Genomic DNA, 72089 nt, shown 5'->3' with positions numbered 1-72089 from the left:
TTAGAGCCGCCCGTCAGTCAGGAGCCGCCAGAGCCGTCCGCCAGTCAGGAGCCGCCAGAGCCGTCCGCCAGTCAGGAGCCGCCAGAGCCGCCAGCCAGTCAGGAGCCGCCAGAGCCGCCAGCCAGTCAGGAGCCGCCAGAGCCGCCAGCCAGTCAGGAGCCGCCAGAGCCGCCAGCCAGTCAGGAGCCGCCAGAGCCGCCAGCCAGTCAGGAGCCGCCAGAGCCGCCAGCCAGTCAGGAGCCGCCAGAGCCGCCAGCCAGTCAGGAGCCGCCAGAGTTGCCCTCCGGTCATGAGTTGCCCTCCGGTCATGAGTTGCCCTCCGGTCATGAGTTGCCCTCCGGTCATGAGTTGCCCTCCGGTCATGAGCTGCCCTACAGTCATGAGCTGCCCTACCGTCATGAGCTGCCCTACCGTCATGAGCTGCCCTACCGTCATGAGCTGCCCTACCGTCATGAGCTGCCCTACAGTCATGAGCTGCCCTACAGTCATGAGCTGCCCTACAGTCATGAGCTGCCCTACAGTCATGAGCTGCCCTACAGTCATGAGCTGCCACTCAGTCCGGAGCTGCCACTCAGCCCGGACCTGCCAGAGTCCCTCAGCCAGGACCTGCCCCTTATCCCGGTGCTGCCCCTTATCCCGGTGCTGCCCCTTATCCCGGTGCTGCCCCTTATCCCGGTGCTGCCCCTTCATTTAGGTGGTTTTAGTTGGAGGGTGGTCATTGGGAGGGGGATACAGAAGCGGGGAGTGACTATGGTGGTGTGGGGACAGCGTCCGGAGCCTGAGCCACCACCGTGGTCAGATGCCCACCCAGACCCTCCCCTGGACTTTGTGCTGGTGCGCCCAGCGTTCGCACCTTGAGGGGGGGGGGTTCTGTCACGTTCCTGACCTGTTTTCTGGTGTTTTTTATGTGTGTGATGGTCAGGGCGTGAGTTTTGGGTGGGCAGTCTATGTTTTCCGTTTCTATGTTGGTTTTGGGTTGCCTGGTATGGCTCTTGATTAGAGGCAGGTGTTTTGCGTTTTCCTCTAATTGAGAGTCATATTAAGGTAGGGTGTTCTCACTGTTTGTTTGTGGGTGAGTGTTACCTGTCTCTGTGTTTGTGTTCTGCACCAGATAGGTCTGTATCGGTTTTGCACATTTGTTATTTTGTAGGTTGTTTGTAGTGTTTCACTTGTGTTTGTATTAAACATGTTTAACACTAGCCGCGCTGCATTTTGGTCCTCTCCTTCACCCCTGGAAGAAAACCTTTACAACATCTAATGAGTACTTTTGGGTGTCAGGGAAAATGTATGGAGTAAAACATACATTATTTTCTTTAGGAATGTAGTGAAGTAAAAGTAGTCAAACATATCAATAGTAAATTAAAGTACAGATACCCCCCAGTACTTAAGTAGTACTTTAAAGTATTTTTACGCAAGTACTTTACACCACTGGTAAAACTCATCTACACTGAGTATACAAAACATTAAGAACTCTTTCCATGACAGACTTACCAGGTGAATCCAGGTGAAAGCTATGATCCCTTATTGATGTCACCTGTTAAATCCACTTCAATCAGTGTAGATCAAGGGGAGGAGACAGGTTAATTAAAGAAGGATTTTAAAACCTTGAGAAAATTGAGACATGGATTGTGTATGTATGTCATTCAGAGGGTGAAGGGACATCCAGCCAACTTGACACAACTGTGGAGACAGCATGGGCCAGCATCCCTGCAGAATGCGTCCGACACCTTGTAGACAATGCCCCGACGAACTCAGGCTGTTCTGAGGGCAAAAGGGGGTGCAACTCAATATTAGGAAGGTGTTCTTAATGTTTTGTACACTCCGTGTATATTTGAAAGGTTGAATAGATAAACAGGCATCACTAGATTTAGAGAAGAAGATTTGCCCCAGATGCTATGGCTTCCTGAAAACTACAAAACCCACCGTTTAACAGTCTGTATGTGGAACTACAGCATAATTCCTTTACTTATTAATTTGCCCTCATTCCCTCATTTCTTATCTCAAGTAAGCAGGAAGTAGTAGGTTAAACTGAGTTGTATTGCCTCTCACTAACTCGAACTACTTCCCTCAACATGCTCTCTCTTCTAACTTTCGTCTCTGTCTGTGTGTCATGTGTACGTGTTGAACTGAGAGTAAAGGCTTCACGGAGCGGATGGGAGCAGGCCCCGGTATTGTGGCGTCGGGCTGTGTGAGGAGGACTGAGGAACAGGCAGACCCCAACTGTTCTCATGGGACTTGTAGTGTTGTTCAGAAAATGGCCTTCAACTGCCAACGTTAGTTTGAATGTTGATTATTCAGCGTCTGCCTTTGGACAAGGTGAATGGTGAATACTACAGCTGTCCGTGTTTTCTATGCACTTGACCCTCACTTTGGATGTAGCTGCCGTGTCACACTTAGTCAAAGAGAGATAAGGATGATCTGTTTTTGATTTGCTCTCATTCATTTGTAATGCGCTAGTGATTTAATATCTTGCCTGGAGGAGTGCCTCAGTGGGGCACACCGCGTATTGTCTTAGAGTCGACTAGTATGCCCAGACCTTATGGAAGTTTAATACGTTCAGATGGTCCTTGTGTAGACAGTGTTCGTAGGTAGGCTGGAGGGCTGGACTGTGTTTTTGTGCGATGCTTCAAGCCTATAGGGAATATCCCATATGCTCCTCTTCTGTCATGCCCTTCTTTGTAGTCTAAGCTCTTATTATACAAACTCATATTTACTTCTCTTGTAAAACATTCACAACAATGCAAAATGGCATGGCCCTCTTTCGTCAGAACAATTGGTGTAGTCCTCTCTTTTACTGTCGGAGTGAATTAGTCAGACTCCCCCAATGGTACCATTGTAAAACGAACAGCTATGTGGGGAAAACCAACTGACAAAGAAGCCGTGGGAAACCAAGTGACAAGGCGGTGGGGGTATAACCAGAAAACAACATTGATGAGCTGCCAGTGGTCAGCTGATGACTAATGTCATCAGATTACTGCTTATCAAACCCTTTAATGGCCTGTACATCATTGTGAACTGAAGCTGTTTTTGAGTCTGTGAGCTGTTTTTGAGTCTGTGATTGGTGTGGTGTTGTGTGGGGAAAAGAGGCAGTGTCACCTTGTCAGTCTTGGGCATGCTGCCAAGCAGAATGCAGGGGGCTGGGGGGGGAGGCGAGGGGGGCAGTAATTATCCACCCGCAAATGCTGGGACATCTGCAGCAACACTAGACAAACAATCATCAGTGTGTGTGTGTGTGTGTGTGTGTGTGTGTGTGTGTGTGTGTTTGGTTAAGCACATGGTGACTCACTGGTCATGTAGAGGAGAAGAGAGCATTTTCACAATGGTCTACAAAATCAAATCAGATTTGTGAATCACTACTGACCAGCACATCTTTTATTTTTCTGTATGTTTTCTATGAGTTAGTTGTATACAGCTGTGCGTCATGGTCTTGGGCCAGACTAGTAGGATGATGGCCATAGGGTTTTGTTTAGCCTGCCCCCTGCCTGTCATAGAAAGCCATGATGTCCTTGACGGATCATCGTTGTTCACACAAAGTGCATGGAGAGTTTGGTGTTTTACAACAATAGCTCATGCAATCCCCTCCCACCCTCCCCTCAATATCATTCCCTGAACTCTTCTTGACCCACTGCATTCCCCTCAGAATGGGGCTTTACCCCTCCCCAACCCCAGTCGACTGTTATCCCAGACCCCAGAGCACGGGCCGGGGTTTAATGTTGTTCTGTGATGGCACATCTGATCAGGGACTTGAGGAAGAACATGAAAGTCATTGAGAATCAAAGTCTGTGCTCATGAACATATCCACATACATTTTATGGCTGAGAGGAGGTGGGTGGGTGGATGTGTTGGTGGATGTGCATGTGTTTGTCTGGGGTGGGGTGGCTGGAAGCACCCACATGCCGTTTGGTGTTAAGAACACACATGTACACTGTCATGTGAATCTCTCATGGTTGTGATGGTTGATGATTGACTGCTGTAGGCTACAGTCAAACTGAATTCAAACTGGACTGGTTTGCAGATGGAGTGTACTGGTTTAGCAGAGCACTATATATATATAGCAGCTATTTATGAATACTACTAATTATGATACATGTAACTGAATACATATCTAAAATTACATAGTCCTATAATTGTATGTGCAGTACTTTGTCTTGGGTCTTGAGCAGTCTTTCTGATTCTGAAAGTTCCACTCTGCAGTATAGCTGCCCATAGAATGCAGCATGTGGACTGTTGCTTGAGGGGAAACCAGGATAGTGAGGAGAAGGATGGAGTGAGAGAAGGGCCTCTCTCCTCTGTCAGGGTTGCTGAACTCTAGTACTAATGAGGACCTGGAGGTGCCTGGCTCTTCTCCGGAGAGGCAGAGGGAAGCTCCCCAGAAACACACTCAGGAACTAGGGACTCTGTGCCTCCCTGTCTCCTCCCTGGTCCAGCACTCCAGAGGACAGTCAATAGTGGAGATGCCAGGGCCTGTGAAATCTGCCCTGGTCCAGTTATGCAGCTATCCAGGCCGCAAAGCTTTTTCACCCCTTCTCACTGGATTCCCCTCAGATTCCCCTCCAAATTAGATTATTACAAACCAGCAGACATCTAGTTTGAAGATGAATTAGGTCATTCGGAAAGAGGGAGTGGGTGGGCTGGGGTGCACTAAATGGTTTCATCATGTGGGATTTTTTAATATGTAGAAGATTGAGTCTTCGCTCTTTGCTCTGCACGGCTGGCTGTAGGGCCGGGCGGTATGGCAAATAAATTATCACGATATCTATATATTTTTTCATTCAATAACGATAAGTATCACGATATTAATCAAATAATGTTTAAAAGGTGCGTATCTGCTTCAGACTCAAGAATGCCTAATACCTGAACAATCCCCTAGGCAGGTAGCCTAGTGGTTAGAGTGTTGGGCCACTAACCGAAAGGTTATCCCTCAGCTGACAAGGTAAAAATCTGTCATTCTGCCCCTGTCACGCCCTAGCCATAGAGAGGCATTTATTCTCTATTTTGGTTAGGCCAGGGTGTGAACAGGGTGGGCATTCTAGTTTCTTTATTTCTATGTTTTCTGTTTCTATGTTTTGGCCGGGTATGGTTCTCAATCAGGGACAGCTGTCTATCATTGTCTCTGATTGGGAATCATACTTAGGCAGCCTGTTTTTCCTTTGGTGTTTGTGGGTAGTTGTCTTTGTTAGTGGCCTGTATAGCCCTAGTAAGCTTCACGTTTATTTTCTGTGTTTCTTGTTTTGTTGGCGACATTTAAAATAAAGAGAAATGTACGCTCATCACGCTGCACCTTAGTCCGGTCATTTCCACCCTGACGACGATCGTGACACAACTACCCATCAAAAACGGACCAAGCAGCATGGTAAGGAGGACTGGACATGGGAAGACATCCTGAATGGGAAAGGATCCTGGACGTGGGAGGAGATCCTGGCGGGCAAGGATCGCTTGCCGTGGGAGCAGGTGGAAGCAGCGAGGAAGGCGGAGGCAGCGAGTAAAAGGGCCCAGGATTACACAGGGTCAAGGCTGGGGCGAAAGACCGGGAGGCCACTCCCAATTTTTGGGGGGAGGGGGCACACGAGGAGATTGGCTGAGTCAGGTTGGAGACCTGAGCCAACTCCTCGTGCTTACCGTAGGGAGCATGGTACTGGTCAGGCACCTTGTTATGCGGAGGAGAGCACAGCGTCTCCAGTGCGCTTTCACAGCCCGGTGCGCTACATTCCAGCTCCCCGCATCGTCCGGGCTAGAGTGGGCATCCAGCCAGGACGGATGGTGCCGGCTCAGCCCATCTGGCCGCCAGTGCGTCTCTACGGCCCAGGATATCCTGCGCCGGCTCTGCGCACTGTGTCTCCGGTGCGTCTGCACAGCCCAGTGCGTCCTGTGCCAGCGCCCCGCCTTTGCCGGGCGAAGGTAACCATCCAGCCAGGACGGGTTGTGCTACGCTCGAGACCTCCAGTGCGCCTCCACGGCCCAGTGTATCCTTTGCCTGCTCCAAGAACCAGGCCTCCAGTATGTCTCCCCAGCCTGGTGAGTCCTGTGCCTGCTCCCAGAACCAGGCCTCCTGTATGTCTCCCCAGCCTGGTAAGCCCTGTGGCAGCTCCACGCACCAGGCTGTCCATACGTCTTCTCACTCCAGTGATGATCCATGGCACGAAGCCTCCAGTGATGATCCATGGCACGAAGCCTCCAGTGATGATCCATGGCACGAAGCCTCCCGGGGTTGATCCATGGCACGATGCCTCCAGTGATGATCCATGGCACGAAGCCTCCAGGGTTGATCCATGGCACGAAGCCTCCAGTGATGATCCATGGCACGAAGCCTCCAGTGATGATCCATGGCACGAAGCCTCCAGTGATGATTCATGGCACGAAGCCTCCAGTGATGGTCCATGGCCCGGAGCCTGCAATGAGGATTCATGGCACGAAGCCTCCAGTATTGATCCGCGGTCTGGAGCCTCCAGCGACGGTCCCCAGTCCGGGGCCTGCAGCGAGGGTCCCCAGTCCGGGGCCTGCAGCGAGGGTCCCCAGTCCGGGGCTTGCAGCGAGTGTCCCCAGTCCGGGGCCTGCAGCGAGGGTCCCCAGTCCGGGGGCTGCAGCGAGGGTCCCCAGTCCAGAGGCGCCACCAAAGTAGGGGGAGCCAGAGGTGGAGCGGGATCTGCGTCCCGCACCGGAGCCGCCACCGAAGTAGATGCCCACCCGAACCCTCCCCTATAGAGTCAGGTTTTGCGGCCGGAGTCCGCACCTTTGGGGTGGGGGGTACTGTCACGCCCTGGCCATAGAGAGACTTTTATTCTCTATTTTGGTTAGGCCAGGGTGTGACTAGGGTGGGCATTCCAGTTTCTTTATTTCTATGTTTTCTGTTTCTATGTTTTGGCCGGGTATGGTTCTCAATCAGGGACAGCTGTCTATCGTTTTCTCTGATTGGGAATCATACTTAGGCAGCCTGTTTTTCCACCTTAGTTGTGGGTAGTTGTCTGTGTTAGTGGCCTGTATAGCCCTATTCAGCTTCGCGTTCGTTTTTGTTGTTTCTTGTTTTTGTTGGCGACATTTAAAATAAAGAGAAATGTACGCTTACCACGCTGCACCTTGGTCCGGTCATTTCCACGAAGGCAGCGATCGTGACAGCCACTGAACAAGGCAGTTAACCCACTGTTCACCAATAGGCCATCATTGTAAATAAGAAGTTGTTCTTAACTGACTTGCCTAGTTAAATAAAGGTTACATTAATATAATACAATGATGTGAGCTACCTATAAAATTATACTATAAGGAAAATTGTTCCATGTTTGCGGCCAGGGAACACGTACCTGAAGCCTCTTGAAACCTTCCTTTTCGACTGTGCTAATTGGTAGCATGTCCTTGGCAATGCAATGCATAATATAATTTGTGATGTCTTTGTCTTTTCGATGTTTGCTTGTAGGGCATAAACGCTGTCAGTGTTGACTGCTTCGGGCAAACATCCCTAGATTGGCTGGTGCTTGAGGGGCATTTATCAATACCGTGACGCAAACTCAAACTTCCTGCATGTTCCAAAGAGTTGGAAGCTGCTCATTCTCCATGGCTATCACTGCCACTGTTTTCGCCTACATCACTCATTTTTCGTGGTTAATAGTGGCTACTCCATCACTCGAGGTGCTAAGTGGTTTTTAGTGGGCGTCTACCTCTCCACGTGCATATTGTCACTTCGCCTCACGTTCCTGCTGTGTCACAGAGGTGAAATGGACTGACATTATCGAAAATGAATCTAAACGTTTTTATATCTTTTATTGAGAGAAGTAATTACCTCGATAATTATTGATATTGATTTATCGCCCAGCCCTGGCTGGATGACTGTGGTCATGTTGAGATATAATCATCATTTGGAGGGTGAATGGAGTAGTAGGCCTATGCTGTAACTCCTGGAGCATAACTCAACCACTCCGTAGCGCCTCTCTCATTGATCCCCTCATATGACAACAGTAATGATATCTGGAGCACCATGCATGCCCAGTCTGTTAGCTTTTCGAAAGAATAGGCATGTTCTGTGTACTGAGGTACGGTGGGATTCCTCTGGGATGGAGGGAGGGTGAAAGAGGGAGGGAGAAACTCATGCACACGCACAGAGACATGAAGGGATGACAAGGTTAAGAGAAGGTGATAAATAGGAAGGGGCTGTAGTGTGATGGCTGATTTGAATTTGCACCGAGGAAATGTGACCCCCAGCTAATGTTCTGGGAGTTAATTGAGCAGTAGATAGGGGGGGGGGGGGGGTTATGACGAGGCAGATTTAAGAAATGCTTGATGTTGTACTATACTCCATTTTCATTCAAGTAATCGAGCATCAAGCACACAGCTTGATGCTCGACTACATGTCATCTTCAGAACGACATGGGGAGCTTGACACCCGTGTCATTCTCTGGAGATGGAGGAGACGAGGAAACAAGACATGCCTGTGGAGGAGAGGAAAGAGCAATAGAGATATGGAGAGAGAGCTTGGTAATGGAATGAATTCAATGAGATTACCTTTATGTTCTCGAACCACAGTGGTCCAGAGTCCTTCACATGATAGCATGACACTTGGTGTATACTACTTTAGACTTTATACTTTGTGTATACTACTTTAGACTACTTTATACTACTTGAGTGAGGTACACTGAGATACACAAAGAAAAGATAGAAGGATTAGTTTCAGTTCAGCAGTGGGGAGAAGAAAGAGAGAGAGAGAGAGAGAGAGGGGAGGGCAGGACTCCACTACCACTGCTATCCATTCATGTCACCCCTGGAGAGAGATGTGGAGAGAGACTCATAACGTCACTTCATATCTTCCTCCGTTAAATCATCAGTCTCTTTGACCCTCATAATTAGCACACAAAGCAAAAGCAGGGGAAAGGCTCATTTCAATTGGTCCCTGTGAGCTTTTGGTTTCAGCCGGTAATAAGATAGTGCCTCATAGACAGTATTTTTCCTGTAACTGAAGAATAGCTTTGTCTAGCGTCAGGTAAAACAATCCATATGACCAAAAGTATGTGGACACGTGCTCGTCGAACATCTCATTCCAAAATCATAAATATGGAGTTGGTCCCCCTTTGCTTCTATAACAGCCTCCACTCCTCTGGGAAAGCTTTCCACGAGATGTTGGGACATTGCTGTGGGTACTTGCTTCCATTCAGCCACAAAAGCATTAGTGAGGTCGGGCACTGATTTTGGGCGATTAGGCCAAATTCCAATTCATCCGAAAGGTGTTCAATGGGGTTGAGGTCAGGGCTCTGTACAGGCCAGTCAAGTTCTTCCACACCTATCTCGACAAACCATTACTATATGGACCTCTACATGGACCGCACAGAGGAATTGTCATGCTGAAACAGGAAAGGGCCTTCCCCAAACTGTTGCCACAAAGTTGGAATCACCGAATCATCTAGAATGTCATTGTATGTGTACTGTAGCGTTGAGATTTCCCTTCACTGGAAATACAGCTCCAGACTATTATTCTTCCTCCAACAAACTTTACAGTTGGCACTATGCATTGGGGCAGGTAGCATTCTCCTGGCATCCGCTAAAGCCAGATTTGTCCATCGGATTGCCAGATGGTGAAGTGTGATTCATCACTCCAGAGAACGCGTTTCCACTGCTCCAGAGTCCAATTGGCATTGCGCATGGTGATCTTAGGCTTGTGTGCTCGGCCATGGAAACCCATTTCACGAAGCTCCCGACAAACCGTTCTTGACGTTGCTTCCAGAGGCAGTTTGGAACTCGGTAGTGAGTGTTGCAACCGAGGACAGACAATTTTTACACGCTTTGCACTTCAGCGGTCCCGTTCTGTGAGCTTGTGTGTCCTACCACTTCGTGGCTAAGCCGTTGTTGCTCCTAGGTGTTTCCACTTCACAAATAACATCACTTACAGTTGATTGGGGCAGCTCTAGTATGGCAGAAATTTGATGAACTGACTTGTAGGAAAGGTGGCATCTTATGACAGTACCAGGTTGAAAGTCACTTAGCCCTTCAGTGAGGCCATTCTACTGCCAATGTTTGTCTATGGAGATTGTGCTCGATTTTATACACCTGTCAGCAATAGCTGAATCCATTAATTTGAAGGGATGTCCATATACTTTTGTATATATAGTGTTTATCTAATTGAGGCTACACATGGGGCACAGACACATGTTAGGATTAGGGGAACTAAAAGTTGTTTAGAGAGCACAGGTCACGAGGGAGTTCTACTGCGTATCATTTTCTACATGTGGAAATAGACACTGTCAAAACACACACACACACACACACACACACACACACACACACACACACACACACACACACACACACACACACACACACACACACACACACACACACACAAACACACATACATACACACACACACCGACAGTAAAACAGGAAACAATGCTGGGGGAGAAACAAAACAGGTTGGCAGGCAATTAAAGGAAATTATATGGCAATCAGTTCTTGTTTTTCTAATGGGCTAAATCTGTCCTGATTCTGGGCTACTACAGTGGAAATGAGCCTTGTGCTTTAGTGAGACCTCCCCGTCCACAACCCCTCTCCTCCTCCTCCACTCTCCCCTCTCCTCCTCCTCCGTTCCATCTATTCTCCCCCTTCACTCTCCCCTCTCATCCCCCCTCTCCACTCCTCCCTCTCTACTCCCCCCTTGCCTACCCCTCTCCTCCCTCTCTCCTCCCCTCTCCTCCTCCACTCCCCCCTCTCCTCCTCCTCCATTCCCCCCTCTCCTCTATCTTCACCCCCCCTCCCTCTCTACTTCCCCTTCTGCTTCCCCTCCACTCCCCATCTCTGATTCAGAGGGGATGGATTAAATACGGAAGACACATTTCAGTTGAATACATTCAGTTGTTCAACTAACTAGGTATCCCATTTCCCTTCATTTTATTTCCCTTTCTCTTACTCCCCCTCCACTCCCTCCTCTCCCCCATTGGGACCTCAGCTATAACAGAACATTTTAGCTCAGCCTCCCTTTCATCCCCCACCAGCAAAACTCAGGACCTTGTCCAGCCTTGTATAATAATTGAATAACTAGCAGCAAATCATCACTTGGCTGAGTCAAGCTCATTGGATGAACAGGGATGCTGGGATGATGCTGTGCTGTGCTGGGATGAAGGGCAATGGGGAAGACACAGGGAGAGGATGGACTGGCTCACTGTGCGTGAAAGCGTAATATGGAATTGGCATTAAAGTCTATTCACAGCAACATGTGAGAGATTATTTTCAACTGGTGAGTTGTGAATCAGAAGTACAGCCTTGACCAAGTGACATTGAAAAATAGGAAGACATATATTAACTGATTTCTTTGAGTTCAGTGAATGAGAGGACATAGTATAGGTTGAGTGTCTGATGTGACTACTTCATATTACTACTCTGCATGACTCCTGTCTGTGGTCCGGTGATAGAACAGGAAGTCTACCACAGTTAGGGAGAAAGCTTGTTTACTTATTCATCAACATTTTCATTCTAGTGCCTGCAGGAATTTTACGGTAATGACAGATGGCCCAGGCGAGAGGAAAAATACAACAACCTGACTAACAAAGGAAACCGCCATCAGGCTTTGTATGTCTTTGTATCAACCAAAGTGAAGCCACAGGTGTGTAACAAGAACAGATGCATTCGGGACACTTCCTGACTCCCACGGCCAAGCAACACTGTAAGGACAGATAGACCTGCTTAAGTGAGCCCTTATCTTTATGTCTTGTGAAGGCGAGTCGCGTGCCGGGTGGTGAACTAAGAGCATTTGGGAAAGGAAGGATAGAAAATAGAATAAATAAATATATAAATGGAGGAGAGGAGAGGACCTCAAAGAGGAAATGTAACTCTAATGCAGCAATAGTAGGAGAGGGAGGAGAAGATGGAAAAGCCATTAAGTCTTTCTGAGGGCCTGGGGTCCACTCAAGTTTTACACACCTACCAGCGGCTGCTGCACAGTCACCTCCCTCCCTCCTTGGAGCGTGTTCCCTGTCCGTTCCATCTGAGCTCCCCTCCCTGCACAGTGCTGAGCAGACTTAAGGAAACCGGTCATTTAAATGTGCATAATTTGGAGGCCCACTCTCAGTCTCACAGTTCCCCTGTGGCGCATGAGAGAAATAGCCGGCAGAGAGAGAGACAGAGATAGACTGGACTGCCACACAGTGTGGTAAAAAGGCAGACAGAAAGCAGAGATTGATTCAGACTAGACTGGACATGAGAACAAGACACCAACAGCCATCCCACTGGTCACACCACACACCATCATATCAATGTGTAAATTTGAGTAATATTTGGTAGAGACGTTGATCAATGAGATTTCAACCTTTACTCACCTACTCAATAAGACAGACAGAAGTGTGTTGAATTCCCAATGTGTTATCATTATGCTTTCAACCGTCTAAAAGCACAACCAAATCACGATGGAAAAACAATATCAGACGTTGGGTTTAGTTGTCATCGAAATGTGTTATCACCGCACTTTCAACCATTTAAAAACGCACCATTTAAAAACGCACAACCAAATGACCTGGATTGTAGTTGAGATCACGGTAATAGTACATGGTGCCAGGGATCAATGCTGTTCCAGATTCTGCTCAGATTATTATAGCAATTGTTAAGATCTCCACAGAACTTCAACCTCTGCATGTTTTTCTTTGAACATGCACGCTTTCTGTGATTACATAAGAAGTCATTTATACACTGAACAAAAATAAAATATAAACGCAATATGTAAAATGTTAGTTCCATGTTTCATTAGCTGAAATAACAGATCCCAGAAATGTTCCATACGCGCAAAAGCGTATTTCTCTCAAATTTCGTGCACAAATGTGTTTACATCCCTGTTAGTGAGCATTTCTCCTTTGCCAAGATAATCCATCCATTTGACAGGTGTGGCATATCAAGAAGCTGATTAGCAGCATGATCATTACACAGGTACATCTTGGGGACAATGAAAGGCCGCTCTAAAATGTGCATTTAGTTTTGTCACACAACACAATGCCACAGATGTCTCAAGTTTTGAGGGAGCATGCAATTGGCATGCTGACTGCAGCAATGTCCACTAAAGCTTTGCTAGAGAATTTAATGTTCATTTCTCTACCATTAGCCACCTCCAACTTCGTTTTAGAGAATTTGGCAGTACATTCAACCAGTCTCACAGCCACAGACCATGTGTAACCACGCCAGCCCAGGACCTCCACATCTGGCTTCTTCACCTGCGTCTGAGACCAGCCAACCGGACAACTGATGAAACTGGGGATTTGCACAACCGAAGAATTTCTGCACAAACTGTCAGAAACCGTCTCAGGGAGGCTCCTCTGCATGCTTGTCGTCTTCACCAGGGTCATGACCTGACTGACACACACACACACACACACACACACACACACACACACACACACACACACACACACACACACACACACACACACACACACACACACACACTGTTTGCCTGTTTGTGTTTGTGAGTGTTTTCATAATGGCAGGATTTATAGAAGATCCATAATGATCCCTATTACAGACAAAAGTGTCAGCACATAGAAAGGACCCTTCTGCAACTTTCAATGAAAAACACTGCAAACAACTACCCATAATTGCTTGTGTTTGGGCTTTGTCTATCAACTGATAGGCAAACAGCAGAGAGCTTTTTGCTTTGTACTCGGCTGCCTGAGATGCACTGTAGACAGAGCAGGAAGTCAACAGAGAACATTCCCAAGATCCAAATGAAGCTTTCATGACTCATCCATTTTCATTCAAGGAATCAAACAATTAACAAAATTGTTCTAGTCAGAATTCACCTCACTTGCGTCAATAGGTCCGGGAAACATTCCTTTTACAATCAGTAAACAACCTGACCATGACGTCATGAGAGACGTCAGCCTGGCGTCGCTGCGACCACTTTTGCCCGCTGGGTTGGGCTGTCCTTGCAGTATGACTCATGGCAGGCAGACAGGGACAGCAGTAGTGTTTTGGGTCAGTTGCTGCAGCACAATGATTAGGGTAAGGGACCCAGGGTAGGTAGTGCACAATAGATAGCTGTGAGAACTGAGGCATGGCTGCCCATTGTGAGGAATTAGGATTCATTACCTTAGTGTGATCCCAGCCCTGTAGAGTGGCCCCCGTACTGCCCTCAGCCCTGAGAAAGAAACATGGCCGCTCACTCACTCTGTAATGATGATCGATACTCTGTGGATGATCTCAGAGCACTGTGTGGAGGATCTTGCCCAACAGCCTAGGGTCTACCGTTCACCTCTCTCTCTCTCTCCTTCCATATACAGAATATCTCTTCTCTCTCTCTCTCTCTCTCTCTCTCTCTCTCTCTCTCTCTCTCTCTCTCTCTCTCTCTCTCTCTCTCTCTCTCTCTCTCTCTCTCTCTCTCTCTCTCTCTCTCTCTCTCTCTCTCTCTCTCTCTCCTCTCTCTCTCTCTCTCTCTCTCTCTCTCTCTCTCTCTCTCTCTCTCTCTCTCTCTCTCTCTCTCTCCCTCTGTATGTTCTTTCTCTCTCTCTCACTGTTTCTTCCTACCTGCCAGGTAGCCTGACACATTGAGCCAGTAACCGAAAGGTTTGCCTGATCGAATCCCCGAGCTGACAAGGTAAAAATCTGCCGTTCTGTCCCTGAGCAAGGCAGTTAACCCACTGTTCCCCGGGTGCCGATGTCGATTAAGACAGCCCCCCGCACCTCTCTGATTCAGAGGGGTTGGGTTAAATGGGGAAGACACATTTCAGTTGAATGCATTCAGTTGTACAACTGACTAGGTTTCCTTCTTTCCCTTCTCTCTTCCTGTTCCCTGTCTCTTCAGCTGTGCCACGTGGTTCCCAAATAAATATGACCGTGTTTGAGATGACCTATCCCTCGAGTGCCAGCCTTTTTCTCTTGGGTCATAAAAATGTACAGTACCAGTCAAAAGTTTAGACACACCTACTCATTCCAGGGTTTTTCTTTATTTGTACTATTTTCTACATAGTAGAATAATAGTGAAGACATCAAAGTAATAACACATATGGCTTGATTCACTCAGTCTCCTCTAAACAGTTGATGTTGAGATGTGTCTGTTACTTGAACTCTGTGACGCATTTATTTGGGCTGCAATTTCTGAGGCTGGTAACTCAAATGAACTTATCCTCTGCAGCAGAGGTAACTCTGGGTCTTCCTTTCCGTGGCGGTCCTCGTGAGAGCAAATTTCATCACAGCGCTTGATGGTTTTTGCGACTGCACTGTTCTTGAAATTTGACTGACCTTCATGTCTTAAAGTAATGATGGACTGTTGTTTCTCTTTGGTTATTTGAGCTTTTCTTGCCATATGGACTTGGTCTTTTACTAATAGGGCTGTTTTCTCTATACCACCGCTACCTTGTCACAACACAACTGATTGGCTCAAACACACTAAGAAGGAAATAAATTCCACAACTTAACTTTTAACAAGGCACACCTGTTAAGTGAAATGCATTCCAGGTGACTACCTCATGAGGCTGGTTGAGAGAATGCAAAGCTGTCATCAAAGCAAAGGGTGGCTACTTTGAAGAATCTCAAATACAACATATGTTTTGATTTGTTTAAACTGTTTTGGTTACTGCATTATTCCGTATGTCTTATTTCATAGTTTTGATGTCTTCACTGTTATTCTACAATGTAGAAAATATAAAAAATAAGAAAATCCCTTGAATTAGTAGGTGTGTCCAAACTTTTGACTGCAACTGTATGTGTGTGCGTACATGGGTGTGTGCGTGGGTGTGTCACATTTTGCTGCGTCACTAATGTGCGGGCTGTGCAGCCGAGGTACAGTATTACACAGTATTTACAACAGTGGGAGTGCTTCACTTGCATATTGAGAACTTTGAAAAACTGCCAAAGATCAGGATGGTTAATAATGAACTTATAACCAAATGTGTCGGCAGTTGATTTGTTCATCCTTAATGGTTAGTTAGAGGAAGTCCATTTTTAACATGGCCCCATGCTAACACACAAACTACAGTCTTAATTAGCCACAGCAGATCATATGGCCTTTAACAGTGGCACTGAGACTCTGCCAAACTTTGCCGACTGTCATGGCAACCGGTGACACTGACATTTTCAGGTGCCTGCGTCCATCCCCCCACACCCTCCCTGTCCCCTCCATCTCCCCACACCCTCCCTGTTCCCTCACGCGTGTGCATGTGTGTCTGTTTGCACACTCCACTGAGCACAGTTTTCTCACCTGAGTTGCTGATTCTTTTCATGCTGTCTTTACGAGCAAATGAGCGTGATCCAAATAATGGGTGTTATGATATAATGTACCTATAACATCCTCAGAGTTCACACTCACGCATGCATGTGTTGTGCATGTACAGTGAACGTATTCATTTGTCTGTGTAAGTGTTGATCCGAGTGTCTGAGTGCTAGTGAGTTTATGTGCTTCGCCCTTTAATCGAAAATTAAATAGAACGGCAAAAGTGTGGCCATGCAGCCTAATTTGGCAGATGGCTTCGGTATCCTCAGCAGAACCATTCCTTAAGTGTTGACGTGGGTGTGTATCCCACCTTGGGAGACAAAGACTCCTTAAGCATCCTCTCAATGAATCCAGCTTAGGCTGTGAACGCTGCAGAGGGAGAGAGGGGATGAAGGGATGTGAGAGCAGAGCTAGAGCCAGACAGGGGGGGCTCCCTAATCACCCATTTCTCAAGGCTCCTCTCCTCTACTCACCTCTCCTCTCCTCTATTCTTATCCCCTCCTTCACCTTGTACGGGCTCATTGCCTTCTCTGCTTAGGGGAGCTCCTTCTCAGCCCCACTGAATCACTACAGTAACGAGTTGAGCCTCTGAGATGTGAAGGTGTCAGCTGATTATTTGTTGTTCATTCTACCACACGTCTTTTGTGTGTCAGTGAATAGGCCGTACTACACACTGACGACGGGGTCATTCATTTGATTGTTTAGTTATCATTGACAGCTAAGTGCAATTTGTATTCATACTGACAAAGAAAACAGCAACATGTTTCCACATCATGGAATTGATAAGTTACTTTAAATAAAAGAGGCAAAAATTGGCCTAGAGCTGTGCGTGCTATACAGTAGTGAGGATAGATCCCAGTTTAGCCTTTACCACTCCAGAAGGTTCCTGAGTGTGTTTACAGGGCTCTGTGCTCTGAACGTATGGCAGAGACTAGCTCTGATGCCAGGCCCACAAACCCTCTCTGTGTTGGTGTGTGCCCGTGTGTGTGTGTGTGTGTGTGTGTGTGTGTGTGTGTGTGTGTGTGTGTGTGTGTGTGTGTGTGTGTGTGTGTGTGTGTGTGTGTGTGTGTGTATGTGTAGGCCTCCTGGGGGTCCTCTCTCTCTTCGTCCTCCATGCTCCTGAAAAACATGCCTCATAATTCATACTGTATCATCCACGGGCCCTGGGCAATTGTTACCTGGAGCTTAGGGACGACGTGTGAAAACTATGCAGAGAGGTACAGGTTGGAGTAGTGTGTGTGTGTGTGAGAGAGGGGGGGGGGGGGGGGGGTGCTTCCGCTTCCCATGGAAAATTACAATTCAGACAATGTGCTTCCCAGGATGCAATGGCATCTAGCTAATTACGAGGGCTGATGAACTTCAAGTGACCTAAAATGGGAGTCAAATGTCTACCCATTCGGTAGAATTTGTAGCATTTTAATTGAACAGTATAATGAGTGTGTTAAAATATTTGAAGTGAAAACATAAACACAATCTGTGTTTGTAGATTTTTTATTTGTACCTGCAGACAATTGTTACAGAAACGACTTCATTGGATGCCATACAGCCAATAATCAAGTTAACATTTTCTGTAAACAATTAGCAACTAAACTTCCATATATGCTTTCATATAGGAATGTCGGCTGTGTGGGGCGGAAGGTAGCCTAGCGGTTAGAGCGTTGGACTAGTAACTGAAAGTTTGCAAGATCGAATCCCTGAGCTGACAAGGTAAAAATCTGTCGTTCTGCCCCTGAACAAGGCAGTTTACCCACTGTTCCTAGGCTGTCATTGAAAATAAGAATTTGTTTCTTAACTGATTTACCTAATAAAATAAAATGAATAAAAATGTAACTATTTAATGTCAATCGTGAAGGGGCATACCTCCCCACACCAATTAGCAAAACCATATAATGGCTGAAACTAATTGTTTACATCAGATTTTAATGTTGGCTATATGACATACAGTACAAGTCAAAAGTTTGGACACACCTACTCATTCAAGGGTTTTTCTTTATTTTGACTATTTTCTACATTGTAGAATAATAGTGAATACATAAAAACTATGAATTAACACACCATGAAATCATGTACTAACCAAAAAAGTGTAAAACAAATCAAAAAATATTTTATATTTGAGATTCTTCTAATTAGCCACCCTTTGCCTTGATGACAACTTTGCACTCTCTTGGCATTCTCTCAACCAGTTTCACCTGGAATGCTTTTCCAATAGTCTTAAGGTCCATCAATATGGAACATTTCAGGAACATTGAAAGTTTCTTCAAGTGCAGTTGCAAAAACCATAAAGCGCTATGATGAAACTTGCTCTCATGAGGACAGCCACAGGAAACAAAGACCCAGAGTTGCTGCAGAGGATAAGTTCTTTAGAATAACTGCAGCTCAAATTGCAGCGCAAATAAATGCTTCACAGAGTTCAAGTAACAGACACATCTCAACATCAACTGTTCAGAGGAGACTGTGTGAATCAGGCCTACATGGTCGAATTGCTGCAAAAGAAACACTACTTATCGACACTAATAAGAAGAAGAGACTTGCTTGGGCCAAGAAACACAAACAATGGACATTAGACCAGTGGAAATCTGTCCTTTGGTTTGATGAGTCCAAATTTTAGGTTTTTGGTTCCAACCACTATGTCTTTGTCAGACGCAGAGTAGGTCAATGGATGATCTCCACGTGTGTGGTTCCCATCGTGAAGCATGGAGGAGGAGGAGGTGTGATGGTGTGGGGGTGCTTTGCTGGTGACACTGTCTGTGATTTATTTCGAATTCAAGGCACACTTAACCTGTTTGGGCTGCAAGGGGCAGTATTGAGTAGCCAGATAAAATGTGCCCATTTCAAACGGCCTCGTACTCAATTCTTGCTCGTACAATATGCATATTATTATTACTATTGGATAGAAAACACTCTCTAGTTTCTAAAACCGTTTGAATTATTTCTCTGAGTGAAACAGAACTCATTCTGCAGCACATTTCCTGACCAGGAAGTGGAAAGTCTGAAATCGATGCTCTGTTCTTCTTCCTGCCTATAAATGGGCACAAGACCTATTAGTATACATGTACGTCATACACCTTCCTCTGGGTGTCAAAAGGCTGTGAGAGAAGAAATGAGATGATTATCTTGGTCTGAGATGGAACACATCATCTTGGAATGACGTGTCCACCATTTTCGGTACTCTGAATAGCGCGAGCTGGACAGTGGGATTGCCTTTTGTTTAGCTGCCGTTATAGGCGACTACAATCTCCGGCTTTGATTTTATTTGATACATGTCACCATATCATCGTAAAGTATGTTTTTTCAATATAGTTTCATCAGATTATTGAAATTTTTTAGGGAGTTTTGCCGTGTTCCGTTCTCTTCCGTTTGTTGACATGGAGAGTGTCGTGCCACCCGGCTAGCGCGCTTGCTAAATAAAGAGGGAAAGTGTCCGTTCTGAATCCAAACAACGACTGTTCTGGACAAAGGACACCTTGTCCAACATTCTGATGAAAGATCAGCAAGAGTAAGACCCATTTCATGATGTTATTTCATATATCTGTCGTAGTCGCCGACGCCCAAGTGTTTCTGGCTATTGTGCTAAGCTAATATAACGCTAGATTTTCTTTTCGCTGTAAAACACTTAATAAATCGGAAATATTGGCTGGAATCACAAGATGCCTGTCTTTCATTTGCTGTACACTATGTATTTTTCAGAAATGTTTTATGATGAGTAATTAGGTATTTGACGTTGGTGTCTGTAAGTTTTATGGCTGCTTTCGGTGCAATTTCTGACTGTAGCTGCAATGTAAACTATGATTTATACCTGAAATATGCACATGTTTCTAACAAAACATATGCTATACAATAAATATGTTATCAGAAGAAGTTGTTTCTTGGTTAGTGGCTATTTATATCTTTATTTGGTCGAATTTGTGATAGCTACTGATGGAGTAAAAAACTGTTGGAGTAAAAAAAGTGGTGTCTTTTGCTAACGTGGTTAGCTAATAGATTTACATATTGTGTCTTCCCTGTAAAACATTTTAAAAATCGGACATGTTGGCTGGATTCACAAGATGTGTACCTTTCATATGCTGTATTGGACTTGTTAATGTGTGAAAGTTAGATATTTAAAAAATATATATATTTTGAATTTCGCGCCCTGCACTTGAGCTGGCTGTTGTCATAAGTGTACCGACGTCCGGCTGCAGCCATAAGAAGTTAACCAGCATGGCTACCACAGCATTCTGCAGCGATATGCCATCCCATCTGGTTTGCACTTAGGGGGACTATCATTTGTTCTCACCAGGACAATGACCCAACACACGTCCAGGCTGTGTAAGGGCTATTTGACCAAGAAGGAGAGTGCTGCATCAGATGACCTGGCCTCAATCACCCGACCTCAACCCAATTGAGATGGTTTGGGATGAGTTGGACCGCAGAGTGAAGGAAAAGCAGCCAACAAGTGCTCAGCATATGTGGGATCTCCTCTTGAAGCTAGGGGGCAGAATTGTTATGTTTGGAAAAATAACGTTCCCAATGTAAGCTGCCTATTTCTCAGGTCCAGATGCTAGAATATGCATATAATTGAGAGAGTAGGATAGAAAACACTCTAAAGTTTCCAAAACTGTCAAAATATTGTCTGTGAGTATAACAGAACTGATTTTGCAGGCGAAAACCTGAGGAAATCCAACCCGGAAGTGCCTCTTATTTTGAAAAATCCCTGTTCTATTGCCTGCCTTTCGTCCATTTAAAGGGATATCAACCAGATTCCTTTTCCTATGGCTTCCTCAGGGTGTGAACAGTCTTTAGACATAGTTTCAAGCTTTTATTCTGAAAAATGAGCAAGATTTATCAAATCGCGTCAGTGGATAGATGGATGTCCTTCCATTAGTTAATGCGCGCGACACTGGTAGCTAGACATTTTCTTTCTCTCTTGTATTGAATAGTTTACAGTCCGGTTGAAATTTTAGCGATTATTTATGTTAAAAACAACCTGAGGATTGATTATAAAAAACATTTTGACGTGTTTCTACGAACTTTACGGATACTATTTGGAATTTTTGTCAACCCTTGATGACCTGCCTAAGGCTGTGGAATACTGAACATAACGCGCCAAACAAATGGAGGTTTTTTGATATAAAAATAATCTTTATCGAACAAAAGGAACATTTATTGTGTAACTGGGAGTCTCGTGAGTGCAAATATCCGAAGATCATCAAAGGTAAGCGATTAATTTTATTGCTTTTCTGTCTAGGTGTTTGTAATGTTTTGTCTAGTGATCGATAACTCACACAAACGCTTGGATGGCTTTCGCTGTAAAGCATATTTTCAAAATCTGACAGACAGGTGGATTAACAACAAACTAAGCTGTGTTTTGCTATATTGCACTTGTGATTTCATGAATATAAATATTTTTAGCATAATTTTTTTTTGGGGCACTCTGCAATTCAGCGGTTGTTGATGAAAATGATCCCGCTAAAGGGATCTATGCGCCAAGAGGTTATTCATGTCTTAAAGTAATGATGGACTGTTGTTTCTCTTTGCTTATTTGAGCTGTTCTTGCCATAATATGTGACTCGATTCAGGAAACTAGGTGAAGGATGCATGTCGCGACTTCACAGGAGAGCCGTTTGAACGTAAAAAATATGTTTTTATCAAAATGCGTTTTTTTGGCAGAAATTCCTTCTCAAACATGTGAACTTGTTGGTCTTGTTGGTTAAACCACTGAAACAAATAGCAACCTTCTCACTAGCCATGATTGGCTGAGATAAGGAGTGGGCTGGACATGCTGAGAGAGGAGTTTGGATTGGTCTGCCAAATTGAAGGCTTCTGTTTATTTGAGCTCGTCAGTCTGTGTTGGTAATCCTATTGAACATGGCTTTTTTTCAAATGTATTGTGTAGTGGAGCTGCATAAGTGTTGCTCTCCACTTTCTGGAGGATCAAGTTTTGAAATCAGTGGAATTAGAGTATCAAAGCTAAAGAGATGGAGAAAACACCTGTCTCCGGATTACATCTTCAAACTAAGGGCAACTATGGTATGGCATCCTGACAGGGAGATGCGTTCATCATGCAGGATTATGTATACAGGTAAGATAGTCTAGCGTTAGCTAGCTACATTTTCAGATAATACACGTTTCTAATTTTGACAGAAAGTGGTTTCATTTGAAGCTAAAGTGTACGGTTAGCTAGCTATTTGTTTCCCAGAGCCGTTTGCTTTTCTAGATAGAGCCTAATGTTAGCTAGGTAGCTTATTAGTTTCCCAGAACTGTTTGCTTTTCTAGTTAGAGCCTAATGTTAGGCATTGTTGGCACTTTGTTCATTGTTGTTTAACTTGCTAACGTTAGCTGGCTGGCTCGTTAGATAACGTTACGTGACGTGTGTACAACACCTGATGAATATGGTCGGTGTCAGGAAACGTCTGCAAAAAAGCGTAATGAAATTGTTGCCAGCAGAGCTGGTTAGGCTGTTTTCTTCTAATCCAGAGGTAAACAAATCATCAGCCAGAGCATCAAGTGTACACTCCAAGAGCAAAACGAGATGGATGGGGCTAAACGCTTAAGAGGGTGTGAACGATGCTGAATGAGTGCAGACAAAGAACAGCTCTTCACAAGTTACCAAAACATTCAAAGGTCGATTTTCTCAAAAGTGAGTTTACAGGTTGATCAACTTTCAAATCAGAATTACTTTCCCGTTGTTCCTCAAATGCAGTGTATGATCTAGCATTTTGTAGCTCTGAGTTCTACTTTTATCCAATGAAAAAAACACAATTTCAAATTTTGCTACATAAGACTGAATCCAGGTGGTGAGTCACATATGGACTTGGTCTTTTACCAAATAGAGCTATCTTCTTTATACCACCCCTACTATGTCACAACACAACTGATTGGCTCAAATGCATTAACTTCTTGAGGCTAGGGGGCAGTATTCGGAGGTTCGGATGACTGACGTGCCCAAAGTTAACTGCCTGTTACTCAGGCCCAGAAGCTAGGATATGCATATAATTGGGTAGAAAACACTCTGAAGTTTCTAAAACTGTTAAATAATGTCTGTGAGTATAACAGAACTGATATGACAGGCGAAACCCGAGGAGAATCCATCCGGATTTTTTTGTTGTTGTAGAGGTCACCACCCTTTGAAAATGCTTGTCTATGGGACATTCAAAGGAAATCCTCCCAGATTGCAGTTCCTATGGCTTCCACTAGATGTCAACAGTCTTTAGAAATTATTTAGGCTTGTTTTTTGAAAAATTTGCTTGAATTTGTAGTTTTTCAAGGTGGCTCTCATTTGAACTGTAGTCTTGTGGCGCACGTGGATGAGGGCGCACACTTTGTTATTTATCTCCGTTATTGAACATACTATTCTCCGTCTGAAATGTTATCGTTTCTTTACATATTAGGGTACCTGAGGTTTGATTAGAAACATTGTTTGACTTTTTTGGATGAAGTTTATTGGTAACTTAGGGATTGCTTTGTCTGCATGTTGAACGACTGGAACGGGTGGATTACTGAATCAAACTCGCCAACTAAACTGACTTTTCTGGGATATAGAGAAGGACTTTTTCGAACAAAACAACCATTTGTTCTGTAGCTGGGACCCTTGGGATTGCAAACAGAGGAAGATCTTCAAAGGTAAGTTATTATTTTATCTCTATTTCTGACTTTTGTGACGCCTCTGCTGGTTTGGAAAATGTTTTTAATGATTTTGTATGCGGGGCGCTGTCCTCAGATAATCGCATGGTATCCTTTCGCCGTAAAGCCTTTTTGAAATCTGACAAAGCTGCTGGATTAACAAGAAGTTAAGTTTTTAAATGGTGTATGACATTTGTATTTACATGAATATTTAATATTACGATTTTTGTATTTTGAATTTCGCGCTCTGCAATTTCACCGGATGTTGTTGAGATGGGGTGCTAGCCTCCCACCTAGCCTTAATTAAGAAGGAATTAACTTTTAACAAGGCACACCTGTTAACTGAAATGCATTTCAGGTGACTACCTCATGAAGCTGGTTGAGAGAATGCCAAGAGTGTGCAAAGCTGTCATCACGGCAAAGGTTGGCTACTTTGAAGAATCTCAAAAATAAAATATACTGTATTTTGATTCGTTTAACACTTTTTTGGTTACTACATGATTCCATATGTGTTATTTCATAGTTTTGATGTCTTCACTATTATTCTACAATGTAGAAAATAGTACAATAAAGAAAATCCCTTGAATTAGTAGGTGTGTTCAAATCTTTGACTGGTACTGTACATATGAATCAATGTCTTATGTCATCAAACTACACAAATCCTCAGTATCAGGCAAACATTCTATGTTTTTGCTAAAGGATCTGGGGAGGTACGATCCTTTGTGATTCATAATATAACTTTATACAGATGACATTCATATACTGTATATACATTTTTATTATAGCTAACAATTCAGTTATTAAGGATTGGTCAGTATTACATTATGTTTGAATGAGAAAACACTTAATTAAGGCCTAACATATGGCTAATAAGACATAATAATTTTGAGGCTAATATGTGTACCTTAAAATAAAGTGTTATCCTTCATAAACAGTATTTTTTTTTCCAAACGCCTCTAGCCAAGTGTGATTTTGTGTGAATGTGTCTGTGTTCTATGAATAGTGTGTTCAACAGTGACATGTCTGTATGTATTCATCACAGATGTCTTTTCCTCCCCCGGTCCACCCTGGTCTGTTCATGACCACTCATGGCTCCATCCCTGCCTGTCCGCCTCTCAGCGCAGGTGGGCATGACTACTACTCACCACACACCCTACCATCAGATCAGGCAGGAGGTAAAAAATAGGTATGTTTGAGGTAGTTATTTAAATTGTTTATTATTTTGCTACTCAGTCATGTTAGGTAAACTATCTGTTTGCGTTTGTCAAAAGGTAGGTGAACTCCATGCCTACATGTATGAGTGTACTGTATGTCTTCATGTGTATACAGTATATTGAGTATATTGTGAGTGTAGGAGGTGTGGGGAGCATGTCTCCTGTGGCTTCTTCCCCCCCTGGCTCTGCTCATCTTTCTCTGTCGGATCCATTTCACTTGCACTCTAACTAACACAAATTCACGCGTTGCAATTAAGTGCATGTGCTGCCACCCACCCACGTCTGTGCTCAATCATGTCGTGTTCAGAGGAAAACGAGAGATCATCATGGGAGTTAAGGACACTGGCCCTCAATGTTCCACTGTTTGAAATGGACTCTTCACAAATACCAATTTGTAATGTTGTGACAGACGCTACACCATTTTCAGAAAGTATTCACACCCTGTGACTTTTTCCACATTTTGTTGTGTTACAAAGTAGGATTAAAATTGATTTAATTGTCATTTTTTGTCAACGATCTACACAAAATACTCCATGTCAAAGTGGAATTTTTTTTGAACATTTGTGATCAAATGTATGAAAAAAAAAAACTAATATCTTGATTAGATAAGTATTCAACCCCCTGAGTCAATACATGTTAGAGACTCCTTTGGCAGTTATTACAGGAGTTAGTCTTTCTGGGTAAGTTTCTAAGAGCTTTCCACACCTGGATTGTGCAGCACTTTCCTATAATTCTTTTCAAAATTCTTTAAGCTCTGTCAAATTCATTGTTGACCATTGCTTGACAACCATTTTCAGGTTTTGCCAAAGATTTTTAAGTAGATTTAAGTCAAAACTGTAAATCACCACTCAAACATTCACTGTCTTGGTAAGCAACTCCAGTGTAGATTTGGCATTATGTTTTAGGTTATTGTCCTGCTGAAAGGTTAATTAATTTCCCTATGTTGGTGGAAAGCAGACTAAACCAGGATTTCCTCTAGGATTTTCCCTGTGCTTAACTCTATTCCGTTAACTTTTTATCCTGAAAAACTCTCCAGTCCATAACGATTACAAGCATACCCATAACACGATGCAGCCACCACTATGATTAAACATAAAAGTATTCAGGACAATAAGTTAAATTCTTTGCCACATTTTTTGCAGCATTACTTTTGTGCATTGTGTGGTAGATTCATTTCTGTATTACCAAAGAGAGAAAGAGAGACAAACTTCACACACCAGTCAGAGTTATACTTAAACTACACCTTTAATAATAATTAAGCTTTGCAATAGCATTTGACTTTCAACAATTCACTATCTCGAATGAATTGTTGAGAGTGTCAACTTAATGGCAACTGAGATCTTTTATAGCAAAGATCCACCCCCTAGTCGACATGACAAACCACAGATAATAGGAACTGTTCACAAAGAAAGACTTTTACTTGAGAGAGGAGTATTCCATAGCCAGATAGCATTTGCTATAAATTATTGTTCGGTTTGGTCTCCTGGTACTTCAAGGTACAAAAACACCAACTCATCCAATGGCATATATCAATTGTCAACTCTAGATACTCCCATCCCAAATAAATCCCACTCCTGGACAAGCTCACTGAGGGGAGTGAGCCTCTAGGTCATACTATCTCAAGATAAGTGCAGCATCAGAGGGGACATACAATGGTTCCAGACACTGCCATACACCTCCCCCCAATGGGAAAGGGAGGGAGTGACTGGCGCACAGACATTGTGGAGACAAGTAATTGGTTCCCCATTAATCACGCCATCCCTTCACATGGTTTAAGAATAGGTAAAGACATTCACATATGAAGACAATGTTCCATTCTGTCCTCTTCCCTTTCTGGTATTCTCCATAGCACCAGGGACATGTGAAAGACAAGCCTGACCTCTCCCCTCTCTGGGCCCCAAGTGACTGAGCCCCAGCTAAGACAAAAAGTGCAACTGCCAACACTATAGTCCAAAGGGATACATTCTAATGACAAGTATCTCACATAAGCATATTACGTGATTAAAACATCTTATCTATGTTACCCAACTAATTCTAATTCATCTGCCACAATTGTTGCAAACAGGATGCGTGTTTTGCAGTGGCAACCAGTCATCAAAGGCAGGTGGGGCAGGGCCCCACATTAAAAAAATTATATAATAAATTCATTAAAAAAAGGTATATACAGTGGGGAGAACAAGTATTTGATACACTGCCAATTTTGCAGGTTTTCCTACTTACAAAGCATGAAGAGGTCTGTAATTTGTATCATAGGTACACTTCAACTGTGAGAGACGGAATCTAAAACAAAAATCCAGAAAAACACATTATATGATTTTTAAGTCATTAATTTGCATTTTATTGCATGACATAAGTCTTTTTTTATGGAATATCTACATGGGTGTACAGAGGTCCATTATCAGCAGCCATCACTCCTGTGTTCCAATTGCACGTTGTGTTAACTAATCCAAGTTGATCATTTTAAAAGACTAATTGATCATTAGAAAACCCAGCAATTATGTTAGCACAGCTGAAAACTGTTGTTCTGATTAAATAAGCAATAGAACTGGCGTTCTTTAGACTAGTTGAGTCTCTGGAGCATCAGCATTTGTGGGTTCGATTACAGGCTCAAAATGGCTAGAAACACATAATTTTCTTCTTGAACTCATCAGTCTACTCTTGTTCTGAGAAATGAAGGCTATTCTATGCTTAAGATCTTAAGATCACGTACAATGCTGTGTACTACTCCCTTCACAGAACAGCGCAAACTGGCTTTAACCAGAATAGAAAGAGTAGTGGGAGGCCCCGGTGCACAACTGAGCAAGAGGACAAGTACATTAGAGTGTCTATTTGGAGAAACAGACGTCTCACAAGTCCTCAACTGGCAGCTTCATTAAATAGTACCTGCAAAACACCAGTCTCAACGTCAACAGTGAAGAGGCGACTCCTGGATGCTGCCCACAAGCATTGCAACTGGGAAGTCAGCCTGGGGAAATACGTTTTCAACTTGGAATTGTAAAACCTTTTCTTTGATGACAAAATTTGCCAACCAAGGACCGCCGCGCACAACAAGGTGAGTCCAAAAATGCTGCTTCATAAATGATATAATATGCCAGGGAGATATGGTCAGCCTTATCAACTATGTTTTTTAAAAAGGCAGTAAACGACACTGAATGAATTGTTTCACTGCCAGACAAGGCTCCGCTGAAATCCAGGTGTAGCGGTGGTAAGGATTCACTCCAATTTGCTGGAAAGAAATCTCTGCTGTTGGGACAGCTTTATGCAGGCCCTAACAGTTTGTGAGCACCGCTTGTTGCCGTTATAGTGCAATTAACTATTGTACTGTTTAGTCTTGTGTTGTGTATTGGCTTTCCTGGCATGCATCTAAAACACAATTGGGGGGGAGTTTGTCCCACCAAGATTTACATGCTAAAATCGCCACTGATGTTTTGTTATATTTGTATTCTCTAAAGGCTTCCTTCTTTTCACTCTTTTAATTAGGTTAGTATTGTAGATTAACTACAATTTTATTTTATTCTTATTTTACCTTTATTTAACTAGGCAATTCAGTTATGAACAAAATCTTATTTTGAAACAGTTTACCTAGAAACAGTGGGTTAACTACCTTGTTCGGGGGCAGAACGACATATTTTACCTTGTCAGCTCAGCTCAATGTTGCTGATCCATCCTTCATTTTCTCCTATCACAGCCATTAAACTCTGTAACTGTTTTAAAGTCACCTTTGGCCTCATTGTGAAATCCCTGAGTGGTTTCCTTCCTCTCCGGCAACTGAGTTAGGAAGGACGCCTGAGTTAAGAAGGACGCCTGTATTTTACTAGTGACTGGGTGTATTGATACACAATCCAAAGTGTAATTAACAACTTTACCATGCTCAAAGGGATATTCAATGTCTGTTTTTTAAAATGTTTACCCATCTACTAATAGGTGCCCTTCTTTGCGAGGCATTGGAAAACCTCTCTGGTCTTTGTGGTTCAGTCTGTGTTTGAATATCACTGCTCGACTAATTTTAATCCTGAACTTATTTCAGGTTGCCATAACAAAGGGGTTGAATTCTTATTGACTCAAGACATTTCAGCTTTTCATTTTTTATTAATTTGTAAAAGTTTCAAAAAACATTATGGGGTAATGTGTGTAGACCAGTGAACAAGTCAAGGGGTGTGAATACTTTCTGAAGGCACTGTACCAAAGTCTATTCTATTATTTTCAGCTTCAAAGCTAAACAGATCTGAGAGAATGCTCTGTGCGCGTTGACATGTCTACCCAAACATCAGAGTAATCACGATATTAGGACAGATAGCTTGATCTCTGTTTAAAGCGTGCTCTCGTTTTTCTGATGGGCTTGTGCATAACACTAGGGGAAACTAAGCTTTGAAAGGTCACAGACACATTCCGCTTTGCTGAAAGGGACAAAAAGGCATGTCGGATGTTTGTTTGTGTCTTTTTATGTCGGTTCTCAGTGAGTTCTCTGGAGACATGGTGGTAGCTACATCATGTGAGAATACTGTAGTTTGTTCAGTCAGAGGGAGAGTACAACTCTGCGATGCTGTACACCATGACCTTCTGTGATCTGCACTGCGTATCTCAGGCTGCAGCCATAAAGGAGCATTATGAAATGTGACAATGCATTTACCAAGAGGAAGGTGTCTGTAGGAAAAGAAAGGGATAGTTAGTGAAGAATAGGTCTGCAATATGAAGGTTAGAGTGGTATGGAGTTTGTTCAAGTAAAGTTGTGAAGTGATCGTGAATATGGTTCTGAGATTTTAAACAAGCTGAGACGGAGGCATGGAACAACAAGGCAGGGTGGAAACCGTGACCCTGGAGTCCGCAACCTTCTAACGCTCCGCTCTCTCTCGCTCTCTCTCGCTCTCTCTCGCTCTCTCTCGCTCTCTCTCGCTCTCTCTCGCTCTCTCTCGCTCTCTCTCGCTCTCTCTCGCTCTCTCTCACACTCTCTCACTCTTGTGTATTCTCTCTTTCTCTCTCTCCTACTTTCTCTCTCTCTCTCTCTCTCTCTCTCTCTGTCTCTCTCGCTCTCTCTCGCTCTCTCTCGCTCTCTCTCTCACACTCTCTCACTCTTGTGTATTCTCTCTTTCTCTCTCTCCTACTCTCTCTCTCTCTCTCACGTGTAAAGGGGACTGACTGGATAGTACACCTGTGTTGGCGGCCTCAGCCCATCCAGGGAAAACTGGAAAAGGCTTCTTCCTCGGCTGTGCCCTAAAGTGACAAAGGGAATCATGTACAGAGGCAGGAGCAGACAGTCAGGGTGACTAGGCGGCTGTGGACGGGGGGAGTCTGAAGGAGGGGTTGTGGGAGACAGAGCCGTGCTGTGGGTTGGGGGACTTTGGCTGTGGTTTGGGGGACTTTGGGAGTCTGGAGGGTGGGTTGGGGGCTTGTGGGTGCTTCCCATAACAGCTGGGTGTTTCTCTGACCCTCGTGTTTGTCAGAACAAATGAAAGACTGGTACAGCTGAGAAAAAGGGAGAGAAGAGAAAAAAAGAGCCATGTAAGCAGGTTATATACAGAGAGGGAGCTGCAGATTAGAATAGGATTTTGACAGGAATTTCTGTTGACTTTTCTCCCATAGTTGTGGGTATGTTTTAGCACCACTGATATTCTTAATTAGAAGCATGTATTGTAGAGGCGGCGATGGCCTTCCCAAGAACCAGAGCAGACCAACATTTCTGTCTGCCAGTGTCATATCCCATTCCTTCCTGGTCTAAGGATGGTCCACCCCTCCCACCTAGAAGCAATCCACTTCCCTCTCTCTGTTCACCCAATCTATATTAGTCCCCCCCCATCTCTATCCTTCTGTCTAGTCCTTTCTTTCTCTCTCCCTCCCATTCTCTCCCCCCTTTTCATGTCTTCCTCATCCCCCTCTGCCTTTTCTCTCCGTCATTCATTCTTCCTCTCTCCTCTACATTTGTCTCCTCTGCTCCTATTCCATCTCCCTCTCAGTCAATTCAATTCAAATCAAGGGGATTTATTGGCATGGGAAACATATGTTAACATTGCCCAAGCAGGTGAGGTAGATAATATACAAAAGTGAAATAAACAATAAAAATGAACAGTAAACATTTAATTAACATACAGAAGTTTCAAAAGAATAAAGACATTACAAATGTCATATTGTGTATATATACAGTGTTGTAACGATGTACAAATGGTTAATGTACAAAGAGGAACATAAATAGGCATAAATATGGGTTGTATTTACAATGGTGTTTGTTCTTCACTGGTTGACCTTTTCTTGTGGCAACAGGTCACACATCTTGCTGCGGTGATGGCATATTGTGGTATTTCACCCAGTAGATAAGGGAGTTTATCAAAATCGGGTTTGTTTTCGAATTCTTTGTGGATCTGTGTAATCTGAGGGAAATATGTCTCTAATATGGTCATACATTAGGCAGGAGGTTAGGAAGTGCAGCTCAGTTTCCACCTCATTTTGTGGGCAGTGTGCACATAGCCTGTCATCTCTTGAGATCCATGTCTGCCTACGGCGGCCTTTCTCGATAGCAAGGCTATGCTCACTGAGGCTGTACATAGTCAAAGTTTTCCTTAAGTTTGGGTCAGTCACAGTGGTCAGGTATTCTGCCACTGTGTACTCTCTGTTTAGGGCCAAATATAATTCTAGTTTGCTCTCTTTTTTTGTTAATTCTTTCCAATGTGTCAAGTAATTATCTTTTTGTTTTCTCATGATTAGGTTGGGTCTAATTGTGTTGCTGTCCTGGGGCTCTGTGGGGTGTGTTTGTGTTTGTGAACAGAGCCCCAGGACCAGCTTGCTTAGGGGACTCTTCTCCAGGTTCATCTCTCTGTAGGTGATGGCTTTGTTATGGAACGTTTGGGAATCGCTTCCTTTTAGGTGGTTGTATAATTTAACGGCTCTTTTCTGGATTTTGATAATTAGCGGGTATCGGCCTAATTCTGCTCTGCATGCATTATTTGGTGTTCTACTTTGTATGCGGAGGATATTTTTGCAGAATTCTGCACGCAGAGTCTCAATTTGGTGTTTGTCTCATTTTGTGAATTCTTGATTGGTGAGCGGACCCCAGACCTCACAACCATAAAGGGCAATGGGTTCTATAACTGATTCAAGTATTTTTAGCCAGATCCTAATTGGTATGTTGAATTTTATGTTCCTTTTGATGGCGTGGAATGCCCTTCTTGCCTTGTCTCTCAGATCATTCACAGCTTTCTCTCCATCCTCTCCCCCCCCCCCTCTCTCTCTCTCTCTCTCCCCCCCTCTAGCCTTCTTCGGTGGATAAATAGTTCCGCTGTTGATGAGTATCTGTGAGCATAGGCTGAGATCTCAGACTGTGGTGTTCCTTCAGGAGTCATTCACTTTTTAAATGAGCATTATATTTAGTAGATTTATTCCACTGCTGCGCTGGCGGACTTTGCTGGAGTCAGATGGACTTTATCTTGCAGCCCACCTTTTCAGATCCATAGCTTCTCCACAGGAGAGGAGAGGAGTGGAGGATATTGGGAGGGGTGCACCCTTCCTACCCTCCTCCTTGCCTCCCTGATACCTATCATCCCAAATCATCTCTGGTTAGACTGATATGAAGGAGATAGAGAGGAGAAGGCATTTATAACAGGATCTGTTTCATGTTTGCTTAAACAGACAATTGGTTCTCTGGTGCTCGGTTGGTAGAGCATGGCGCTTGCAATGCCAAGATTGTGGGTTCGATTCCCAGGGGCCACCTATATGTAAAATGTATGCATGGATTATTATATACATTTTTGTAAAAGTTTAAACGATACTGAACAAAAATATGAACGCAACATGTAAAGTGTTGGTCCCATGTTTCATGAGCTGAAATAAAATATCCCAGAAATTCACACAAAAAGCTTATTTCTCTCAAATGTTGTGCACAAATTTGTTTACATCCCTGTTAGTGAGCATTTCTCCTTTGCCAAGATAATCCATCCATCTGACACGTGTGGCATATCAAGAAGCTGATTAAACAGCATTATCATTACACAGGTGCACCTTGTGCAGGTGACAATAAAACTCTAAAATGTTCCGTTTTGTCATAGAACACAATGCACAATGTCTCAAGTTTTGAGGGAGTGTGCAAATGGAATGCTATCTGCAGAAATGTCCACCAGAGCTGTTGCCAGATAATTTAATGTTAATTTCTCTACCATAAGCCGCCTCCACCGTTGTTTTAGAGAATTTTGCAGTACATCCAACCGGCCTCACAACCATGCTGTCTGCACTCTAAATAGTTCAACACAATAAGAGTATTTTGGGTAAAATAATTGTCTTGAGACAAGTGACTCTGAAAATCCCATTTATTATTTAAATGTATTCAACAATTCAAAAAGATAAAATCAGATAGACAAACATAGCATAGATTTCATTTACAAGCTGTTTGTTCTTCTCATCATCTCTACAGAGGCTCCCCTCCCTACGTAATGCAATCTCATTGTCTGCTGAGTAAAATATCTGTCATTGGCTGTAGCACAGAATAACAGAAAAACAACAATGTAGCAATGGCACGGCGCATGCTCTGATGCAAACATTCAAATACACCAACACACACATTCAGGCACATACACACACACTCCCACACACACACAAACACACACACACACACACACACAATGCTAAGAAGCCAAGTCACTCACTCACCCAATCAATTTCATTCTAAAGCAAGCTGTCAGTCCGCCATGTTGAGTAAATATTACCATAATGCTTGAATGTATCAGTGAATATGCAGCTAATGACATCCAGTGAAGCCTCAGACACTGAAACAGAAAATCTGCCTCGCCATAAAAACTTCCCACCCCCCCCCTCTCTCTCCATCTCTCTCTCTCCATCTCTCTTTCTCCATCTCTCTCTCTCTCCATCTCTCTTTCTCTACCTCCTTGCTCTGCTTGATAGGTTTTACTTCACCACAGCAGAGTGCTCGAGGACGAAGCTGAAGTAATGGACACTGTTGTTTTATAAAATAAGTTACTTCAGAATCTGAATATGTGGCTTCATTGAACGACTCTGGTGGTGAAGGATATATACATAACTAGAACATCTAATAGTCATTTGAGTCTATTTTCAACCCACTTTGGCCCTGTATAGACAAATAGGATAGGGGTATAGAGACGGGACAAGGGGCAAGGATAGAGACTCTAGATAAGTTGGATGGGACGACGGAAAATGTAATGTTGTATCTGTATAACATGCCTTGCATGAATAACATTCAGCCACAAACCAGGTCTGTGTTCCCACAGCTGACATCACACATAAACAAACACCATGTGATAGCCAGGTGTCAAATGCAAGACATCATTATTAGAATCATCTTTAGAAACCATAATGACACCTTTTCATTACCGTTTCTCAACTAAAGGCTTCGGAATCACAATCAACATCTCACAAAACCGTTCTCTCAAAATCAAGGGTTTTTTTTTTCACACAAGGGACAAACATATTTTTTATATCCTCTTTTGTGTAAATATACGATGCAGTAGTATCTTTTACAAAAGTAAAATACTGATATTCTAAGGAAAAGCACACAACGACAAGATAGGACAATTTCAGTCAACAGAGTCCATACTGTTATGGAGAGAAGATGAGGCCGGATCCACTTGGCGTTAGTTTTATTTATTTATTAGGTTTATTTTCCAGTTTGAGGAGGAGAAATATTCAGAAAGCGAGGAGCAACTGACAGGTTAGAATTCTGATGAGGAGGGCACCTCTCTCTACCAAGCTTCACCGCCCACTACTCCCTCCCCTATCATCGTGTTCTCCCTCCCTCCCTCCCTCACAGCACGGCAGACAGGCAGGCAGGCCGAGCTGAGCTGGAGAACCTTGATTTGGGGCTGATGTGTTTTATATGCAGAGGTTGGTGTGACGATGGAGAGAACCAGGAAACTAGAAAGCATTCTGGCTTTTAACCCCTTCCTTCCCTCATTAGAACTCTTTCTCTCAATCTCTTACTTTCTTGTCTTTCTCTCTCTGGACGTGCCACCTGCGTGGGTTCAGTCGGCGTAGAGGATGAACCCAGAGAAGGTGCTGTATTTGTTGTTGTTGCCGCCGTGAGCCTTGCCCCCGTCCAGCTTGATATAGACCTCGTCGCCTGCGTCTAGGTGGAGGATGACGCTATTGGAGGCGTAGTCATAGTTCTGGTCAGCGTCCTGGGCGATGGCACTGGCTCGCACCTGGAACAGAGAGGAGAGGAAAGAGAGGATGTATGGGTTAGAGAAACGTACTGCACTCATTTGATCATCTGAAATGGAAGTCATTTCTGTTGTCATGCTTTGAATTTGCCTTGTTCACAAAAAGAACAAGCGACGGGTCAGTAGCCTTCTGGCGCATCGTAACCACAACATGATTTTAATTAGGCTGTCATTGGTTCGTCATTGAGCGTTCCGCCATGAATTGATGGCGGTGGGCTGGGGTGTTGGGTCAGGTGGTTGTTGTCTCTGCTCAAAGGGCTGCTCAGTGTTCTCCACCTGAGTAGACATTCTAAGAAACCCAACAACGGGTCTCACTCTCCTGGTGACCTGGCTCCATTATACACTTAGACAAAAATAAGTACCATCTGGAACCTTAAAAGCTTTTACTGCAGTGGGCGAAATCAGGGTCACAAGGAGTGTTTCCTGGTAGTCTTAAACAATTCTACTTTGAAACAAAAGTACCCACCTCACACACATGGTTAGGGGCTTTAAAAAAAGAAGACACCTGTACCATGTCAGATATAGAGTTGAAATGTATTACATTTTAAGTTTGTATCCCAATATTACACATTATATACGTCACAGAAGACTGAAATATAACAACAACAAAATTCTGCAGTTTTTTTCTATGCAATGTTTATTAATTATGAAAAATATTAATAACATTCTACCCATGAGGCCAAAAGGTAATTTGACTGCAGGAAAGGACTACAGGGTAATTCGGCTGTCCCCATAGGAGAACCCTTTGTTGGTTCCAGGTAGAAGCCATTTGGTTCCCCCTTTTTTTACCTCAAGCCAAAAAGGCTTACCCTTTTTTCTAAGTGTGTAGATGAAACTACTGAGGAGTTACAGTGAAATACATCAAGGACACCCACCTCACATCAACTTATAAAAAGTGAAAAATAAATCCCTATTCTTTAGTGAATGAGAAAATACTGTGAAAGTAAGATATGTTGTAAGTGTGATTGAATTAATAAATGACTGTAAAACTACCACAGCAATTGCATTTATGTTGGCCGTAGCCTATGTGGTGAGTATGGTATTGCCAGACTGCTTGGCAGTCTGAGCGTTTGGAGCTGGATCTCCCTGACCTCTGGTCCTGGCTAATTAAGCTCCATCTGAAACGTTATCCTCTTTCCTGGGAGAACAGCGTGGGCTGTAGTGAGAAATGGGTGCCCTGACAGTAATAACTGTGTGTGTCTGTGTCTGTGTCTGTGTCTGTGTCTGTGTCTATGTCTGTGTCTATGTCTGTGTCTATGTCTGTGTCTATGTCTGTGTCTGTGTCTGTGTCTGTGTCTGTGTCTGTGTCTGTGTCTGTGTCTGTGTGTGCATGAGACATAAATAAATACATTTAAAAGCTAACCATTGACCATTCATGTAGTGTTTTACAAAAAGAAACTGTAGTGCCCCAGTATTGTACTGCACTGAGACATCACCAGTACACAAGCACACAAAGATAAGGGCCTAAATAAATAGCATCAGCACCATACATTTTGGAAGACCAAAGCATCTGAGATATACATTTAGTTGCCCTAAACCCTGATATTGTCTGTAGCTAAGAATCTTTTATAATCTGTCCAATGAAGAACACAGCTGTCATAAACTCAATCAAACTACTCTTTTCCCATGCATTTCTTCTCTAAAAAGCTGGATCTGAATCTAAAGTATGGGCAGGGTCCCAGATCTGGTGTGCCGCCCGGCAGCCTGGCTGAGCAGGTGGCAGAGATAAGATGGGACAATTAATTGGCCCGTTTAACCAGGGGCCACACACAATGGATTTATTGACACATCTGAGGGCCAAGGGGCTGGCACAGACATCCTGCAACAACACACGGATGGAGTTTAAACTTGTAGACCTGTCAGTGATTGTCTGTGTGCCAGGGTTAGGGGAGAGCGGGAGATCAGAGGGATGGGTGGAGGAGTAGAGAGAGACAGGGAGGGAGACTTGCTGTCTAATGAATCTATGTATTTCCCTTCCCTCCCTCTACTACTGCTGTAATTATGAGGGTCCCGTGTGGCTCAGTTGGTAGAGCATGGTGCTTCCAACACCAGGGTTGTGGGTTTGAATCCCACGGGGACCAGTACGGGGGAAAAGTATAAACATGTATCTACTGAATGTCGTTCTGGATAAGAGTGTCAGACAAAGTGGCTTTGTTTGTTTAATCTTTTCCAAGTCGTGAGAGCAGATAGATATCCATGTGCATTATGTCCTGTAATGCCCAATGGTTGTGACTGACTCCAAGCAACAGGCAGGGACATTGAAGCCGTCTATTCAATGAAATCAAATAACAGCGTTTGAGTCCGTCCCTAGTCAGTGCTGAACAAAGGGTTTTGAGAGATACATGTATTGATTTGACACACTGTGTTTAAAAACCTGTCTACGCTAAGCTAGGATGTGAGTGACAATGCATGATCAATAAATCACCAAATTTACTGGAAACGTCCCATCATCGCGGGCATAACGACATCTGTCAGAGAAAGTATAATGAGTCCTCTAAAGGCTTTACGAAATCAACCAATATAAAAAAACATGGTCATATTTTTTTCTCCTTGAAAGCTGGGAAAACGTTTGCCCAGTCTTCCAAAGGAGGCCTATGAAAGTCTTTAGAAACTATGAAAGACTAGAACTGAGTGAGAGAGAAACGGAAAGCTTCTCAAATGGCATGTGAAGAAGAGTGAGAATACCTCAACTACCTCAATTACATCAACTACCTCGTTACCCTGTCCATTGACTCGGTACTGGTACTCCTTGTATATAGCCTCGTCATTGTTACTTTATTGAGTTACTATTTCCTTTTTAACTCTACATAACTGTGAATGGGCTTGTAAGTAAGCATTTCACGGTAAAGTCTACAACTGTTGTATTTGGCGCATGTGACCAATAAAATGTGATTGGATTTTTAGAAGAATGCCAACTGCAAGATCATGTTCAACATTGACGGGGCACACATCCACTGCTAACACCTCATGTGCCTGTCATCCCTTCTCTGTCTTGTAACAGACGGAAAAGCTTTACTTCTTCACCATGGAGACAATACGATACTACAATATTTCACATGGAGCAGCATTTTATCTACTGACATCAGTGCCTCATCGCTTTCATCACATTCAGGCATCTTGGAAGCCTTGCCAGTCCTTTGGAATACTTATTTGACAGCTGGGTATGAAGCACCCTGCTGACCCTCAGACAGTCACGATAATGAGAATCGGATAAATCTCCGTGATTTTCATGAAGCCTTCTCCTTCGTTTATCTCCCTCTTGTCTGTTCCACTCCTCTCACAACAGAGGAAGAAAGTCATTGTGGCTGTTGAGACACATCATGCCAGACGCCTTAGATTATTTTCAGCCAGAATAAGAGGAACGTTCAGTAACAGTTGTCTGTGGCTTAGACATTCCAGCTTGCATGGAGATCTTTGCCATATCGGAGAGTACTTTCAAGGTGAAGTACTCTGGGTAATGCTATGAAGGACTATGCCAAACAGTTATGCTGAAGCCAGCCTTAAAGGTGCAGGTTTATTTATGGCACATTGTACTATATGCATCTTTGAGTCTTTTTTCCATTGTTTACCTTCCTGATTAAATCTCGCAAGGCTCATATCGATGTGCAAACAAAGCTCTCTCTCCTGATCCGTAGCAGCAGTCGTCCAGTGCATATTAATATGAGATGATTCGCCCTGAGCACACAAAGTCAACACGCTCTTATTAGAAGGTTGCTGCTTGGTGCCGGATGGGGGCGGCGGATAGGGACTTGGCTGGATCTGTCTATGGGGATTTTGATGAGACTTCTTCAAATATTTCTCTTATTGCATTCAGATTGAACTCTGGGACCTTTGATGTCAGAGGTGTGTGATATGACTCGCTTCAACTCCTTGTGTTAGGAAGTCAACTTGCCAAGGACTATCCTTACGCTATTAGAAATCCGATGTGTTTGTTCTCAGCAACCATTGATCACAAAGAATCTGACGACGCCTGTAGTTATATTAAATTATTGAGATTGAAGCTGTCATTCATTGCTCAATTCATTGTTGATTCTCTATTTCTTTCACTCGGTCGCTCTTGTACACAATGACAGAGAAGCCACATAATTTACCCTCACACTGTACTCAGAACAACTCACAAGCTGGAAGCGCGAGCCATAGGTTAGACTTTGGAATGCGAGAGAGAAAGAGGGAGTGAGCAAAATAAGCAGCGAGATGGAAAGGGAAAACAAAACGGCAACTGGCAGAGCATGGCCTCAAAATAGAATACGACGTGGAACATTTGACACAACAAATCAATGCATAAGCGCCCAGGCCAGCCTAGCCTACTGCAGCGAATGCAAATGGCTCCAGAGTCGTCTGACGTTGTCTCGTCTCCCCCTGCCGTAGCTGCTGAAGCATGTTAGCATCCGTCACATTGTCGCTGTGATGTCTCTGATTGAATAATGCTCTGCGTGGTACTGGAACACTAGAGAGAGATGGGAGCTGAGGGCTGAGGCTGGGCTGCTCCAGCTTAATAGATAATGCCCCCCCCCCCCCCCCCCCCAAGACTCCACAGTGAATACCACTCCACTTGGCTCTGCTCGCATTCTGAAAACATTTGAATATGAATGTGGAGTTTATCAATAATGACAGCACTCGTACCTATAATAGGCCTCTGAGATGAAGGGACGACAGCTTTTTGCATATTCACTGTCCTCTGCTAAAGCTGATTAGTCCTACGGAGTTGGGAATCATGTTGAGTTGCGATGGCATTTTGCATTATCCTATAGCTAACAGCTGAAATGCCTGGTGTTGTGTTGTTGTCTTGATTGCCAATACAAAAGATTCAAACAACCCATTGAAATATTGTACTGGAATAGGACCTTGTTGGCCTAGCTGTTTGCTGGTGTCAGTAACAGTCCCTCTCTTGGACACTCGTGGACACTGATCTGTTCTCTCCAGTTGGAGTGGCAAGGACATGTCTGGATGGAGGACAGCTTCTGACGTTTCTCTGGCAGGGACTTGTTGACTCAACGTTAAGCTTCCATTCTTTAAACTTCGCTCGCCTCTTTCTAAATCCAAGTGTACCGCCACCTAATTGGGTTTGAACACCCAACCGTGAGCCGCATGCCTGATGGCAGCTTAGCCACCTTGTCACAACCCTGTCACATCTCCTAACCCACACCAACAACGCACACTCACGCACACACAGATACACATGCGTGCTCGCGCAAACACACACACACACACATTTGCACGCGCTCAAAGACACACATCTCCCTAGTCAAAAGACCGTTGCCCAACATATTTTTGGTGTCAGGTGTTGTTCTGAGCAAGATTGTCATGGTGTCATTAACGTCCATTCCTCTTTTGTGTTATTGGTGTATTTGTGGTAGAAACCTGATTTAAATACATGATAAGTTGTTGAGAGAAGGAAATGGTACGGGAGAGCCACCATCTGTCGAGGAGAAGGAGAGAAAGGCTTTGTGCATTAATCACTGCATCTGTTCTGTTTGTACCTTCAGGGCCTTTTCTCCTTGTAACGTGAATTCCTTTCGTCGCATCCACCTCTCCACAGCTTATACAATTGTTTATATAATGCCAAGTGTCCCTCCCACTGGGTGTCAAGTCAAATCAAAGCCTGTCATCACGGAAATGCATTATGTATTACAGTTCTGTGTCCTATCGGTTAGAAACAACGACCACTCGGGAGGATAATGACACGACAAAACGCAGAGGCGATGGATGGGGCAACAGTGATAACGACGGGGCTGTGAAATCCTCTGGCTTGTTGTGATGCCGACGTATTGGCACAGACGTATCACTGGGAAAGGGGAGGAGGAGGAGAGGAGAAACAGTGAGAGGTAGAGGGGGAAGCGTCAACTCTGACCTATGTGTGTCCTAGCCACTCTTGTCTGTTGGTGACTCACTCTTGTCAGTCAGATACTGTGAGAAATGCTCAACTTTCAGCACTGCTCGGTCTCAATCCCCACTCACTCCCTGCATCTTGGTAACACAGTGTTTTTAGGGTAGAATCTGGTGACACGTTGAAACCTGGCACAACATAAGGCACGTTTATTTTAGTCGCTATGAATTTTTAAAAAACAGTTATTGTTTGAAATGCACCACAAAGTATTGTGGGATATTGAGAGGAGGGTTTTGCAGCGTGAGAAACCTCCCTAACGAGGCAAAGCTTAGGCAGAAAGTGTTAATAGTCTTGAAGGAGAGGCAGGTTCAGACGTTTTGCTGCCGCATGCATTTTTCATGAAGTGCCCTATTCATCATTTCTGTCTGGATGGATTGTTGATATCTCCCATATTCATGTTCAGAGGAGAGAGACACCTTGTTAAGCACATACAGTAACTTAGCCATCTGAGTGCGAGTCACTTCGGAGCCATTGACATGAGGGTTCCCTGTGCTGTGAGAGAGGGGGTTGGGGGTTATCAGAATGGATTGAATTGGGTGATGGCGAGATGTCAGGGCTTTACAGAGAAAATATTTACATAAGGACAGGCCCATGGGCGCTTTCCCGTCCCCCGTATGTGCTCTCATTATAATGAAGGAGCCGTGTGAGTCAACACCAAATGTCATGCAGGAGTCAGTCATCTCCAGATGAAAACCCAGAGGCTATTTTAGACCATACGCTCCTGTGTTTCAATGTATGGGGATGTTACAGCACTTATTCATAAACTATTCAATCGGAGATGACAGTGGAGATGAAGTCCTAGCGAGGTCTGGCTGCTGCTCTGCTATTTAGAGGGACACGGCCGCAGAGAGGCTGAAGACGACATGGCGTTGGAGAGAAGCAGTAGTATGGGGATTGTGTTTGCTTTCCGTTGGCGAACTTTAACGATAAGTGATAGATTTTCTTCCGTTGGTTGGCGATGACAGCCGGGTGTCATCTTGACATTTCCAATGCGTGTGGTATTTCTTAACAACATGGGCAAATCTTCATTTAATAGTCCTACCGCACCTAATTAGACTGCTTCTAATGTTCCACTCGGCAGAATGTCAAATCCGATGTCCAATTACACAGCAAATCAAGGCCAGAGGGCCGCCTCTGCTACCCCTCCAGCTGATTATAGAGTGGGGGTCATAGACTACATCCCGGGTCTGTCAGAGTGGGAATGGGTTACACACACGCAGGCACATGCATGAATGCACGCACACGGACAGAAACACACGCACGCACATGGTGGGATCGATACCAAGGGCCTAGGGCAGCTCGCCTTTCCCTACCCCAGACACCTCCGTCTACTCTAGACAGAGGCTCTCTGATCCTGAAGACATACAGAGACAAACAGCAGCCCCTCAGTCTCAGTGCTAAAAAACCTAAACCTAGCCCAAATATATTCTCTGGCTTTATTTTAGCGCCAAAGTGTTAAGATGACTGTTTAGCTGATAAGACAGATATACCGATATGGTAACACTTTATTTTAAGGTAGACATATTAGCAACTCATTTAGTTTATAAGTGTGTATATAAGTAACTTATAAGGCCTTAATTAGGTCTTATTAGCCATTTATTAGGCCTTATTTAAGTATTTTCTTATTCAAACATTATAAGTCATGTATTACTGGACAATCCTTAATAACATCCTTATTAGCAATAATAATGGAATATTAACATTTAATAAAGCGCAAGTAACGCAGACTGTTAATGAGCTGTCTTAATGTGGAACTGATAAGGGGATTGTACCTCAATATGTGTTCCCTATTTTAACTATCCATAAATGACCTCATTGGACAGAAAGGGGCACAACTCTGTTCTTATATGCCATACATCCAACATTCTAGTCAAAATTCTTATGTAAACAACTACATTTCTATACAGTATTTCCATATATACATGAATTTTGGCTGGATAAAGATGTATTATGAATTACAAAGGGTCACACCTCCCCACACCTTTTGAGCAAAATCATATAATGTTTGCCTGAAACTGAGGAGTTGTGTAGTTTGATGGCATACTACATTGATTGATATATGTCAAATAACCAACATTCAAGTCTGATTTTAGCAATTGATGTAAACAATTAGTTTCAGGGAAACATTATTATGGTTTTGCTCATGGGTGTGGGGAGGTGCGCCCCCTTTTGCGATCCACATTATATCATGCCATACAGTCAACATCCATATATGGAAGTATATATTGAAGTTTAGTTACTCATTTTTTATTTATTTTTCATCAAATGACTTAAAAGTTGGCTGTATAGCATATATGAGGGGAGGTGTGCCCCTTTCTGTCCAATGAGGTCACACTTATAACAGGGAACACATATTGAGGTACAATCCCCTTACCTGTCCCACATTGAGGTAGCTTATTAAGAGTCTGTTTCTTGTGTAACTTGTTCTTTATTAAATATGAATATGCCTTTATTATTGCTAATGATGATGTTATTAAAGATTGGCCAGTAATACATGCCTTTGAATAATAAGTGGCTAATATGACATAATAAAGGCCATATAAGATCATTATATACATACTTCTAAACTACAAATAAGTGGCTAATATGTGTACCTTCAAATAAAGTGTTACCACAGATATATATTGATTCAATGTCTAGACTATTCTGAAATAATAGATGCTACAAAGTAAATGAATGCAATGCATATATGTGTATTTTAACACCCAACATAGCCTGAACTTTCTTTCAGTCCCCTTCTTTTTGTGTGAATTGAATTATATGATAATTACGGGAAAAAGCACTTTTTTCCCACACCAAATTTTCAAACAGGTTTCATTAATCAAGACAGACACTAATATAACATGCCAGATTCGGATCCAGATGGTTCATGTTTGTTCAATTTGCTGTGTATAGATTGCCATGCTAAACACACTGCATGGGTCACACCTGGATACACAGCAATAGGCTAAGCAGTCTTGTGTTGATGTGCACCAGAGCCTAAGAAACCCCCAGAGACATGAAGAAGGAACCACTGAGATGCATGTTGATAGGTTGGGAAATGACACGCAGACAACAGCTTCCTTCACGCAGTATTGTATTTCCAACAGCCCTCTAGGGGGAAATACAAAGACATTTTCTAAATGTTGCTTTGGATAATACTTTACACACATAATAGTGTTGGATCTGTGACATCCACTTGTATTGATTATATCTTCACTAATGCTGCAGAGCTTTGATGCAACGCTGTATCAGTTCCCATTGGCTGCAGTGACCATAACATTGTGACAATAACAAAGCCAAAGTGCCCAAGGTTGGGCCTAAAGTAATTTAGACATTAAATTTTTTATAATACATTTTTGTTCATTTTATTTTGTATTTTTCACACCAAATACAAACATACAAATACGAACAACTTACAGACGCAAACAAAAAACGACTACATCTCATCTGCCCAGACCCACACGCTCACACCCCCTTCCCTAGTGCCTGAAGGAATGTTTGCCTTAAATTGTACCAATTTGTTCTCCTCGCCCATTCTATTTCAATATTTCAATAATAAATCATTTGATTTTTCCATTATGTTAATTGACGGATTGACGGATCCTCTTCATACGAAGAGGAGGAGTAGTGATTCGACCAACGTGCAGCGGGTTGTGCATACATAATGATGTATTAACACAAAGACGAAACACGAAAACAAACACTTGGAAGGATACAAAATAACAAACCGACCTAAACAGACTTAAACTAAAGAACTTACATGTAACACGAAGAACGCACGGACAGTGAAAACAGACTACACAAAAACCGAACAAACATACCGAAACAGTCCCGTGTGGCGCAACATACACAGACACGGAAGACAACCACCCACAACGAACACTGTGAAACAACCTACCTTAATATGACTCTCAATTAGAGGAAACGCCAAACACCTGCCTCTAATTGAGAGCCATACCAGGCAACCCTTAAACCAACATAGAAACAGAAAACATAGACTACCCACCCAAATTCACGCACTGACCAATTAAACACATACCAAAACAACAGAAAACAGGTCAGGAACGTGACAGTTTGTTTATATTGGATTAAACATTTAATTTTCGTTAACTGTAATTTAGTTAGTTATGCTCCAACATTCCCTCCATCTTGAGCCAAATTCAGTTCCTTTTAAGTCTTGGTTCCAATAGTTTATGTTTTCTTCTAAGAGATTGTCAGTTGGATAGGCTCTCTGCAATGTTTTGTATATCTTACCTATCATATGAACATCCTTTTATGACTCTAATAAGATTCCCTCAAGGTTGCTCTGATGTCCGAAAGGTTTCATTTGAAAATCTACATTGTTCAGTCCAATATTGCTTTTTAATTCTATCATGGAAATAAATGTATTTCCTGTTACCAAGTAATTTACAGTATCGATGCTTTTAGTTTTTAATGTGGAAGAATTTATCTGTGAATTCTGAAAAGCTATCCAAGGATTGTTCAATAGGGTTGTGTTTTTAGGGAGTGATATTGGTTCATTTCCTTCCATATTGTTATAGTGTTCTTAACTATGAAGTTATTCATGTTTTAAGCTTTAATCTTTGAAAACAGACAATTGAAATATTCTGGGGATGAGCATGCGTATCTTCAATATGCACCCATTGTTCCTCTTTAGTCCATTTAACTGTACTGTATGTCGCAAGTAAAAGCCTTGGGTAGCGAGTTAATACAATTCCCTGTCTGGAAGGTTAAACCCCTCAGACTAAGATGTAAAAGTTTCCTTTTTATTCCATGATTTTTTCCCCCCATATAAAGTCTATAATGACTATGTATACTTTTTAAAAGAATGTCTTCAGTGGGGTAATTGGTATTACCGAAAATAAATACCAGAACTTTGGAATCCATGTAATTTATAAGAGATCATATCAAATGTTTTCGCAGGACTCTGTTTTTGAAGATGAGTATGAGGAAATGAATCCAGATCCAGCAATGGAAGTATTTGTAAAAGTATTCATGCCAATTGCTGACAAACATGCACCTGTTAAGAAATTAACTGTGATAACTGTTAGAGCCCTCTGGCTTAACGAGGAATTTAAAAAGTGTTTGGTTCAAATAAATTATGCAAAAGCGGTGGCAAACAAGTCAGGCTGCTCAGCTGATTGGTTGACACACTGTCTACAAAAAGAAGAAGAAATTATATTACCAAACCAAGATAAATGACATAAAACACAATGGAAAAATTAGTACCTTAAATGATATCATGGGCAAGAATTATTGTTATGCATCAATAACCACCAGGTATAGACAACCTTGATGGGACACTATTGAGAATGGTAGCAGACTGTATTGCAACCCCCATTTTCTTTATCTTGAACCAAAGCCTAAAGGAGTGTGTCTCCACAGGTGTGGAAGGAAGCTAAAGTAATTCCACTGCCTAAAAATAGTAAAACACACTTTGCTGGCTCTAACAGCCACCCAATCAGTTTGCTGCCTGTTCTTGGTAAACTGATGGGGAATATTGTGTTTGACCAAATACAATGAAATTCAACTTGTACTGTACTGACTCAGATGACAGATGATTGGTTAAAATAAATGGATAATAAAATTATAGTTGGCGCTTTATTGTTAGATTTCAGTGCAGTCTTTGATGTAATTGATCATAAATTGCTATTGAAGAAACTCCCTTGCTATGGCTTTATATCACTTGCCATCACATGGTTGGAGAGTTATTTATCCAATTGAACCCAGAGAGTGTTCTTCAATGGAAGCTTCTCTAACATCAGATATATACAGTGTGGTGTCCCTCAGGACAGTTGCCTTGGGCCATTACTCTTCTCTATTTTTTCAAATGATTTGCCGCTGGTCTTATACAAAGCTAGAATGACTATGTCTGCGGATGATTCCATACTCAACATATCAGCACCCAAAGCCAGTGAGCTCACTGAAATTCTAAATAAGGAGTAACAGTATCAGAATGGGTGATTAGTAATAAACTGGTCTTAAATACATATAAAACTAAAAGTATTGTATTTGCGTCAAAAAAGTCTCTAAGACTTAAACCTCAAGAGAGTTGTGTATAACTCTGGAGTTGTGTATAAAGGGTGTGACCATTGAGCAAGTTGAGGAAGCTAACCTCCTAGATATAACATTAGATAGTCAATTATCATGGTCAAGTCATATTGACAAAGTAGTTGAAGATGGGGAGGGGTATGTCTGTTATTAACAACAATCAACTGTACTAGTTGTTTAGGCTCTGGTCATATCTTATCTTGATTACTGTCCGGTAATATGATCAAATGCAGCAAAGAAAGACCTAGCAAAGCTGCAGCTGGCACAAAACAGAGCAGCGTGTCTTGCCTTTAAAAGATACTTTTCATTTTTTGCAACCAAATCAAACATTTTGATATAAAATGCTATAGAAGGGTCCAGACACCTTTCGTGTGATTTCACATGTTTTTAAGAAACTTACCCCAAACACCAAAATGACTTCCTCGTCCTTGTTGTGTAGTATGGGGGCCCCCCAAAAGCATGAACAAAGACTCCAAAACCCCCCAAAATACGTCCTTTTACAAACAGCAACACTCAGTATAGTGATACAGGTTGTTAGATGTGGTGATGGTGACACATGAAATTGTGTCATTCCATACATTATAAAACATGTGAAATCACAAATAATCTGTTCCCTTCTATAACATGTCATTTTACATAAAAATTATAGATTTGGTTGTAAAAAATAAAACTTCTCCATTAATTACACACACAGAACTAACATCAACAACATGCATTCCAGTGTTTCCTGGTTGAGGGTTGAAGAGAGATGAACTGCTTCTCTTCTAGTTTATTGTGATGAAAATTCCTGATTGTCTGCATAATCAAATAACATTCAGCTCAGACACCCATACATACCCCACAAGACATGTCACCAGGGGTCTCTTCACAGTCTCCAAGTCCAAAATGAATTCACTGCAAAGCACATTACTATACAGAGCCATGATCACATAGAACTTCCTTCCAACTCCAATTACTCAAGCAAATAACAAAATGACCTTAAAAAAGCGACATCTCATTGAATGGTGGGGACTGTGAGTGGACACACAAATGAAAACAAACACGCACACACAAACACACTCTGTTGTATTGTTTGTGTATCTTTGTGTTAAAAATGTGTGTGACTGTCCTATTCTATCTGTCACGCCCTGACTTTAGTTATATTTGTTTTCTTTATTATTTGGTTAGGTCAGGGTGTGACAAGGGTGGTTTGGTTAGTTTTGTATTGTCTAGGGGTTTTTGTTTATCTATGGGGATTTGGATTGTCTAGGGGAATGTAGGTTTATGGTGGCCTGAATTGGTTCCCAATCAGAGACAGCTGTTTATCGTTGTCTCTGATTGGGGATCCAATTTAGGTTGCCATTTTCCATTTTGGTTTTGTGGGTAGTTGTCCATGTTTAGTTGCCTGTGAGCACTACGTTGGCGTCACGATTCGTTTGGAGTTTTATTGTTTTGTTGGAGACATTTTATTGTTTTGTTGGAGACAAGTATGTACGCTCACAACGCTGCGCCTTGGTCCATTTCTTCAACAGACGGTCGTGACACAATGAGTGTATCAGTGTTTTGTTACTTGTCATGTTCTGTGTTTTTTGTGGACCCCCCGGAAGAATAGCTGTTGTCTCTGCAAAAGCTAAAATGGGCATCCAAATAAACAAATAAATAAACCAGTCTGTGAAGATGATCGCAGTACTTCACTTCACAGCACCGTGTGTCTACTTGGATACATCAATTCAAAGGAGCCAGTGACGGACTGTGCCAAGATTTCCCCTAGTTTCTATACTACAGTCCAGAATCTTTTAAGTGTGTTTTTGCTTTCTAAGCAAAACAGTATTCCTGAAGTTAACCTCCAAGAACAAAACTTTGTCTCCAATAATAATCAAGACAGATATTGATATTAAATTGTCAATAAAGGGATGGGCATAAACTGTGCACTTCTGGAGGTCACCTTGGATGGCTAGAACAGAGCAGAGGAGATGTAGAGGGCAGTACACAGTGGGGGGGGGCAGGTGTGTGTTTTTGCGTGTGCGTGGTGGGAAGCAGGGAGCAGTAATTGTTGGGGAAGAGCCATATGCGCTGCTCGGAGGACGCTGGAGCTTATTAAAGAAGGAGACAGAGTGATTATTCACACAGGGCCCTCCTGAGAGAGTGACGCTCACGTCATTGCTTTTAATTAACTCTGAAACGGTTCTGCGGATTAATAAAAATATTAAGAAGGGACCTGAGGAGGAGCACAAACACATCCTGGATCTGGTTCAAGGTTTTAAACTACGATTAAAAAGGCTCTTTGGCATGACAGAACTCTTTTCCCCGCCTCCCTATTTTGTCTTTTTTTTTCTCCATTTGTAGTAGCGTGGCAATGGATTTGTCTTTATTGTCATTGCCCCGTCTCCCAGGGTGTCTCCAACTCAGGGAATCGAGACTCTGACACATCCGTCTGAGAAGATTGGGATTGGTTGGAGATAGTTGTCAAGCGAGTAAAAGAACGTCAGAAATAAGAAGCCAAGGAAAGAGGAGAGGGAACTTGGAGAGCAGATGAAGTGCACCGGGCTGAAAATAGAATCGTATTTGCCTGCTTACCAAGAGTAGCTAACTCTTTGGTGTAGCTTGAAATGTGTCAAGGTGCTGGGGACAATGTTGACACTCTCCTAATGCAACCCACAGAACCAAAAGAGGGAGAGGGAAGAAGGAGAGGGAGAGGGAGATAAAAAAAACAGCAAGGCTCCGGGGTGGAGATGATACAGGGTGCAGAACAACTGCAGTGCTAGAGCCTGAGAACCTGCAGTTTCATGATGCACCAAGGCCAAAGGATGATAAAATACTGGCATTGTCTGCTATTCCCAGTCCTCCCCAGCCTCCTAGTCCCTACACAGCTTCTCTCGGCCTTAAATGAGCAGAGGAATGCTCCGGCCCAGACAGCCCTGCTCTAGGACCATCAGCCATCCTGTGCCCACTTCATCAATGACACAGCAGAAGTTACCCCACATTTATAACCATTCACAGTCATTTACACAGACAGACACACTGGGGTCTCAACTCCACACCAGACCCACAGACAAACCCACAGACAGACCCGGAGAAAAACCTTTCTATCAAGATTCTCTGGCTATAGTGAGTGTACGCTACATCCCCCTCTAAGCTATGCTCAGAGAGAGAGAGAGAGAAATGTTTCATTAGCCAGGCAGTTACCACTTTATAAACATTACCCCAGTCTCTGGAGATGTCCGTTGCCTGTGTCTAACTTAAGTGCCTCCCCTCCCTCCTCTTAGGAACACAATGAAGCGGGAACAGAAGGTGCTTTATAGGAACATATGTTCGCCTATTATGTATCAACACTTTTACACCCCCATAAACATTATGGTGGAGTGAGACATCATATATAGAGGAGAGGCCCTTCATGTAGCCGCCACCTGCCCTCTCCTTGGGTTTGCTGGGTGAGAAGTTTGTCAGCTTGGATAGGTCAAAGGAGTTGAACTCAGGGAACCATAGTGAGACTTGCAAAATGACTGCAAAGAGCTGTGTCAGTAGCAAGCAAACGGACACTTTTTTTGGTCTCTTTGATTTCTTGCCCTCCATGCCCTCCTTTAACACGGCAGAAATGGATTTCACTTAATTCATCACTTTTTAGTCCAGTCCAGTCCAGTGATCTTATCACGTTTTCACTCAAATTCATATATCACCAGCACACCAAAACACAATTTTGGATGAAAATAGAAAGCAGCCTAGTCTATAAAAGCTATTGCACAAAATGTACAGTACATCAGATAGATTGTTACTGACATTTACCCCAACCTTTATGTTGAACCCCTCACATGTATTATCTTCCTACAGTGTTACATTAGTATTCCATGGCATGGCTGAAGCCTCCAGGTGCCTCAGGGGTGATATGTCAAAAGCAGCCGTGGACAATAGGCCTTCCCCACGAGGACACACTCTCATTATCTGTCCAACAGACACAAGATCAAAAACACCACACTGAACCGCCAACAGATATGCCTCTGAAATGGTATTTATCTTTCTGAAATATTGCCCATCTCCAGAAGGGCCCGTTGCTCTGGTAACAGTGCCTTCATGTCACAATGTTAGTGGATGATGGAGAGCTCTGACCTCGCTGGTCACAGAGACCAGACCCAGCACTCTTTACAATTACATACATACATACATACATACATACATACATACATACATACATACATACATACATACATACATACATACATACATACATACATACAATTACCTCCGTTGGCCGCCTCTCCTTCCAGTTCTCTGCTGCCAATGACTGGAACGAACTACAAAAATCTCTGAAACTGGAAACACTTATCTCCCTCACTAGCTTTAAGCACCAGCTGTCAGAGCAGCTCACAGATTACTGCACCTGTACATAGCCCATCTATAATTTAGCCCAAACAACTACCTCTTCCCCTACTGTATTTATTTATTTATTTTGCTCCTTTGCACCCCATTATTTCTATTTCTACTATGCACATTCTTCCACTGCAAATCTACCATTCCAGTGTTTTACTTGCTATATAAGTATTTACTTCGCCACCATGGTCTTTTTTTGCCTTTACCTCCCTTATCTCACCTCATTTGCTCACATTGTATATAGACTTATTTTTCTACTGTATTATTGACTGTATGTTTGTTTTACTCCATGTGTTACTCTGTGTTGTTTTATGTGTCGAACTGCTTTGCTTTATCTTGGCCAGGTTGCAATTGTAAATGAGAACTTGTTCTCAACTTGCCTACCTTGTTAAATAAAGGTGAAATAAAATAAAAAACTTACTGAGTGTACAAAACATTATGGACACCTTGCTAATATAGAATAATTTGCCCTCAGAACAGCCTCAATTTATTGGTTCATGGACTCTACAAGGTGTCGAAAGCGTTCCAGAGGGATGCTGGCCCATGTTGGCTCCAATGCTTCCCACAGTTGTGTCAAGTTGGCTGGAGGTCCTTTGGGTAGAGGACCATTGTTGATACACACTGGAAACAGTTAAGCGTGAAAAATCCAGCAGCGTTGCAGTTCTTGACACAAACCGGTGTGCCTGGCACCTACTACCATGCCCTGTTCAAAGGCACTTTAATAACGCCACTTTAATAATGTTTACATATCTTGCATTACTCATCTCATATGTATATACTGTATTTTATACCATCTATTGCATCTTGCCTATGTCGCTCTGTCATCGCTCATCCATATATTTCTATGTATATATTCGTATTCCATTCCTTTACTTAGAATTGTGTGTATTAGGTAGTTGTTGTGGAATTGTTAGATTACATGTTAGATATTGCTGCACTGTCGGGAACTAGAAGCACAAGCATTTCGCTACACTGGCAATAACATCTGCTAAACATGTGTATGTGACCAATAACATTTGATTTGTTGCAATACTGTATCTTGCCAATTCACCCTCTGAATGGCACACATACACAAGTCATGTCTCAATTGTCTCAAGGCCTTAAGATCCTTCTTTAACCTGTCTCCTCCACTTCCTCTACACTGGTTGAAGTGGATTTAACAGGTACCTTCAATAAGGGATCATATCTTTCACCTGGATTCACCTGGTCAGTCTTTGTTGTGGAAAGAGCAGGTGTTCTTAATGATTTCTACACTCATTGTATCTGTATCCTTTCTTTCCATTTCAGTCATGTTTTCTCTGTAGTTGTAAAAGTCGGCCAATTCAAGTGGTTGGACAATAGAATTAACCAATTAAAACAACCCCTCTGTGACCATGGGATGGATATTTCTCTATGGCAATATATGAAGAACATTGCACCAAAAAAGAAAAAGACTTGATAAACATATCTGTTTCCTATCCTATATTTGACAACAACAAGTTTTACATTACATGAATAACGCTGCCAGACATACCCTAAGGCCTACATAGATTTCAATTGAGATTGTGTTTTATAGTTGCTAGAAATCTATATGCCTTTATGAAAGAAAGTGTTCCCTCGCTCTTTTTGTTAAAGAATGAGGGCGTTCTCTCTCTGACCTATACTGACAACAGATTACTCTTTGGAGAACCCCATCTAAATGTAAAATATAGCTGCAATCAAGTCCACATAAGTCTTGAGTCGGAGGCAGGAGTTGCCTGCGCATGAATCGGATTGCAACAGACTGTAAATGGGGAAATAATCGATTATATTATGTGTACAGGTGTTAGGCAAAACACCCGTTAAAGCATAACATATAGCAGGGAAGCATGTGCTCAACAGAAATGGCATGATGTTGTGTGGAGCTCAACCCCCCAGAAACCCTAACCTCTGCGTTAGCAATAGGCCTACAAGGTAACCTTACAGATTAAGTCTACTTTAAACATTTTGACACTGGCCGACTTGGACAAATTGTATTCAGTCATGATGACAAATACATTTACAGTACCCTATGTGAACTACATATTAACGTTTAATTCCATTCTAAAACATCATGTAAACCACGTAAGTGCTGTAATATCAGGGTAATAAGTAAAACAGATATACTTTGCGTTTATAATCAAATGTTCTGCAGAAACACTGGGAGCAAAAGTTTAGACCTACAAAAATAAATAAACGTAGCCTAATTAACATTAAACAAAGTAACTCAAAAGTCTAATTAACAAAGCAATATGTTGGCGACCATGCTGTTAGGGCATTGAAAAACATTGCATGGGGCTTAATGAAAGATAATTGTGAGGATTTGAATTATACACTATAGGCTAATGGAGCCTGTAATATGTCATGTAAAAGGTGATGTGACCTTTACCCTATAGGCAAGTGGTCATGAACAGATAATAAGAGGATATTCAATCACTAAATGTTTGATGCGCGCTGAAGCTGTAGTATAATTTATAATTGCCTCGATGCATATTGCAAATGACTTGATGGTAAAAATATATATATTTCTCTTATACTGCGCTTTAGACGTTGCCGCCTTTGCTGGACGCGAAAGTTCTCGAGTCGCACACACTCGAGGTACCTGAGAGCACCCCCAGGGCGCATTCAATCCATCTCCAGACCCGTCAAGTGATGCGTAAAAAAACAAAACAGAGAATACATCATGCAAATTATATTTATTTCAAGCGAATGTCACGCAAATAGTCCCTTGTTTTATCAACCATATACACCCGACATAATAAGCAACACTTACATTTTCCAGTCTGTGCACACTGTGACGGATAAGTAGGCTAATTGTCATCCTCTTGTTTTACGCACGAGACGTTTGGATAATTGCGGTCTTGTTGAGTCTCTCCAGGAGCACAACGTTAGATTGCATGTAATTAAATATGTGAACTCGACAGTTAAATGTAGCACAATGTAATTTGTGTCTGAACGCATCACTTGCTGACTTGCTGCAGTTCACAGATGTATCGAGCACAGAGAAGCAGGCTGTTCTTGGTTCACAATGAACATTTTCGCAATAATAATGATAGCCACTGTCTGGGATTTTTTTAAATTCTTAAAATATCTGTCGGCTGACTAAAAGCTGCATCTGCTTTAGTGCGCTTTCACACCACGCCTGTGACTCCACTTATTTAATGTACTTTCCCTGTCTAATCAATTTAGTCTACACAAGCAGAAATGTGAAAGTAATACGATCCGAAATGACTGGTTAATATCTTATTTCTGAAAAGATAAATTAGTTGTTACAATTGCGTAAAGATCTGAGTCAATTATTAAATAGCGCTAGTGCTAACTGACAAATAGAGATGCTTCCATAAATCAGGCGCATACACCTTTTTCACCTTCTTTTACATTCCAAGTTAAATAAACAATTACACCACTATTATATGGCAAACTTATCAATTTTGAAACAAGTAGAAAGTGACATGGACTTCGGGGGTAACTGTCTGTCCTTTGATTTGAGGGATGCGGGCAATGTCAGTGTGTATCTATGCAATGAGGGGATGCGCGCCAGATTACACATCATTCTCTCTGGGCGCGTTTGTTGCCACAGCTGTGTGACCGTCATCTGCTCGCTCAGGGGGTTTTGGGAGCGCACGACAGATGCTTCCGCTACCCACCAGCCTTCCGTTTCCTCGGAAATAGAGCCTCTATATTATAACGCTGTTTCAGGGCAATTTGATTGTGAGGCTCCGATTAAATGTCCACCAACAAAGTTACCACAGGGACATCAGGTGACACCCAGCGATAGAAAGAGAGAGGGGGAGGGAGAGAGAGCACAACGGAGTATCAAGGGATAAGATGAGATATCTGTAATTTAGAAGGAACCTGAGTCTGTAGCAGAGAAACCACTGAAGTGCTAATTAAAAAGAGGAGTAAGCAGTGAGTGGTAGAATGTATATGACCCCCCTCTATGCTGAGTGACTGAGCAGTATAAGACTTTGAGAAGTGAAACTTGGAGAAGTGAATTGACTCACCTGTTCGTTTTTGCAGAGGTCTGCCCACATACTGGTCCCATCCCCTCCTCTCATCAGCACATGGTAGATGAAGAAGTAGGTACCAGGGATGCTGCAGATGAACTTGCCTGAGATGCCGTCGTAGTTGTTTCCCAAGTTGGTGACCACGTCGTCAAACTTGAGGATCTCATAGCCTTCATGGGGGTTCTTAAGCCCTGCGTAAAAGGCCACCCGGGGCACTGTGCTGTAGGTGGCAGTGCTGATAGCTCCGTTCCCCCCCAACCCCAAAATCCCAGTCCTCCCTCCAGACCCTCGGTCTCCAGGGGGTCCCACTGGCCCCGGTGGCCCTGGCTGTCCAGGTGGTCCCGGGAGTCCAGGTTTACCTGGCCTGCCTTGCTTGCCCTGGGGGCCCTGCACCAGCGTGGAGGGCATGTTGCTGTTGTCGCTGAGGGCCTCGGCCTCCGCCTGGATGCCACTGGAGCTGGTGCTGCTGGCCGTTGTGCCCTTGTTCAGGTAGGGGTCGCACACCATGCGGCAGGTACCCAGCATTTCAAAGTGGCTGGTGTCGGTGCCCACGGAGCTGACCAGGACGGGGATGAGGACCACCAGCACCAGGACCAGCATGACCCCGACGGCAGCCGCCACCAGGGTCTTCCTCCCGATGCTGAGTCGGGGAAGGGGCTGTGCTGCCAGTGTGGCTCTCCCTGGGGCGGAAATGGTGACTGCTGGGTGTGGGGAGCCTGCCACCGAGGAAAGGGACACGGGGATCCCAAGTAGAGTAGGAGGAGGAGCGGCGAGTGTGTGAGGGTAAGAGAGAGACCCACATGCACTCACTGATACGCCTCGCTGCTTTCACTCACACAGAGGTAGTTCCGGTACACTCTCGCTCACCAGCGTGCACACTGACGCACATAGGGAGCACACACGAGCCGACATACAGAATTTAGTCCCAAACTCTTGGCATGAAAAAGGAGAAAGAAAGAGGATGCAAAGGAAGGAACACTCAGGAGGAGGAGTGTTGGAGAGAAACAAGAGGAATGGTAAGAGGACGAAACAGAGAGTGAGTGTGAGAAAGAGAGACGGAGAGAGTAGTCATAGAGTCCGCGTGCGTGCGTGTGGTGTGTTTGTGGTGACGGATTCTCAGGCTTGGCTTTTTATATGGCAGTAGCAGTGGAGCCCCCCCCCCCCCCTCCACTCATCCTCCCCTCTCCTCCTCCCCTCCTCTGGTTGGCGTGGTTACGGTTAGGGGGAGGAGGGAGCCCCACACTGTCCCCTCTCCCTCTCTGTATCACTCAGAAGGGCTCTCATCACATCACATTACTTTCTACCACACTACACTCCCTCTGAGCCAGTGAGGTGCCAACACACTCCCTCCCTCTCTCCTTCTCCCTCTCTCCCTCTCCCTCTCCCTTCCTGCTCTCTTACCCTGACTCCTCACTCCTTCCTTCCACTTTCGATTCTCTCTCTCTCCCTCTGTCTCTCTCTCACTCTCACTTTTCTCTCTCTCTCTTTCTCCCTCTCACTTTCCTCTCTCTCTCACTCCTCACTTCTTCCACTTTTGATACTGTTTCTCTCCCCTTCTCTCTCATCAGCCTCCAGCCTCTAAAAATATAGATGGAGCACAGGGAAAGGGAGCTGCATTTTCCTGGAGGTGCCAGGAATGTATATATGCTTTCTACACTTTCTATCTGGCATATCCACACACACACACACACACACACACACACACACACACACACACACACACACACACACACACACACACACACACACACACACACACACACACACACACACACACACCGAAACGAAACATAATCATTACCCAGTTTTTTACACATAAGAGTAGATTGATGCAACAAAAGAAATCGCCATGGGAATCCGTCAGTTTAAGCATTGGATGCGTCTCAAACCACCACATCCGCCATTGTTGCACCTCCGCATCTGCGATGAAAGGTGACAGAGCTAGAGTGGTGTTTGTCAGACCATGAAACATCCTGAAAGTCGGTCTTCTCAACAAAACATGTGTAGCGTTCGAACGGTTTGACCTACAAAAATATTATGACCAATCTATGGGAAGGAGAGACTCTCGCGAACAAGTGTCACGGGACTCGTCTGAAGGTAACCAGTACTGGATAAAAAAACTCATGGAAGTATGAAGGTAGTTTTGTGCCTACCCCAGAAAAGTGGGTAAGCACAAATATAGGCACAAATATCTCCTAGATTTAGGACAGACGCTTCAAAACCTTGTTTCTTAGGATTTACATTTTGACTGTACTTTTTGCCATTTATGAATGTGTTATTCAATGCATTTCTATGGGCTTTAGTAGTAAAGACCAAAATCAATACTTTATCAAATCTTTACTAATATACATTTTGATACATAAAGGGGTCCTAAAATTCTAAATCAAATAGCTAAATGATCCATAGTATGACCATCTTTAAACAATTCAATGTCAACTAAGCACCCCTCCCCCAGCGTCTTAGACTCTAAAGAATTCAAATGTGTGTGGTGTTTATTAAGAAGGCTAATGCTAAATATCAACACATGAGCCAACAGCACATAGTGTACATACTAGTAACACAAATCATAAATCTACTGTTGGATGGGTTGGGGGGTGGCACCATCACTTTCTTGTCTTTCCTGGCAGACAGCCTCCTCCTGGGGGAGATTTCATTCAGGGCAAATGACAGGGTTAAAGGACAATGGGGAGGTGCCATCCATGGTTAATGTGCCATTGACATTGACTCCATTTTACTGTTGTTGTATTCCACTTTTTGCCCTCTCTCAGTGTCAATAACCGCACTTCTGCACCTCAATGTGCTGACACCGTTTCTTATTGGTATCTTTTTAAGCTATTGATTTCAAGGTTTTATTCAATTAAGTGTCCCGTTTGATGGGGGAAAGATCTCTGCACAGCGGTGACGATGTCATATATTTGACATTTTCATCTTTCAGAGTGATGAATGATAAATATGGAGGGAAATGACAACATTAGAAAATAGTCAGCATACACACTTCTCCTCCTCCGGACTACGTCTTTGTAGAGGAGGTCAATTAAACGAGGTCTGGATTTATTTAGCGTAACACATAAGGCTGAGTGAGTCTGTGTCTTATGCAAACCTACTAGGCTTTTAACAGGGATGTGCATGAGAATTAGCCATAGCAAACAATTGGGGCAAATATCCTTGAGTGCTGTTATTCAGCTTTTATTGATGTTGTTGTTGTTGTGCCGTTGTTGTCGTGTAGGGATGAGGGCCAGGCCAGCATGGTGAAACATGATGTAAACCTCCCCCAGATGGAGGGCTTTGGCGATGTTTGCACTAGGTTTGGACAGGGCTCTCGTGGAAGATTGAGATGGATCAATGCACACCAGGACGCCTGAACATTTGTCACCACTAGGCTTGACTGGTCACCAATTAGAGCATTCCACTTCTGTCTCTTTATCATCATTAAACAGCAATTGCAGTGTTATGGCATAACCAGTTGGCTCTCAAATTCATCTTACAGGGGCGAGTCCATCCACAGACTCAACACACAACCCAGATAACTCACAAAAGACCAGGTGTGTATCTGACCCGGTCGGGCGTATATTTGACCACTATGTGTTAAGCTTTATAATTGTCATGGAGTTTGTCCATATGAAGAAGCAAACAATACCTAAATTGCTTTCTGGGTTTGCTTAGTCGGATTGTTTGTTTTAGGCACCTGCCGGCAGTACCTGCCAGTGAGTCTGTCGTCAGTGCCCCAAATCTCTACATCCTTTAACCACTGAGAGATCAGTTCACAGCACAGAGGACAAACACAGAGGTAGGGATGCGAGAGAGATGAGAGAGAGAGGAAGACGGTCCGGAGAGAGGGAGACAGAAAGAATTTAAAGAACAGGAGAGAAGTAGTTGGAAGCTGTGGGAGTTGCATCTCAGTGGAGTAGGTTGGCTTTGATTGGTTGGTTGGGAAGTAAGTAGGGCGAGGGGAGTAGGGCTGTTGTGGTGAGAAAAAAAACGGAATAAAATGATGATTGAGCTGTTATACAATACATAGTCTACCGCATATTACGCATGGCAGAAAAAGCTTTTTATTTAATGATTTAAGATGTCTTTGGTACATAATTGTTCTAGCCTACTGTATACTCACTTGATGAGAGATCGACTATGCAGCCTGAGGCAAGGAACAGCTTTTTTGCTACTTTTTGCTACTATAGCCTATAGTCGCATCATGCAGCCCACTTATGTTTTGATTTCTAAGACATTCTAAGGTTTGTATCATTCACAACTAAAGTTACCAAATAATTCTAAATCTAGCATATAGGACCTGGTTCAAATAATCACTTTTACTCTCACACCGTATGTGCAGTCGTGCCGAAAGAGAAAAATAGCCTTTCTATTTTATTCAGCTAAGTTCAATTATTTTCTTCTTACTATAAAATCATATAATATAAAATAATGGCACGGGACTTATAATATCTTGTCAGCTAAATCAACAAGCCTACATCCTATGGCATGGAGCATAACCAGATAACAGAGTGTAGGTCAACTCTAATGCTGTTCTTGTGAAAAACATTTTTTTCATATCATGTTTCTTTAGACCTGACTACAATAAAAAATGGATTATTGTGATGGTGTATATTCAATTCATTAATTCCTTTTTTTAAATGTAAATGTTCCAAAGGCGCGCAACAGTGGCTTGTATTCGTGGAGGCCAGGAGATGCTAGATGTGTTTATGTTAATTACAGTGAGATTGGCAGTCTTTTGCATGACAATAACCGGCTGACAAAATGTTATGGCCAATGGAAATCGGTGTCCCCGTTTTATGGGGATTTATTTGTCATCGAACGGAAGGAAATGTCTTGTATTGAAGTGACAGAACATTGAGGGTTACACAGTAATACAACTCTCTAGGACTTGGGAACAAACACTTAAAAGATTACACCTTCTCCTCTCCCTTGTAATACAATGAGGATAATTCACTTCGCTCCGTGTCCAAGTCTTTATTACCCTTAAACATAGATGTCAATCTCAATGTGACTTCCCATGTTAAAAAGGATAAATACAATACAATTGAAAAAAACTGACAATCCTCAAAGAGGCATTGTTTCAGAAATCAGACCTGGTTGGTTTAGAAAAGATAATTAGGCAAAACATTGCAGGAGGCTCACAGCTCAGTTGAGCCTTTCCCCCGATCCTATGGAGCTGTTCAGTGGAAGGAGGTGCTGAAATCCCCCCACTGATCTGCAACTAGCACCATGTGAGGGAGAAGTTAAACCGGATATTTAACTGATGGTGGTTATAAACAAGGTTATTTAGTGAGTGAGAGGCTGATTAGTGGTTTCTTATGTTGATCAGGTGCCAATAGCCAAAATAGCGGACAAAAACAAATATCAAGGTTGAAATAGACAACGGACGTTTTCAGGGAGAGTTTGAAGCATGCTTTTCCGGTTTGTTTCTGTGAAAGGGGGGTTTGGAGGGGGGAGGAGAGGGTGCAGAAAGCTTTTAAAATGGAAAGAGTGAAATCCTGGTCGTGGCCTTGTGCCCTGTGGCCTGCATTTCCTCAGAGATGTTTTAAATCGTGGCTGGCTGGGGTCAGGAGAGGAGATCGTCTCCACTGAGGCATCAGACACAACCAACCAAACACAGCTCAATGCACTACAGCTTTGTAGTTTTTTTCTCCTCAAGAAAAACAAAGATCTCAAAATGTGTTTGAGAGTGAGAGAGAGCTTCAGAGGTCCACAAGGAGGACAGACTGAACATACTGGAGTAAGAAAAGAAATACATAAAAAGGACTAAGAAAGATAAGATGTTAAGGGTCGGATTCTTTTAAGAGAGAACTGGACCAGGTCAAACAATAAAATAAAAATACAAATTGTATTTATTTATTTAACCTTTATTTAACCAGGTAGGCTAGTTGAGAACAAGTTCTCATTTACAACTGCGACCTGGCCAAGATGAAGCAAAGCAGTTCGACACATACAATAACACAGAGTTACACATGGAATAAACAAACATACAGTCAATAATACAGTAGATAAAAAAAGATATATACAGTGTGTGCAAATGAGGTAAGATAAGGGAGGTAAAGGCAATAAAATAGGTAATTACGATATAGCAAATAAACACTGAAGTGATAGATGTGCAGAAGATGAATGTGCAAGTAGAGATACTGGGGTGCAAAGGAGCAAAATAAATAAATACAGTATGGGGATGAGGTAGTTGGATGGGCTATTTACAGATGGGCTATGTACAGGTGCAATGATCTGTGAGCTGCTCTGACAGCTGGTGCTTGAAGTTAGTGAGGGAGATAAGAGTCTCCAGCTTCAGAGATTTTTGCAGTTCGTTCCAGTCATTGGCAGTAGAGAACTGTAAGCAAAGGCAGCCAAAGGAGGAATTGGCTTTGGGGGTGACCAGTGAAATATACCTGCTGGAGCGCGTGCTGCGGGTGGGTGCTGCTATGGTGACCAACTGAGATAAGGCGGGGCTTTACCTAGCAAAGACTTGACCTGGAGCTAGTGGGTTTGGCAATGAGTATGAAGGGCAGGCGGGCAGGTGCGGGCAGCGATCGGTTGAAAAGCATGCATTTAGTTTTACTTGCATTTAAGAGCCGTTGGAGGCCACGGAAGGAGAGTTGTATGGCATTGAAGCTCGTCTGGAGGTTAGTTAGCACAGTGTCCAAAGAAAGGCCAGAAGTATACAGAATGGTATCGTCTGCGTAGAGGTGGATCAGAGACTCACCAGCAGCAAGAGTGACATCATTGATGTATACAGAGAAGAGAGTCGGCCCGAGAATTGAACCCTGTGGCACTCCCATAGAAACTGTCAGAGGTCCGGACAACAGGCCCTCCGATTTGACACACTGAACTCTGTCAGAGAAGTAGTTGGGGAACCAGGCGAGGCAGTCATTTGAGAAACCAAGGCTGTTGGGTCTGCCGATGAGAATGTGGTGATTGACAGAGTCGAAAGCCTTGGTCAGGTCGATGAATAAGGCTGCACAGTATTATCTCTTATCGATGGCGGTTATGATATCGTTTAGGACCTTGAGCGTGGCTGAGGTGCACCCATGACCAGCTCGGAAGCCAGATTGCATAGCGGAGAAGTTACGGTGGGATTCGAAATGGTCGGTGATCTGTTTGTTGACTTGGCTTTCGAAGACCTTAGAAATGCAGGGTAGGATAGATATAGGTCTGTAGCAGTTTGGGTGTAGACTGTCTCCCCCTTTGAAGAGGGGGATGACCGCGGCAGCTTTCCAATCTTTGGAACAGTACATAGACACAGTCACTGTCCTCCTGTCTATCCAGTTGGGTTTGGCTCTCTGATTGACTCCCCTGTGCTGTGCTGTGTGGGTCCTGGCTGGGCTTTATCAATGGGCTCCTTTCATACATAGCTGAAACAAGTCACCGCTGTCTGTGCATGGTCACTTGGCTCCCACTGAGAGGACTCACAACACAGAGGAGAGAGAGAGACAAAGTCAAAGTGCAGTGAGCTGGCGGGGTAGGAGGGGAGGGGTGGGAGGGAGGAAGGAAGGAGGAAGAGATGGGGTGCATTTAAGGGAACTGGGTGGATGGGGTATGATAGGGTAGGAATGTCGGAAAACAGTTGGCACAGAGATGACATGGAAAGTTGTAAATGTGCATGTGTGTGTGTTAATGTGTGTAAGCCTGCTCTGCCTGACTGCTTTACTTGCTGATGTGGCACTTTAACACACTGCACATCCAGGTGAATGAAGAAACAGAGCGAGGTGCATGACTTCAGTGAAAACAACAAACACTAACACTGTACCCTCAGGGTGTGTGTTCCACTAGAGCAGCCATGACTTCATCAACTGCATTGTTTACTAATGTGACAGCATTGACGATGGCCAGAGCTTTCCCATGATGTTGCACGATGATTTAAGTCAATAAGTCATCATTTTAGTCAAACAATTATATATTTGGGATTGACGTGACAAATCCGAACTCCTCACTTCGTGCAAATCCGTGTGAATGCGGTATATTTTACTATGATATGATGTATAAATTATTTCCAGCCTAGGTATCGTTTCAGAGCTGGGTTGAATTTTTTATGTTACCGCCCACCAGCATGGCGTTGTTTATTAAAAACAGCTGCAAAGCTATTCCTCTTTGTGAGTGAGAGGAGCCAAACAGTCTTGTATCCACTCGGCCGTGAGTTTTTCCACCTTCACTTTCTTTTACCAGAAGATTATCATAATCCATTGGCTAGTTGGTGAATTTTCACTTATTTTTTAGCTAGTCTGTAGTAAAAAAATATATATATATATATATATATAACCATTTTGTAAATGGTATAATTGGTTGATATGATAGCATTTTTCAACCCCCTCTCCCCGTCACCCTAAGACGAATGTTTTTGACCACAAAAATGTTGCATCACTACACGCGCCACTGCTTCGATTAGTGTAACGTTAACTGGAAACCACAAGTGTCTATCCAGATACTGAAAAGGCACCCTTTTCAGAAAATTCAAGTAACTTATGGAGTTACGTTTCATTTGCGACGTGCCTGATCATGAGCACGGTCATTGTTGTCTATCGTTTCACTTCCCCTGTGAGAACCATGAACACGGGCTGACGTGGCTTTGCTGAACCGCAGCCAAAGCCTGACAGCAGCCTACCCACCAAAGGTTGCACCTTGTCCATTATAATGTCGAAAAATGCATACCATCGATCTTTCAATACTTATCCATATTACCGGTGCTTCATCTTATTCTTTCTAACTATTTCTGTGGCGGAAGATGCTTAAACTTTGGAGAAAAAAATAGATGGTGAAGTCAAAGATTGGCCAGTGCTTTCCATCTGTGACAAAGTTTTCCCTAAATCAATGCTTGGTGACAAATCCAGTTCCAGACTCAGCCATAGAGCCAGCTGGCTAATCTTTTTAATATGGTGTTGTAAAAAAAAGCAATAACAGATAACATTAGCTAGCTGGATAAGATTAGCCAGATGTCAGTGCCCTATTTGTTGATGTTGATCAACTCAACATGGAAATTCCCACACCCATTTTCTGACTATGTATAGGCAGCCTTCGTAATTCTTCCGAGGTGGAACTTAAAGTGCATTTCCTCTCAGGAAAGTACGTCAAAATAGTGGTGGCAACTTCCTCTGGGGTGGGGGGGTGGGGGGGGGGGGGGGGGTTCCTTTAAGTTGGACGTGTTGAACGTCTGTGAATAGAATTATTATGTGTAATGAGGTCTTTAGAGAAACATGTTCTTAGGAACAGACGAGCAATGACAGATGTTTAGTCAAGGTAAACAACCAAAGATCAGTACTTCTGTGGAGGGTTCTTTTCTGTCAATGGTTATTTCTCAGGAGGGGGCGAAATAGAAACTACAGTGCACAACTATAACTCAAAGGTTGTGCAAAACCAGTCAAAATACTGTACCGCTGTCTAGACACATGCCTGGTGCTTTAGTTCAATAAAGTGTACAGTTTCTTTAAATACACACTGCAGTCACTAAAGCTAACTGTCAATTGAGAGATTATTTACCTGCTATGCACAGGCTCAACAAACCCTCATTGCAGCCTGCGCTGTTAGGCAGTAATAAGAAAAACAATCATTTGTCATTCTTCATTCCCTAAATCCCGTTCCCCATGGCCATGGCTCAGTGTGTGTTTGTTTATTGTCTAGTCCATTTTCCCTGACAGAGACATACAGAGACCCAGGGTAGACAGGGTATGGCCTTATGATGTAACTATTTTTCATGCAGTGTGCTGACACTCACGGGGCTGTGACATGCCGCTGAGTGAAGAAGAGTGTGAGATCATGAAGAGGCCTTGCTGTCTATCCCAGGGGTTCTGCTCTGTGAATCACATGGCACGTAGGGCTACACAGTTTTGATCATGATAGAGTTATCATTGATAGTACCCTTAATCAATAACATTATTCCAGCTGTCTCTGTATTCGTCTTATATATCCTTTCTCGGCGAGGGCTTCTCTCTGTCTAAAAATAGGGAGATTCACTGGTAGTCCTCCCACTCCGCCAGACACTTCTGAATATCAGTATTACTGACTACATTTAAATACATATTCAAAGAGGTGCTGCTAGTGCTTCATGCAGACTATAGAGGTGGTCAGTCCGTAGAATATAAACTTGGAAAGGGTTCTGGACAGCCACTTCAGAACTGTCCCTCATGCACCATCTAACCCACAGTGAAAACAACAGACGGACACCTTCCACTATTGCAGCGTCCAAGAACATAGATGTTTTCCGGCGCAGCATAGTCCTCTATAGTGACGTATATTTGATTAAAGAGCTATTGCTCCAGGTAAATGGCAATATGTATTGAAAGAAAACGACGCTAGGGAGTAATAACACTCAAAAGTGGAAACATCTCATAACTGTAAGTGACTCAACTGCAATTTAATGCATTTTTGGCTTTTTCTGCTTTTTTTTCTGCTTTTTTTCGCTCCTCAGTCATGCCTAGGGCTTGCCTGGCTACCCAAAATCCTTGCTCCGTCCAAACGCTACACCACGCCCACGGACGCTGGTTTCTTCTCTGCAATGAGTCTGGATTTGATTACCTCCACAACAATTTCGAGAATGTATATTCATTCTAGACCGTCTGATTGGTTTCAGAAACCGATTGGTTGGGCCAGAGCCAAACTACACATGGTATAGCGGTGAATTTGTCGTTGGCTTTGATACTCTTATTGGTTTGAGATTATCCAATCACTGATTGTTTTGTAGAACACCCCTCATGTTGATGTCTCCACAAACGACTTCAATGATGGCAGTCTCAGACTGAAGTATGTAGAGAACGATAGAGCAGCGGGAGACTTCCGTTTGAGTCGTCAGGCAAACCAAGGTCATGGCAGTCGGAAGTCTTTAGTGAGTCAGACCCTTTGGCTTGAGTTTAACGGATAGACGGATTCAGTGTTACAAACTCTCTCTCTACCCTACCTCCCCTACACACACACATACACACACACAGACACATATACACACGCGCACACGCACACACACACACACACATACACACACACAGACACATATACACACGCGCACACGCACACACACACACACACACACACACACACACACACACACACACACACACACACACACACACACACACACACACACACGCACACTGTCTCCAAGCCATAGGTTCTCTCCCTGGCTGGACTGCTTGGTGTGTCACTCACATTGTTGTCATTGTCCACGCCGAGAGGTTGCTGCCATGGAGGTTGCCTCTGTTGACAGTCTCCAAGCAATGAAAGGTTGCATAGAATGAGACAGTGCAATAATATAGAGGATAAGTTAGTGATTGGAAAGGATTAGGGTGAGACAGGGCTATACTTTATTTGTATAGCGCTTTTCAAGTAACAAAGTGCTTCACGTCATAAAATAATAAAATAAAACTAGTAACAAAAAAACAAAAACAGGAGGGAGGAGAATGAAAAAAGATAGCTCATTAAAATAATACATTGAAATCATACATTAAAAGCATTTGTAGCACTTTAGAATAAAGCAGTTGTAATGGATTTGTAAATAGTTTATTAATCGTTTATTAATCATTACTCCCACATTTTAAAATGTTAGCAACCTAGTTATTTACGGATTTATCAACAACTTTTAAAGTATTTAATAATGATTCACAAGATCATTCATAAGATGTTTAATATAGTTCCTTATAAACCATTTACTAATAGTTATGTTTTTTGTGTGGCCTGTTCTAAAGGGTGGGCTATTTATACTTCATAAATACTTTATAAATGTTTTGAGTGACCAGTGTAATTTCTCACAAAAAAATGGACATGCCATTAGTAAACATTCCAACAGAACCTGATGCTCCTTAAGGTCTCAAAATGGCCCCTAGATTATACTGTATCAATGGTTACAGGGCCCGCACGCTCATTAGGCAGGATGAGGGCGGCATTTTAAGAGCTAAACTGACCAAGACACACCTCCAACAACATAAAACCTCACATAAATCTGCCCCAAAACAATTTCTCTCAACGAGTGGCATATGGGCATTTTAGGTGAGGGCTGATTGTGCCATGTGATAAGCAGTGCCCACTTTGTCAAAGGCGGGGCGCAAAATATTTTGTTTGTCCATTCCCAGCGTGCCTCCCTGTTGGAGAGACGCTTAGCTGTGGCACTCCACCAACATTCCGACAAAAACATTATCTAACATAAATCATGTAGCAGATATAGCCAGGGTAACACATTCACAATAATTCAGACAAAACGTCAAGAAAACTGCAGGCCATTACACCACTTTTTATCATTACCACATGTCATAGACATGACTCCTCTCCCCTGTAACTATTCCCCAGGCCGTTTACTATAAATGAGAATGGGTTCTCAGTCAACTTACCTGGTAAAATAAGGGTTAAATAAAATAAATAACAAATAGCCATTAATAGCCAAACGTGTCATTACACGTTTTGGTGTTTTGTGTAACAGAAGTGATTTCTTTGAAGTGCTTATTTGACAATCAGATGAAAACATCTTGATTTAGGTAGCTGATATTCAAATCTTAAATAGCCAAATTGATTAGTCACAGGAATCAGGACCAATAAAGCCAATGCAACGGCCTGTTATACAAACCGTGATCCTACCACATGGATGGGCATTCATGAAATTAATTTGCAGCCCGACATGGTAGGCTACACCCCAGTAAGCACAAACCAACATCGACGTTGGTTATTAGTCTGTTCCCGACTAAATCTGAACCAATCATAGACGTCTATGTTTGGTTCAGATTTGGTCCGGCCAGGACCAGTCTTGAATGGTTAAACAATAAGGACACAATACAGAGGATGTTTAAGAAAATATATTGAAAATTGTATTCCAAAACAGTCACACTGTTGTAGTAGTGTGCTGTGTAACTTTAGACACACTATGCTGAGTAAAATAAAAACATGTATTCTGAAAATGTTTCTTGGCAGTGACGTTTCTACCAAAACCTCCCGCTCATTTCACTTCACACGCGAAGCAGTCGAAGGTAATGCACTGTCTTCGCCCAATCCTGGTATGTTTATCTGTGATGAATACACAAACTCTAAAACGACTCCTTACCCTATGCGTTATGTCGAACAGATTCTTCGGGTTACGCGCAGAATCTGTCCATGAGAGATTAAGAGCAGTCTATAGAACTTCTTACGAGGCAACGAAGCAAATAGATTATTTCGCTGAACTAAGAGTTACTACGTTTAAAGACCAAGTAAAGGTGCTACCAAACAAAGCCACGTGCGAAAATAGTCTGAGGTTATTAAAAGACTGAGGCACTGGAAGCATGTCCATCTTTTTGTGAGAAATAACACTGGTATTTATAAAGTATAAACAGCCCACACTTTAGATGAGGCCATGCAAAAGACAGCTAAGTAAATGGTTTATAAGGACCTATATTCAACATCTGATGAATGGAATAATGATTCATAAATTATTTACTAATCCATTATAAATGCTTTATTACATAGAGTTATTATAAGGTTCTACCAAAGCATCTTTGTAAAAGAGCTTCCAGCAGGGATTTAAAAAGAGGCACTGAATCTGCAAGCCTGGCCCCCTGTGGCAGAGGGATAGTGGCAGGGAAAATGGAATTGGATTGTGAGTTGGGGTAAAGTATGGGAATTAGGCTTTGAGGAGAATGGCAGCTGACCAAGAGATTTGATAAGAGCCATGGAAGGCATTGTGGACCTGGTAAAGTGAAGCATCTTGTGAAGGTGATGGCTTGATTTGTCTGCCTGTGACATTATACAACACTTCCATTCCCACAACAAATTGCAGTGAAGGAAATCATTCTGAACATGGGAGAGCGAAAGGAAATACACACAAGGTGTTGATCAATAGTCCACTCTTTGAGCAGACAATATCTCCAGTTTAGCCTTGTTTATACCTGGCACTATCATGCATCATGTGTCATTATCTTGTCCACATTCCTGTTGTGACCACATCTTCAGAAATGTTTCTACACATGGTATTAAAGTGTGTCTGTTATCCGTCCACTGTGACTGCATTGTGAACAGATTTCCTGGTATCACCCTGTATGCAAATGATTTGCAAGATATTCTTTCAAAAAAATATTTATGTATCTGAAATAAAATAAAAAGCGACCAAAACACACTGCGAAATTGCTAAATTACAGTGAATTTCCATATTATGTAGAACGGAAATGTATACATTAGGCCCTTAATTTTTTCTTCCAAAGTACATTCCACATACAGTGACTTCAGAAAGTATTCACACCCCTTGACTTTTTCCACATTTTGTGGTGTTACAGCCTGAATATAAAATGTATTAAGTTGAGATTCTGTGTCATTGGCCTACATACATAATATCAAAGTGGAATTATGTTTTTTTAATTTTTTTCAAATGAATAAAAAATGGAAAGCTGAAATGTCTTGAGTCAATAAGTGTTCAAACAAATGTATAAAAAAACTAAAACTGAAATATTACATTTACATAAGTATTCGAGCTCTTTGCTCAGTACGTTGTTGAAACACCTTTGGCAGCAATTACAGCCTCAAGTCTTCTTGGGTATGACACTACAAGCTTGGCACACCTGTATTTGTGGAGTTTCTCCCATTCTTTTCTGCAGATCCTCTCAAGCTCTGTCAGGTTGGTGACTTCTGTAACCGTAACAGCCTTGGTTTCATGCATGTTAACATTAGAAGCCTCCTCCCTAAGTTTGTTTTATTCACTGCTTTAGCACACTCTGCCAACCCGGATGTTTTAGCCGTGTCTGAATCCTGGCTTAGAAAGACCACCAAAAATTCTGACATTTTCATCCCCAACTACAAGATTTTCAGACAAGATAGAACGGCCAAAGGGGGCGGTGTTGCAATCTACTGCAAAGATTGCCTGCAGAGTTCTGTTTTACTATCCAGGTCTGTTCCCAAACAATTTGAACTTCTACTTTTAAAAATCCACCTTTCTAAAAACAAGTCTCTCACCGTTGCCGCCTGCTATAGACCACCCTCTGCCCCCAGCTGTGCTCTGGACACCATATGTGAACTGATTGCCCCCCATCTATCTTCAGAGCTCGTGCTGCTAGGCGACCTAAATTGGAACATGCTTAACACCCCAGCCACCCTCAATCTCACACAAATTATCAATGAACCTACCAGGTACCACCCCAATTCCGTAAACAATGGTACCCTCATAGATATCATCCTAACCAACTTGCCCTCCAAATACACCTCTGCTGTTTTCAACCAAGATCTCAGCGATCACTGCCTCATTGCCTGCATCCGTAATGGGTCAGCGGTCAAACGACCTCCACTCATCACTGTCAAACGCTCCCTGAAACACTTCAGCGAGCAGGCCTTTCTAATCGACCTGGCCGAGGTATCTTGGAAGGATATTGATCTCATCCCGTCAGTAGAGGATGCCTGGATATTTTTTAAAAATGCCTTCCTCACCATCTTGAATAAGCATGCCCCATTCAAGAAATTTAGAACCAGGAACAGATATAGCCCTTGGTTCTCTCCTGACCTGACTGCCCTTAACCAACAGAAAAACATCCTATGGCGTTCTGCGTTAGCATCGAACTGCCCCCGTGATATGCAACTTTTCAGGGAAGCTAGAAACCAATATACACAGGCAGTTAGAAAAGCCAAGGCTAGCTTTTTCAAGCAGAAATTTGCTTCCTGCAACACAAATTCAAAAAAGTTCTGGGACACTGTAAAGTCCGTGGAGAATAAGAACACCTCCTCCCAGCTTCCAACTGCATTGAAGATAGGAAACACTGTCACCACCGACAAATCCACTATAATTGAGAATTTCAATGAGCATTTTTCTACGGCTGGCCATGCTTTCCACCTGGCTACCCCTACCCCGGTCAACAGCACTGCCCTCCCCTCTGCTACTCGCCCAAGCCTTCCCCATTTCTCTTTCTCCCAAATACAGTCAGCTGATGTTCTGAAAGAGCTGCAAAATCTGGACCCTTACAAATCAGCCGGGCTAGATAATCTGGACCCTTTCTTTCTAAAACTATCTGCTGAAATTGTTGCCACCCCTATTACTAGCCTTTTCAACCTCTCTTTCGTATCGGCTGAGATTCCCAAAGATTGGAAAGCAGCTGCGGTTATCCCCCTCTTCAAAGGGGGGGACACTCTTGACCCTAACAGCTACAGACCTATATCTATCCTACCTTGCCTTTCTAAGGTCTTCGAAAGCCAAGTCAACAAACAGATTACCGGCCATTTCGAATCCCACCATACCTTCTCCGCTATGCAATCGGGTTTCAGAGCTGGTCATGGGTGCACCTCAGCCACGCTCAAGGTCATAAACGATATCTTAACCGCCATCGATAGGAAACAGTACTGTGCAGCCGTATTCATTGACCTGGCCAAGGCTTTTGACTCTGTCAATTGTCACGGCTCCTCCTCTGCAGTGCAGGGGGCGGTTCCTCCTGCAGGCAGAGGAGGGTCGTTAGTGATTGGAGCCACCTGGGCTCAGGGTATAAAGCTGTCACTAATCACTTTTCTCGCTCTCTCTCTCTGCTCCTCCAGGTATGCTCATGATTTGTTTGTTCCTTTTTAGTTTTGCATAGTTTTCACTCAGTCATGTTCACACACACATATTCATGCACCCATGCACTTTACATACACCTTACATTATGATACATCCACACCTCATTCCTATTTCTCAGTTTAAGTTAATAGTTTGTTTAATAATAAAGAACACTTTTGAATTGGCCTATACCTGTTGTTCGTGTCCCCTCATTTTTGTCA

General features: G+C 43.0%; 1 protein-coding gene and 1 non-coding gene across 2 annotated transcripts; one reads left to right on the top strand and one right to left on the bottom strand.

Moving 5' to 3' along the window:
• Positions 1 to 33251: 33251 nt before the first annotated feature.
• Positions 33252 to 56249, bottom strand: LOC129832959 (C1q-related factor-like). Its single transcript, XM_055897120.1, has 2 exons — positions 55419 to 56249; positions 33252 to 35135 (listed from the first exon to the last, which is right to left on the bottom strand). Exons 1-2 carry the CDS (start codon positions 56019 to 56021, stop codon positions 34956 to 34958), a joined length of 783 nt encoding a protein of 260 aa, XP_055753095.1. The 5' UTR covers positions 56022 to 56249; the 3' UTR covers positions 33252 to 34955.
• On the top strand, positions 37160 to 37234 carry trnag-ucc (transfer RNA glycine (anticodon UCC)). The gene has a single exon. It is a non-coding gene; the product is annotated as a tRNA-Gly (tRNA).
• Positions 56250 to 72089: the final 15840 nt, after the last annotated feature.

Source organism: Salvelinus fontinalis, chromosome 34 (genome assembly GCF_029448725.1).
Source record: "Salvelinus fontinalis isolate EN_2023a chromosome 34, ASM2944872v1, whole genome shotgun sequence".
Taxonomy (NCBI): domain Eukaryota; kingdom Metazoa; phylum Chordata; class Actinopteri; order Salmoniformes; family Salmonidae; genus Salvelinus; species Salvelinus fontinalis.
This window is presented reverse-complemented; position numbering and strand designations above follow the sequence as displayed.

Excerpts from the sequence above, each read along its gene's own strand:
- LOC129832959 (XM_055897120.1), bottom strand. The coding sequence starts at position 56,021 with ATGCTGGTCCTGGTGCTGGTGGTCCTCATCCCCGTCCTGGTCAGCTCC. Across the intron at positions 35,136-55,418 it reads ACCTCTGCAAAAACGAACAG|GTGCGAGCCAGTGCCATCGC; the intron begins GTGAGTCAATTC and ends TCTCTGTTCCAG.